The sequence below is a fragment of the Hirsutella rhossiliensis genome (assembly GCF_020360975.1).
Source record: "Hirsutella rhossiliensis strain HR02 chromosome Unknown scaffold00013, whole genome shotgun sequence".
Classification (NCBI taxonomy): domain Eukaryota; kingdom Fungi; phylum Ascomycota; class Sordariomycetes; order Hypocreales; family Ophiocordycipitaceae; genus Hirsutella; species Hirsutella rhossiliensis.
This window is the reverse complement of record NW_025408679.1, coordinates 2,179,613-2,240,560: the sequence shown is the minus strand read 5'-3', so window position 1 is coordinate 2,240,560 and position 60,948 is coordinate 2,179,613. Positions and strand designations below refer to the sequence as shown.

At 54.0% G+C, this 60,948-nt stretch overlaps 13 protein-coding genes across 13 annotated transcripts; 6 read left to right on the top strand and 7 right to left on the bottom strand.

The window, feature by feature from the left end:
- Positions 1-4,315: 4,315 nt before the first annotated feature.
- On the top strand, positions 4,316-6,395 carry HRG_09818 (reverse transcriptase (RNA-dependent DNA polymerase) domain-containing protein; the record flags this gene model as incomplete). The annotated part of the gene is made up of 6 exons (XM_044868289.1): positions 4,316-4,359; positions 4,590-4,893; positions 4,961-5,281; positions 5,352-6,039; positions 6,103-6,139; positions 6,200-6,395. The coding sequence occupies 6 exons, from the start codon at positions 4,316-4,318 to the stop codon at positions 6,393-6,395; spliced, it is 1,590 nt and encodes a 529-aa protein (XP_044716870.1).
- Positions 6,396-8,442: 2,047 nt separating this feature from the next.
- HRG_09817 (PIF1-like helicase domain-containing protein) lies at positions 8,443-13,862 on the top strand (the record flags this gene model as incomplete). Its single annotated transcript, XM_044868288.1, has 5 exons — positions 8,443-9,437; positions 9,792-11,316; positions 11,371-11,489; positions 11,542-12,776; positions 12,841-13,862. The coding sequence occupies 5 exons, from the start codon at positions 8,443-8,445 to the stop codon at positions 13,860-13,862; spliced, it is 4,896 nt and encodes a 1,631-aa protein (XP_044716869.1).
- A 364-nt stretch (positions 13,863-14,226) lies between these two features.
- HRG_09816 (MYND finger domain-containing protein) lies at positions 14,227-14,706 on the bottom strand (the record flags this gene model as incomplete). The annotated part of the gene is made up of 1 exon (XM_044868287.1): positions 14,227-14,706. The coding sequence occupies one exon, from the start codon at positions 14,704-14,706 to the stop codon at positions 14,227-14,229; it is 480 nt and encodes a 159-aa protein (XP_044716868.1).
- Positions 14,707-16,508: 1,802 nt separating this feature from the next.
- HRG_09815 (cytochrome p450 domain-containing protein) lies at positions 16,509-18,247 on the bottom strand (the record flags this gene model as incomplete). Its single annotated transcript, XM_044868286.1, has 5 exons — positions 16,509-16,886; positions 16,978-17,079; positions 17,262-17,741; positions 17,958-18,089; positions 18,146-18,247. The coding sequence occupies 5 exons, from the start codon at positions 18,245-18,247 to the stop codon at positions 16,509-16,511; spliced, it is 1,194 nt and encodes a 397-aa protein (XP_044716867.1).
- Positions 18,248-22,863: 4,616 nt separating this feature from the next.
- On the bottom strand, positions 22,864-24,274 carry HRG_09814 (ATP-dependent DNA helicase PIF1; the record flags this gene model as incomplete). Its single annotated transcript, XM_044868285.1, has 4 exons — positions 22,864-23,025; positions 23,110-23,135; positions 23,178-23,719; positions 24,093-24,274. The coding sequence occupies 4 exons, from the start codon at positions 24,272-24,274 to the stop codon at positions 22,864-22,866; spliced, it is 912 nt and encodes a 303-aa protein (XP_044716866.1).
- Positions 24,275-28,163: 3,889 nt separating this feature from the next.
- On the bottom strand, positions 28,164-28,874 carry HRG_09813 (uncharacterized protein; the record flags this gene model as incomplete). The annotated part of the gene is made up of 1 exon (XM_044868284.1): positions 28,164-28,874. The coding sequence occupies one exon, from the start codon at positions 28,872-28,874 to the stop codon at positions 28,164-28,166; it is 711 nt and encodes a 236-aa protein (XP_044716865.1).
- A 787-nt stretch (positions 28,875-29,661) lies between these two features.
- Positions 29,662-33,706, bottom strand: HRG_09812 (PIF1-like helicase domain-containing protein; the record flags this gene model as incomplete). Its single annotated transcript, XM_044868283.1, has 12 exons — positions 29,662-29,747; positions 29,801-30,145; positions 30,194-30,221; positions 30,404-31,064; positions 31,117-31,332; positions 31,502-31,654; positions 31,723-31,804; positions 31,901-32,046; positions 32,427-32,640; positions 32,895-33,315; positions 33,407-33,436; positions 33,479-33,706. 12 exons carry the CDS (start codon positions 33,704-33,706, stop codon positions 29,662-29,664), a joined length of 2,610 nt encoding a protein of 869 aa, XP_044716864.1.
- A 1,582-nt stretch (positions 33,707-35,288) lies between these two features.
- Positions 35,289-35,984, top strand: HRG_09811 (DDE superfamily endonuclease domain-containing protein; the record flags this gene model as incomplete). The annotated part of the gene is made up of 1 exon (XM_044868282.1): positions 35,289-35,984. One exon carries the CDS (start codon positions 35,289-35,291, stop codon positions 35,982-35,984), a length of 696 nt encoding a protein of 231 aa, XP_044716863.1.
- Positions 35,985-38,836: 2,852 nt separating this feature from the next.
- HRG_09810 (uncharacterized protein) lies at positions 38,837-40,424 on the top strand (the record flags this gene model as incomplete). Its single annotated transcript, XM_044868281.1, has 2 exons — positions 38,837-39,066; positions 39,137-40,424. The coding sequence occupies 2 exons, from the start codon at positions 38,837-38,839 to the stop codon at positions 40,422-40,424; spliced, it is 1,518 nt and encodes a 505-aa protein (XP_044716862.1).
- Positions 40,425-43,768: 3,344 nt separating this feature from the next.
- HRG_09809 (uncharacterized protein) lies at positions 43,769-44,376 on the bottom strand (the record flags this gene model as incomplete). Its single annotated transcript, XM_044868280.1, has 3 exons — positions 43,769-43,801; positions 43,900-44,200; positions 44,243-44,376. 3 exons carry the CDS (start codon positions 44,374-44,376, stop codon positions 43,769-43,771), a joined length of 468 nt encoding a protein of 155 aa, XP_044716861.1.
- Positions 44,377-47,067: 2,691 nt separating this feature from the next.
- HRG_09808 (kinase) lies at positions 47,068-48,910 on the top strand (the record flags this gene model as incomplete). Its single annotated transcript, XM_044868279.1, has 3 exons — positions 47,068-47,607; positions 47,659-47,758; positions 48,645-48,910. 3 exons carry the CDS (start codon positions 47,068-47,070, stop codon positions 48,908-48,910), a joined length of 906 nt encoding a protein of 301 aa, XP_044716860.1.
- Positions 48,911-52,215: 3,305 nt separating this feature from the next.
- Positions 52,216-52,720, bottom strand: HRG_09807 (centromere DNA-binding protein complex CBF3 subunit; the record flags this gene model as incomplete). The annotated part of the gene is made up of 2 exons (XM_044868278.1): positions 52,216-52,388; positions 52,453-52,720. 2 exons carry the CDS (start codon positions 52,718-52,720, stop codon positions 52,216-52,218), a joined length of 441 nt encoding a protein of 146 aa, XP_044716859.1.
- Positions 52,721-55,290: 2,570 nt separating this feature from the next.
- Positions 55,291-55,633, top strand: HRG_09806 (centromere DNA-binding protein complex CBF3 subunit; the record flags this gene model as incomplete). Its single annotated transcript, XM_044868277.1, has 2 exons — positions 55,291-55,447; positions 55,527-55,633. 2 exons carry the CDS (start codon positions 55,291-55,293, stop codon positions 55,631-55,633), a joined length of 264 nt encoding a protein of 87 aa, XP_044716858.1.
- Between the last annotated feature and the right edge of the window lie 5,315 nt (positions 55,634-60,948).

Below are 60,948 nucleotides of genomic sequence, written 5' to 3'. Positions count from 1 at the left end.
TAGATGACTTCATGACCTCAATTAGGAAACTTGGCGCCCAACCTGCGCCCTCACCGTCCTCCACGCGTGACGAATACGCAGAATGGGTGGCCAGTACCGATCCGGGCGATTGTCTTGTGGACAATCCCATCCAGTACTGGCTTCTCCGCAGACGCCAGTATCCACGCTTGTCGCGAATGGCAATCGACCTCTTTTCTATTCCGGCAATGTCTTCAGAGCCGGAGAGAATATTTAGCCTTGCCGGACAGATGGTCACAGCTCAGAGAGGCCGCCTCAAAGCGGACCTTATCGGGGCGGCTCAGTGTATTTCGTCGTGGGAAAAAAGTGGAGTTATCCAGATATCCAAATGAGATCCAAATCGACTCAAATCAAATCAAATCAAATCAGATCCATGATTTTGCCATCCAAATCAAATCAAATTGGACCCCGGATTTGATTTGATTTATCTATTTGCAAGTCTGCCTCCTACCCCCAAACCTCCTGCCTCCCAAGCCGATGAATCTGCGATATCAACCCTCTGTCGGGAAGAAAGACAGACATCAGATATGTGTCAATTGCAGCGCTCCTGTTGGAGCGCGTTCCACTTTTGCCTGCATGGCGCAATGGTCTTCGCAACACCCTCCGCCCAGATACAATGGAGGCTTCAGAGAATTGAGGCTCTACGAGTGTGTAGCCGTGTACAATGGCGGATTTGAACGCGCTGTACCGACGTATTTTGAGGATTCGGCAAAGCTTTTGAAAGTGCTTATTTTCGGTCGATTTTCCTAGGACATGTCACGGCGAGCGAAAGGAGACTGCAGACAAAGCTAGCAAGATACTCTGTAACGAAAGAATACTAAGATGAAGAGGAAAGAAAACCACATAACTCCTAACGCCGTGACCTCCTCATATCCTCCCTGTCGCTTCGGACCTGGATGACGGGGCTGCCCGTACCTACCGTCGGAGCTGCCCGTGCCCGTGCCCGCCCGCGGGTGCCGTGCCCGTCCGCGGGTGCCGTGCCCGTCCGCGGTTTCCGTAGTAGTCCCCAGGTGTGTCACGGTAACCCAGGGGTCCCAGGTAGGGCCCTGACAGGACATGCGGATCAGTATTTATGTAAGTTAATTTTTGTAGTATTCTGGATTATCGAGAGGTTTCTCAGAAGGCTATAAACTATATACTACTTATTGGCGTTTTTGAGGGATCTTTGCGATCGCTTAGGTACCGTGTACGCACCAAATTCACTTTGTTTAGGGGATCCCTTCAAACCATTCATGAATGGCTTGAATTGGCCCAAACCCAACTTGAATCGCGAAAATTGGAGCTTGAAGATTTTGAATCAAGATCCAAAAAATTCAATTCATTTGATTCATCCTTCATTCAAAATCTTCAAAAAATTCGCCTTCATCTATCACCCCTAATACCAAGCGCCTGGAAGTCATCCACGAGTTCGCACTGGCGCCGTGGGACGAACGAGTGCAGGCAACGTACGAGGCAGACCGAGCGGAGGTGCTGAAGTCGGATGACCCGGAGGACATCACTATCGCGACGTCCAGCTCGCAAAGGAAAGGCAAGGTCGGGTTGGGAGGCGTCGTTCGGGATGCTTCCCGTGACAGCGCAGACGAGGTGCTGGCCAGCTACTCCGTCACCCTTGGCTCCAGTGATGAGCAGAATGCCTACACAGCAGGACTCGAGGCAATCGCCATGGCCCTGAGGTGTGTACCTCTAGGTCTTCATGACCGACAGCTCACAGTTGTGACAAGCAACCGCTCTGTCCTGCAAGTCATCGGGCGACCGCGGCAGCAGTCTGGTCAGTGCACGATACGGGCGATATACGGATCTGTTGAGTATCTTGCGAAAAGAGGCTGCAGAGTCAGACTTCGTTGGGTGCCTGCAAAGAATGAGGAGTTCACCATTGGGCCACTGGCCAAAATGCAGGCGAAAAGAGCGACGCGAGATGAATGCATCGCTGAACCAGCAACGTTTCAGGCAAGAGCCACGACGTTACGACTGCTGCTCAACGAACACACTCGCGTTCGTCAGATCCCAGAAAGGGTTGAAAGCACTCAAAGCGCATCGATAAAGCATTGCCGGGCAAGCACACCCGCAAGATGTACGACGAGCTAACTAGAAAGGAATCTGAAGTGTTGGTACAACTTCGAACTGGCAAATCACGACTGAATGGCTACCTTTGCAAAATCGGGGCAGAGGAATCGGATGAGTGCACCTGCGGACAGTCGGCGGAAACGGTGGAACATTTCCTCTTTCGATGCAGAAGATGGACGATACAACGAGAAATCATGCTTCGATATTGTGAGGGAACGATCATGTGACTTTCATACTTTATGAAATGTCTCACTTTGATTCATGTAAATAGCGAAAGTCAGAGTCTTCCTTAGGAACCTCCTTCTCTCTTCGTAGACAATCACTTTACCCAAGTCGCACCCGACCTTGTTCGTGCACTTGTACCGTCACATATTGTCTACCAACTACCCCCCTCAATAGATCACCGTCCGCGACGTGACTATTGATTTCGATAGTTCTAAACCGCACTTGTCGCTTTCAAACCTCACCAAAACACCCTGCAACCAAATTCTCACCTAAACCACCACACCGTCAACAACCCAATGGCTACCGCTGCCCCACACCCGTCGATCGAGTGCCCCTGCCCCTCCTCAACGCCAGCAATACCAATGAAACGTTCCGAAATGCCTTTGTTGCTAACCCAGCCGGTCTCATGAAAGAAGTCTTCCTCGTATGCAATGCCGCATACAGTATGCAAGCGGTAATCGATTCACTACGTGCCTCGACCACGACGACAATAAGGGACATGGAGGACCTCCAAACCCGCCTAGAAAACACGCTCATTTCTAAAAGTGATGGAGACGCAACGATCGCCCGTCTTATGGCAGAAAATGAAGCATACCTAAAGATCATTCAGTCAAAGGAGCTTCACACCGCACACCAGAACACCCTGATCCTGAGGCCTTCACCGGAGAGGACCCCACGCTTCTGCCGAATTTCCTCCAGCACCTCGAGTTGAAGCTCGAAATGAATAAAGATTGGTGGAACTCGGAACCTCAACGTATGGGATATGTCGTCTCATGCCTTAAAGGCAAAGCACATGACCAAGTCCGCTACAACATTAAAGATGGGGTGGTTCTCTTCGACGATGTCAATGCCATAAAAGCACCCTTCAGTCAGCCTTCGGGGATATTGACGCTAAAGCTACCGCCCAACTCAAAATCTTTGACATGAAACAAGGCCATAGATCCCTTACGACATTCCTCCCGAATGGTATGCCGTCGCCAAGCTCACCGAGTGGGATAGTGGGGCGCTCATTGCTCACCTCCGACGTGCCCTCCACGACAACGTTATCTGGAGACTTTCTCTCACTAAGGGCAAAGATACACCTACCGAACTTAGTCAATTTATGGACCTTGTCCGTATCTGCGATAACGAATGCCGTCAAGTCAATGCCAATTACTTCAAGAAAAACACCGACAACTCAGCAAGTCACAAAGCAACCTTACAACCTCCACCACGCCACAATCGACGACCTCTAACGGCGGGGATTCAATGGATTTGAGCGTCATCACCTGGGGGCCAAAGATGTCGCCTCTGGTCGTAGACCCCAAACGGAAGCAGAGAGCGGCACGCAGAGCCTATTGCACAACGCATGGACTCTGCCATTGGTGCAGCTCGGGCAAACATCGTTCCTCAATTGCGACACCGCACCATGGAGGACGGAAAAGTGTAGTCTCCGACGGAAGTCGGCGCAGGAGACGCAAGAAGGGCGATCTACTGCTCTCTTCTCTGGACACCAACCAAGCTCATTTGCTACTGCCTTGTAACCTAATCGAAGACAATTCCACCCCGATTAAAACCGAAGCAATGCTTGACTCAGGTGCCACCGGAAAGGGGTTTATAGACGAATCCTTCGCGCACACCAACAAACTCACGCTTTATGAATTACGAAACCGTCGCCGGCTGAACGTAGTCGATGGAAGACCCTCCTCGGCTGGCGACATCACTCATGTGGTGAAGCTCAACATGGACATCAAGGGACACAAGGAGAAGATGCTTTTTTACGTAACGAAGCTTGGGAAGTATAATGTCATAATTACTTGGAAAACCCTGGCTAACAGATCACAACCCAATCGTCAATTGGAGCACGAATGTGGTCACTTTCAACTTTGATCACTGCCGCAAATACTGCATGGAGAAAGGACAATACCAACTGCCTGTTTCTGGAGCTCCCTCTTTGTCAAGTTCTGCAACCACGACTATACTGCCACGCCCATCAATCCCCCGAAGAGTCGGCGCAGCCGCGTTCCACATGCTGACCAAAAACCGCGACGTCGACGTATTCTCATTATCACTGTATGAGATCGACAAAAGGCTGGCTGAACTTGGGGTCATCACAGAAGCCTCCACCTTCGTAGAACCTAAAACACGCCGACGGATCCGATTCGACTCTGCACTCACAGACATGGACAAGATGAACCGAGAGCTCCAGCTACAGGACGGAATCACCTCCCTTAACCCCAAGGACCAACAAACACAGGAACTCCGAGCTTCCCGGAAAATAGCAGCCGATATGTACCTTTCAGGGCATCACTCGAAGACATTCACAAAGCCCTCGAACCCAAGACTTTGATCGATCCTGCAACAAAAGTACCACAACACTACCATGAATTCTTGAAGGCATTCGACCAATCAGAGGCGGATAAACTCCCCCCACACCGAGACTGCGACCACGAAATTGAACTTCAACCTGGAACGACTCCACCACATGGACCTCTGTACGGGATGTCCCAAGACGAACTTCTCGTCCTCCGGAAATTCCTTCAGGAAAACCTTGACAAGGGTTTTATACGCGCTAGCACCTCACCGGCGGCCTCGCCGGTGTTATTTGCAAAGAAGCCAGGAGGGGCCTTCGTTTTGCGTGGACTACCGAGCTCTTAACGCGATAACCATCAAGAACCGCTACCCGCTACCGTTAATCCAGGAGACACTTTCTCAGCTAAGCCAAGCCAAGTATTTCACCAAACTCGATGTCGTCGCAGCGTTCAATCGAATACGCATCAAGGAGGGTCAGGAGTGGATGACGGCGTTCAACACAAGATATGGTCTCTTCGAGAGCATGGTGATGCCTTTTGGACTATCAAACGCCCCAGCTACCTTTCAAGCTCGAATCAACGAAGTCTTACGCCCATTCCTTGATAGATATTGCACAGCCTACATCGACGACATTCTCATCTACTCAGACGACCTCGCCACCCACAGACTCCACGTCAAATCAGTACTTCAACCAGTTCGCCCCCGTGCGGGAAACAAGCCTCCTGATCAACAGACCGCCGGACCGAACACAGACCCCCCTGCGACAAGCGACCATCTCTCACCACAGCGGCTGCAGATTGTGGCATCTGTTCAAAACCGTTGTGCTCCTCGAAAACCAAGTCCGGGCACGCAACGATCCCCAACTTCGCGCACTCCAGGATCGAGTTCGTAACGGGCGCCAGACGCAGCAAGACCTCGACTTGCTCAACGAAAACATTGTAGGAAGCTCCCAAATCACCTTCCACGATGGTTTGCGTGCTATAACGCCACTGAACCGCACCCGCTGGGCCCTCAACATGGAAGCTGTCGTGGGCTGGGCGCGCTTCAACAAGCGGCATATCCGGATCTTTGTCTCGACTCACACCTGGCGCAACGGCACGCTTTCTCCAAACATCGTAGCGCGAACCATAGGACAAGGTGACGACTCCGCTTGCAAGGTCCCCGGCGTCTTCTTCTACGCCCAGGGCATGCCTGTGGTTGTGAACAAGAACATCTACACTGGCTTGAAAGTTGTGAATGGGGCCGACTTTACTGCCGTGGACGTAATACTCGATCCCAATCACCCAGGATACCACTTGGCGGATGACGTGACCATCCACTTCGGGCCACCGCTCGGCATTCTTCTGCGGTCCGAGGAGACGAAGGCCTTGGCGATACCGTCCCTCCCGGTGGGGACGGTACTCATCCGCCCCATGTCACATACACTTGATTCGACTACCGGTAACTCTCACTTCAAATTCTTGTCGGCAAGATGCACGCGACGTGGATTGCCCGTCGTACCAGCGTTCGTCCTCACCGATTACAAAGCCCAGGGTAAAACGTTCGTGGAAGTACTGTTGGAGCTGCGTGGAAATCGTGTGACCAATGGTGAACCCTCCAGGTGCGATTTTACGAGCCTCTATGTGCAACTGTCCAGGTGCACCTCGCTTCGGGGCATCAAGCTTCTTGGTCCTGTGAGACAGCATGATTTCATTGGCAATGGGCTGGATCCGGCCATAATTGATGGAATGCAGAGACTCAAGAACTTGGCCGCAGAAACGAGACGGTTATACGAGGACCAGGGTTTCGAAAAGTAGTGGTAATATACTAACCATCCTGATAGTTTGACCTTTTGCACGTCGTAACGCGGCAGGTAAACGTCCTACACTTCATAAGGTGACCGGACCGCACCCCAGTCGTCTGGATCTCGCTCCCCTCCCTTCCCAGGGCGTATGCGCTTTTGCTCCTTACAATAATTTACCCACCATTCCTCGAACGCGTGACGGCTATAAAGCCATCTCGGCGGCCCGTCTCCCTCCCCGAACAGGTCCAGGATGTGGTCGCAGAACATCCACACGCCTTCAAGATGCTGCGGATAAAATGGCCTCCTGTCCTTGCGCGCGACCACGACGGTGCCAACTTGTGACTGCCATTCTGGAGGTGCAAACCCGGAGTCGGCATCAATATTAAGGTACGTAGCAATCTGGTTGTCGAGGTCTGCCTCGTTGGCGGACTGAGTCCCCGTCCGATAGAGGACCAGCGGGACCTCGATGAGCGCTGGGACGGAGGGCACCGACTGCGAAAACACATCATGATTCGCAGGGATTGCAGTGGCAGACCAAAGGGGAAACTTGCGTTTCTCTGCCTCGCATCGGACAATGACAGCTTCAACTTGCCCTGAGTTGCTGTGCATTTCCCTCAAACCTGATGTACCCAACGCCGGGGAGGCATGCGTGGGCGGCGGGGTGGGTGTTGCCGCTGGCGCTTGCTGGGGCGATGCCTCTGGCTCCGAATCGGTGTCGATGTTGTCCCACCTTTGAATAATCAATCGGAGGCATTGGGTCGATTCTTGACAAATTGTTCCACTTCACTGCATGATTCACGAACGGTTCGGACTCCTTCGCCATTCGAGATGAAGGCTGGCTCCTTAGACTTTCCTTTTCCATTGCGTCCTTACCCCGCCCTCAACCCACCATGTTGTAGCGGGGTAAGATGGCGTCCAAGCAGCCACACTATCAGAGCAAGCCGCATCTTCTTCTCAACAGACCTGTCAGTGTGAAAACCAAACTGAATGCTCCAGTCCCGTTCCTCAAGTTCCTCAAGGCATTGGCGGACCCTGAAAGGGGCCGGTGCCTTGAGGAACGAAAGGTTCTTTCTTCCGCCTCTTTCCCCCGCAAACCTTCCACCCCCCTACGCACGGGCCGCTTCCCGCTCCGTGCCCACCAGCCACTTTCACAGCCACTTTCACCGCCACTTTCGTTCCTCAAGGCATTGGCGGCGCTTGCGCCGGTCTCCTGTCTCCTGTGCCTTGAGGAACGAGGAACGACGTGACGAAAGGATCTTTCTTCCGCGTCCTTCCGCGCCCTACCTTAGCACGGACCACATGCCGCTCCGTGCGCCTGCGCCACCGACTGGTGCCTTTCGAATCGTCAAGGCAAGCCACAATGAGCCCCACCGACCCCGCTGCCCGGCCGATTGACTGACCGAACCCTTTAGGTATGCCGACAAGTCTGTCTGACTGGAACCGATTTTCTTCTCAAGCAGAGCCGGTCTTCTCTCCTCGGGCCACTCGTTTTCACCATGCCGCGAGAACAGGTAGCCAGGGTCCAGCGCCGGCAACAGCCCGTCAGAGTCCCACATGACGAGATCCTCCGTCTCTTACATGATATGGATCGCCAGCGCGCTGAAGACCGACCCCGCCGACGTGAAGCCCAATACCAATATAACCCACACACGCAGCCGCGAGGCAATTTATCGCCGAACCGACTCAGAGAAGAAGCACCTCCCACTTCGACCACCACTCAGCCGCCGGCGACTCCGTCCCCGAAACGACCTAGACAAGAGCAAGCGCTTCCCACTCCACCGCCGACGCTGCCCAAGCGCCCCCCCAAAAGACCTCGGCCGATGCGAGAAACCTTTCAACTTCAACGAGGCTCAGTCGAATCCGCACTACATCACTATAACGCCTCTTTCCGCGCCAAGGAGCAGGCGTCGTCAACAAGATCCTGGTGCAACGAAATTCCACTTGCCCTTCGGGTAGCAGCTCCTAAATCGTTCTACCAAGCCTTTACGGACGAGAGGACGTTACGGATTTCTCACTGCGTCTTCTGCTACAGGAAGACGCCGCCTTGCGAGCTCTCAGCCATGCAGTGGAGAGGTCGTTTGTCGCCCTCCCTGCTGCAGGCGACCAGGGCTATCCAGAAGTGTGACGCTTGCCTTCCGCCGCACGAGCGCGCAGGAGTTGACGTATGCCGCGAGTGTCGCGTCAGCTTCGACGGTGGACGGCTGCCCAAAGCCTGCTCGGTTAACAACATGGCCATCGGTTGCGAGCATCGGTACCCCAAGGAGCTTGATGACCTCTCTCCCGTTGAAGAGAGACTCATTGCCCTGCACGCACCTTTTGGCTATATCACCAAGTTCACGGTCGACAACAAGACCCGTTCGGGAATCAGCTACCGCAAGCACATGAAAGGACATATCGTCGTCTTTCCGAACAAGGTGGACGATCTTGTTGCCACCGTTCTTCCCCATCCCTTACTGCAGGCCATTGAGAACATCCACATCTCTTGGAGCGGTTCGGGCAAGCCTGGCTCCGCAGACGTCAGACACCTGCTTCAGGTGCGTAAATCTCGAGTGGCAGCTGCCCTGGCATGGCTGCGAAGGAACAACCCGCTTTACGAGGACATCGCAATCGACCAAGCGGAGATAGATGGCTGGCAGTATGCCGACGGGTCCAGTGTTCCGACCGTCATCATGGACCGCATGCGAAGAGAGGAACCGTCGACTGTTGAGAAGACACAGACGGACCATATAGTGCCGGACACCGACCGAGGCTTGCAGGAAAACAGCTTTAGAAGCATCGATGAACTGGTGAACTCGATCGATCCTACTTTCATCGCCGAATCTTGCGATTTGGACTGTACTCTGTCGACCGAGCAGACTCAACCCTCTCCTGGTGAGCCGGTGACTCTTGTCCCCGACTCGGCTGCCATCGGCCAGGAAGTGGACACTGTCTGTGAGACGTCTACGTCCGGCATGTTTCCTCTCGATGGACCGGCTGCCTTCGCCGAGACCGATAAACTGTCGTTTCTGGCCGACATCGTAAACGCCAATCCAGACCGACATGGCACCTCTGTGCCGTGCGTTATGCAGGTCCAAACTACGGGAGACCAGCCGTTTGCCCGAGTAGAGCGTGGTGCGGATTTTGCAGACAACCTGCACGAAGATTTCTTCCCTCGAACATTTCCGAAGCTTTTTCCGTGGGGAAGGGGGGGGCCGAAATCGAAGGGCGACTCGAGTCATAGCCGACAAAGCGATGTTACTGACCGTCGTCCGAATCACTCGCTCAACTACTGGGCCAGATACGTATTGCAACGGCATGGAGGCCGATTTGCCACCCATCCTGTCTTTTGTTTCTTAGTATTCAACACCCTCCTTCGCTCCTCCAACCGCCGCATCAGCATGGTCCGTGTCGCTGAAGATTCCTTCCACAGACTTGAGCAAGCCTATGCGAACTTGACCGAGGACCGACTGAAGAGGGCCGAGGCGGAGATGCGGGAGACCAGGACTACGTCGGACCCCGACATATCGCTCTTGCTTCGCGAGCTGTCGATCTTTGGCCATGCACAGCCGCTCTCGAACGAATCCCGTTTACTTATGCGGAGGAAGATACAAGCTCTGGACATCCGCGCCGGTATGCCTGCAATCTGGATTACCATCAGTCCTAACGACATTAATAATCCGGTGAAGATGAAGCTTGCCATTCATAGGCTCCACGATTACGAGTCTGCAAAGGAACTTTTAGCCGATCTCCGTGAAAGGTACGACAGAATCGCCCTGAGCACCATGGATCCGGTCAGCTCGGCCATCTTCTTCCACCGAGAAATATCCCTATTCTTTGACAAATACGTGAACACAGGCCAGGAATCGATCTTCGGGAAGATCAGCCACTACTACGCGACGGTGGAAACGAACGAGCGAGGCAGCCTCCACTTGCATGGGCTCCTCTGGCTGGACGGCAACATGCGATTGCCGAACCTGATGGACGACATGGCCAATCCCGCGGAAGGAGCATATCGTGCCCAGGTGATCCGATACGTAGACTCCGTCTTTCATGAGTGTCTAGATGAAGATGCCGGAAAAGCCGTGCGACAGGAGAGGAAGCCTATCTACCCTGTGGAGGAGGTCATGACGAGCACCTCGGCTCTCACTGCGGCCTTCGAAGACGAATCCAACTTCATCGCGTACTGTTGCCAAGTGCACTCCCACACGTACACCTGCCTCAAGTATTCTCTGAAGGGCATCGTCGAACAGGGTGCAGATCCACAGAGAAGGACAGCCTGCCGCTTCAAGGCACCGTGGAAGATCGTCGAGGAGACAGGGTTCACAGAGGACGGTCTGCTTCAGATCCGGCGTAACCATCCACTCGTCAACCGGTATAACAAGTCATTGGCGGTCGGCCTTCGCCACAATCACGACGTCTCGATGATCTTGACCAAAACCAAGGGCCTGGCCATGGTGTACTACATCACGAACTACGCCACCAAACTGGATACGCCGATGTGGAAGCGCATTGCTCTCGCCACCGAGGTTGCCCGCCAACTTCGCGAGGCCGGTCGTCCGACGTCTCGCGCGCCAGGTCCCACCCTGCCCGACGAGAGGCAGCAGGCAGTATTGAACGAAAGCCGTCAATTCCTGATGAGAACGGCAAACCGGATCTTCTCCGAGCGACAGCTCTCGGCTGTGGAGGTCTGCTACCATCTCCTTGGATATGACACCGACTTTACCAACGTGCCGCATTGGTCCTTCCTGAACTTGACGGCCCTCTACTGGACAATCTTTCGGCTGTGGGCGCATCTCCGCCATCAGGCCGGCGAGCTGACGGACGCCGTACAGCCCCCGGAGACAATCCCTCTGAGGCAAGGAGGGCGAACCCTTCTATGCCTAGAGGCGTACGCCTACCGCGGTCATGTTCTACAAGACTTATGCCTGTATGACTACATGTCAATGATTCACTTGGTGCGTCGAAATGGTCGGAGTGAAGATGACTCTCACATTTTTCTCGATGGCCAGGATCCCGACTGTGAAGGCTGGATGCAAAAGCTTCGACGGCCCGACCAGTACGCCGTCCCGATCTTCCAAGGATACATCAGCGACGACCACGAGGATGACCACCCAGTGTATATTAAGCGGTACGCTCTACCCCCCGGGCACCGTTTTCGCTCCGTCTGACATCCTGTGCAGCAATTCTGTCCTACATTTGGCGCTATTCGTTCCTTGGGAAAACTTCATTTCTGAGAGCCTAGGCGATATAACCGACATATGGACGACGCATCGGGCGGGCCTTTGTCCCCGTATCCGTTTCTACGTCTCTAACATTTGTCTTTTGAGAAAGTCGGCCGAAGACGCGCGTAAGGACGCGAAGCTCTGGGCCAGTCGGTCGGAGGGCGACGACACAATTGACGTCGAGTACCCACTTGACGATGGCCGATACGAAGAAGAGCCTCCAGCGATGGCTCATCGTCAGGCCTACAGAGCTCTACTCCATATTTTGCGAAATGCCGTGCAGGACACGGACGCCACAAAAGACTCACCCGTCCTTGGAGTTTTAATACACGATCTATGCGAAGAGAACCCGACTGAAGAAGAGCAACCTTTCGTCCAACGTCAAGAGGATTTGTACCGGAATATGGCCCACGATCAAGGTGACGCCTCGTGCCAATTCCCAATATCTCAGAACAATGTCCAAGCAGCGGCCAAGGCCCAACAACTTTTGCATCTTCGGATGCTAGACGACATAGAGGGTGGTTCTCAGGGGACCATGCTTTCCGCGGATGGCGCCGACATCGACGATACGCTAGCTTGCTACGGCGATATGGAGTCCGCTGCTGCGCTCCCGGGCAGCGACCTCAATGAACGAGGCCCTCGGATGCTTGTCGACGTCAGTCCGGCAACTAGCTTCGCGGAGATGGGACACGCCACCGCGGCCAGCTTTACATTGAACTATCTACAGACCATGGCCCTTCGACTCGTTTGCCTGTTTCTGGACAAGTATACTGCCAATCCGGACTCAGCGGGTCAGCATCTTCAATACACCGGCGGGCCGGGTGGCACGGGAAAGTCGAGGATTATCGATGCCCTCAAGGACGTGTTCGCGGCGAGGAACCAGCCGCATCTTCTGCAGATAACCGGCACGTCGGGCAGTTCGGCGGCCCAGATTGGCGGCACGACCATCCACTCGGCCTGTGGGTTAGATTCCCATCGCGATCCAAACAAACCGCCTCCCCCCTTCTCGGAGGCGAAGAAGTGGATCTGGAAACAGAAGCTGGTGCTCGTGATTGACGAGGTCAGTATGCTGGGAGGAGCCACTCTGCACAACGTCAGTCGCCACCTGCAGGCGCTCCGTGACTGTCCGGACGAACCGTTTGGTGGCATGCCTGTCGTTCTACTGATGGGAGACTTCTACCAGTTCGCCCCCCGTGCGGGAAACAAGCCTACTGATCATCAGACCGCCGGACCGAACAGAGACCCCCCTGCGACAAGCCACCATCTCTCACCACAGCGGCTGCAGATTGTGGCATCTGTTCAAAACCGTGGTGCTCCTCGAAGACCAAGTCCGCGCACGCAACGATCCCCAGCTCCGCGCACTCCTGGACCGAGTCCGTAACGGGCGCCAGACACAGCAAGACCTGGACTTGCTCAACGCCAACATCGTAGGACGCTCCCAAATCACCTTCCACGATGGTTTGCGTGCTATAACGCCGCTGAACCGCACCCGGTGGGCCCTCAACATGGAAGCTGTTGTGGGCTGGGCGCGCTTCAACCAGCGGCATATCCGTATCTTTGTCTCGACTCACACCTGGCGTAGCGGCGCGCTTTCTCCAGACATCGTAGCGCGAACCATCGGACAAGGCGACGACTCTGCCTGCAAAGTCCCCGGCGTCTTCTTCTACGCCCAGGGCATACCCGTGGTTGTGAACAAGAACATCTACACTGGCCTGAAGGTTGTGAATGGGGCCGACTTTACTGCCGTGGACGTGATAATCGATCCCAATCACCCGGGATACTGCTTGGCGGATGACGTGACCATCCACTTCGGGCCACCGCTCGGCATTCTTCTGCAGTCCGAGGAGACGAAAGCCTTGGCGATACCATCCCTCCCGGTGGGGACGGTACTCATCCGTCCCATGTCGCATACGCTCGATTCGACTAGCTCTCACTTCAAATTCTTGTCGGCAAGATGCACGCGACGTGGGTTGCCCGTCGTACCAGCCTTCGTTCTCACCGATTACAAGGCCCAGGGTAAAACGTTCGTCGAAGTACTGTTGGAGCTGCGTGGAAATCGTGTGACCAATGGTGAACCCTCCAAGTGCGATTTTACGAGCCTCTATGTGCAACTGTCCAGGTGCACCTCGCTTCGGGGCATCAAGCTTCTTGGTCCCGTGAGGTACCATGATTTCATTGGCAATGGGCTGGATCAGGCCATACTTGATGGAATGCAGAGACTCAAGAACTTGGCCGCGGAAACGAGACGGTTATACGAGGGCCAAGGTTTCGAAAAGTAGTGGCAGTATACTAACCATCCCGATAGTTTGACCCTTTCGTACGTCGTAGCCACGATCGGCCAGCTTCTACTCGATCTGCGGTGCTGTCGACTAACCAAGCGTATCCCTTCACCGCCGACCAAGCATGGCTGCTGACATGTCCATCATATGCGACTCCATCCCCTCTGCTTTACCCTGCTCCATCGCGACCATCATTTGACTCATCGCCGTCCCACTTGTCCCACCCGGAGCTCGACCGTACACGGACTCGGCAAACATCCGAAGCTGCATCGGGAATCGGGAATCCCCATATTGCTCGATGATGTCGCTCTTTTCCACCGCGCTTCGTAGGTCGTGCCATTGCGATGGGGTCATACCGAGTGTCTCACTCTTTCTTCTTCTTTGCATCCCACCACGGCGGCAGTATACCGGGACAACGCTCGACGCGCTCCAGGAAACGCTTGAAGCCACGCAACCCGTTGGCGGCACCACCATATATGCTATCCGCGTCTGCTTCGCCTTCAATGTTGTACATGTCCTCAACGCGCAGTCGGTAGGCGTCGATCAGCAGCCCGTAGACATCTCTTTCCGATCGATCATGCAGCCAAGTGCGATTTTCAAGACGCGTGAAGGGGCGGATGACGCCCTGTTCCAACCCCTTCGGAGGCGATGAATTTCCCGTTGTAGGCCCATCTTGGAACGATGTCGTGGCGTCGGCCTGTTTGCCACAAACCTTCTTATGGACCTTCCAGTCTGCCTTCTGGCAATCCCTGGAGCAGTACGGCGTGGTGGAACATTTCGCGCACCTCTTGAGGAGGGCAACTTCAGGCGGCGACTTCTTGCAGCTATTGCACTCAAGGGCCATGATGACCTAATTCCGATGACCAAATCGTTGAAGGTTGCTTGTGTGAAGAGGCTGAATCAATTTGAAGCTCATTTGTGCCGCAGGGTGGAGATGAGGGGTAGGCTTAAACGGGTAAGGTGCTGTAGCGGGTCCAAGCAACCACCTCTTCTCCAACAGACTTGTTTTTATAAAAACAACCCGAGTGCTCGCGCTCGGCTATGCCCAACTCTCGTCCCGTTCCTCAAGGCATTGGCGGACCCTGGAAGGGGCCGGTCTCCTGTTTGCGTTACGCCACCTTTACCTTAAAGGTGCGCCACATTGACCCACTTTTGGGTGGCAGATTAGTGGGAGGAGGTGGTTATTTAACTAGGCCCAAGGAGAAGCTCGTCACTTGCTTCGTCAGCCAGCATCGCCACTTTGGTCATACAACTACCTCAGTCGTTGAGGGTCTACATTCCTCGATGAAGCGCTTCCTTTGGTCTTCAACAGGGGATCTCACAACCGTCTTCAAGAAATTCGCTGCCTTCTGGGCTCATCAGGCCTCTGAAATTGAGGCTATTCGACGTCACGATGTGCACAAAATCAGCTCCTTTACACTCAAAGACCTGTATCTCACGGTGCGCGAGAGGGTGTCATCTCGGGCCCTTACCCTTGTTGCTGAACAACACAACACAATTCGATCAAATCTACGCACAAAGAAGCTAGTGAAGCCGTCAGGCTGCTGCCCTTGTAGCTTCAACATCAGCATGGGCCTGCCGTGCCGCCACCTTCTCTTCAAGCGGCTTGAAGAGCCAGTCAAAGAGAGGGCTTCGTTGCGGCTTGATGACTTTGATGTCTTTTGGCACGTACAACAAGCACCCATCTCCACAGGCTTCAAAGCGCCATTTGAGCCGCTTGTTGTGCGTGGCAAAGGCAGACCCCAGGGCGCCCTTAACCTCGAGAACACACGCAGTACGAGACGAGACCCCTCCGCATACGAGATCGTGGAAGGCATCGAACGCAGCGAGGCCACGAAGGCGTCGCCGCCAGCCTTGTCAACCGCTAAGAGGAATGCGACTACAGTGACGAGAGAGGGGCTGCGATACCTTCAACAGCGGGGCGATGCGTACGAGCCAGGCACACGCATGCCACGAGCATATCAACAAGCTATACGCCGTACGCCAGTCTCTGACGATGAGCTTGCTGACGAGCCCGACCAGCCCGACCAGCCCGACCAGCCTACGAGGTCACAGCACACACAAGGCACAATCATTGTCGCGATGCCTTCACAGGCGCCCTCGCCGGAGCCTTCGCATGATGATCAGTGGGATAAGGTGGAAGCGGCCGTCCAAGACGAGGAAGAGGCACAGCAAGATTTGTATGCAGACGAACTCTCTTAAGGACAGGCAGGCTACTGGGCGGGTAGCCGGGCGGGCAGGCGTCAATTCGTTCAAATAACGCACCTTTGACCCTCAAGCCCGAATATGTGTAAATAACGTAAGCAGCCTCTGCCTGCCTCGGCGCCCGTGGGTGCGAATAGCTTCACTTTGCAAGGTGCGTGCAGAGGGCTCAAAGGGGGGCGCGTGGTAGGCGCGGGGGACGCGCCACCAAATTGTGCGGTATCGGCGCTGCGCCTTGACCAGCCACAGGAGACCGGCCCCTGCGGGGCCGCCAATGCCTCGAGGAACGAAAGGAGAGGAAAGGAGAAGTGGCGCACAGGTGGCGCAAGAGGAGCACGGATCGCTTAGTGGTCTGTGCGTTCAGGGGAAGGGGGCGGAAGGAAGAGCCTTTCGTTCCTCAAGGCAAAGCAAATGAGAGACGATACTCGGCCCTCTTGAGCGGATTCATCCATAGAGCGACTCGCCAATCTGTTGAATCTTCGGGCCGCGCCGCTGAAGGTTTAGGTAAAGAGGTTTCTTCTGCCAGAAGAACAAGATCTTCTGGTCGTCATGCCAGCTCTCCTGCTTGTGGGCCAACTCGAAATCGAAACGGTAGAGAAGGCGACAAATGATTAACCTCATCTCGGAATAGGCCAAGTTCTTGCCGATGCAATCTCGTGGGCCATAGCTGAATGGCTTGAAGACGGCCCGCTTGTCTGCTGCAAAGCGCCCCTCGTATCGAGGATGTGTGGCTGGCAGCCATCGTTCTGGGATATACGACTCGGCCTCGACGAAGTTGGCTGGGTTCTGGAAAGTAGCCCATGGATATACGGAAAGATGGGTCTGATAGAGAAGCAAAAGACGTCAGAACAAAGATTGTCAAGGATCGCATCAAAGAAAAAAGGGTGTCTCGAGAATTGAAAGCCGGACTCACCCCTGCCGGCACAAACTTGCCGTCCACCATGTCGCCAGGGGAGACTCGGGTAGCAGTCTCGGCCGCGGGCGGATACATTCGAAGTATTTCGTTGATACAGGCCTGCAGATACTCGAGCGAGCGGGTGCTGACCAAGTTGATGTCTTCTTCGGATGCGAAAGCGGCGCGAATCTCGTCGGCGAGCAGGGTGTAGGCCAGTGGGTTCCGCGACAGGTAAAGCAAAATCCCGACAGAGTTGTCGCCGTTGTTTCACTGCCGGCGACGACAAGTGCATGCGTATTCACCAGGACCTCGCTCTCGCTCATGCCGTCGCCACCATCGCGAGTCTTCTTCATCATGTAGGCTATGATATCCTGGTGTTGACCGGGTGGTTTCGGGCCGTGCTCTAGGCGAGCCTTGGCCTTGTCTTTGACACCGGATCGGGCCCCGAGTAATACTTTTGCCAACGACCGCCGGCTGGATTTGCCGATGATCCAGCCGATGAGTGGGTAGTACTGAGAAAAGCGTAGAAGAAGTATGCCTTGAACGCCGCGAAAGATGGTCAGTACCCAGGGGTGGTATCCGTTGTTCTCCAAGCAGGAGAAAGAGTCGGAAAACACCAAGTCGCCAATGATGTCGAAAGTTGTAAAGTTCAGCCATTCGACAATGTTGATGCTTTGGCCCTCGTCGGCACGCCGAGAAAGGCGGTCGAGCATCATATCCACATACTTGATAATGACAGGTTCCTGCTGCGCCAGGGCAGCGTCGCTAAATGCATGGCCCAGCTGTCGGCGTTGTCGTCGGTGACCGTCACGAGAAGCGGAGACGAGAGCTTCGTGTTGTTCTTTAAACACGGGGGGTGTTTTCTGGAATTCTGCTTTTCCGCCTGGTCGACGGCCATAAACCTCTGGCCATCCAATGGAGCCGTCCAAGGAGACGTGATTTGGTCCGATTCGCACCGCGGGGCCATACTTTTGATGCAGTTTGGCAACATGTCTCACCCAAGTTCCCTGGATGTAGTTGGAGTATGCAGCGGGTAACGATGTAAGAGACAGATGCAGCGGTCCAGGAAACTTGGAAAGTGGATGGAACCAAATACGATAGATGCCTTGCGCTACGCCGTAGGCAACGATCTAGATCGCTGTCAGAACACAGCCACGTCAAAGGAGGACTAACTTAGTGCAGTTACCAGCAAGAATAACAGGCCAAGAGTGTGCAAAAGGTTGCCATCGTACTGCCAAAGGCCCCGCCAGGAATCAAAGCCGATCTTGCTGAGGTCGGTAGAACTCATTGCCGAGGAAGTTGCAAAGAGTTGCTAATAAGAGGACAAGAAAACTGTTAGCTTTCGAGAGCCGAGTGACGAGACTCTCCGCTCCCCAAGGTGCGTCATGGCTTATATAGACTACCGTACAGGCCACCTCGCACGGAGTCGAGCCCGGTACCCGCGGTGTGCAAGTGACGCGACATCATTGGGCGCAGGCCACTACCGTAGAAATTCAACAAATTCGTTTCACTTTTTAGCGCTTGGGCCGGGGAGCTCCCCACAGGTTTCAGCCCCACCAAATTTGTACCGTAGTAAATTCGGCAGGTCTTGGCAGCGCTAAAACCCACTTATTAGTGGAGTTTTGTACGATCTGTCCTCCTATGAAAAATCTCATTAGCTGCCCCCGCATTTTTCCATCGCCAAGACCTGCCGAATTTGCTGAGTTCCTACGGTATACGAAAGATACCTGGCCGTGCCGGCGTTGTGCGCTGAGTTGTCAGACTGGCAGAGGCGGGCCCGGCTAGATGTACATTCTGTATACAAATTTGGTGGCGCTGAGACCTGTGGGGAACCCCGGTCCAGGCGCTAAAAGTCGAACGAATTTGCTGAATTTCTACGGAGTACGTACGGTATGCGTGTTCCTCGTGTCTCAGGAAACGGGTCGAGAACTACCCGTAGTGGAACACGTGGACCAATGACGACTTGCAACCCCATGTTACCTATGCACAGACCAGAAACATCAAAGCACCATTCATAAACAGGAACATAAATCCATCACAGACGACTATGATGGCCGATCTTGAGGCACTTCTTAGCCGAGAATACGAATACTGGCACACCTTTCGTTGCACATCGCGCATAAGGCGGGGGTCACCGGGTGGAGAAACTGGAGATTTCATACCCACCAAGGCCACCATTGTCTCGCACTTGGGGTCATGCAGAACGAATCCGCTAGGATAAGGAGCATGCCAGTGCCCACATGTGCACATGCATGCTATTCATACTCCGCGGGGGGTGGGTGCAAGTGCTGGCTCAGGGTTGGCGATATTTGGATCGTTAGCCGCTAATAACTCCATTCCCAGAGTACGACCAACCATATCTAAAGAGTAGTCCTATTTGTACTCGGACATTTCCCTATTTGTACCCAGGGCCCCACCTTTCTGTGCCCGACACTGCCACACCTTGTCACCCAAATCGCGTGCACCCCACATGGCTCGTACCGGTACCGCCTAAATCGCTGGCTTTTGTATTGGCTTCGTTGGCCTCGTTGGCCTCGTTGGCTTCGTGGGCCTCGTGGGCTGCGTTGGCCGCGTTGGATATTGGTATCTCGTAACTAAGAGCTAGATGGGTTGTAAAATTGAGCAAGAACGCATCCCGCCGTTTAATCAGCGATTGACTCGTTGTAAGTAGGCCAGGAATTACGTTAATGGTCAAACGTCCAAGTTTAGCTCTATCACACAAGTCACACTCGTCACACTGATGGTGACACTGATAGTGCGCGACGCTCGCACTGAACTATGGGGCAGTTTGACGGGAGCCGCACTGAACCAGCAGTGTGGAGGGGGAGGCCTCACTGGACCAGCAGTGCGTTGCCAAACGGTTACACTGCACTGGCAGTGTGCTGACTAAGCAGTGCAAACTGCAGGTACGTGGGTCTGTGGGACGAGTAATAGTGCGCTAAACGGTCTGCACTATTAGGAGCGCTGTTTGAGGTATTTTTGCAATCGCTTAGGTACACACCAAATTCACTTCGTTTAGGGGATCCTTCAAACCATTCATGAATGGCCTGAATTGGCCCAAACCCAACTTGAATCGCGAAAATTGGAGCTTGAAGATTTTGAATCGAGATCCCAAAAATTCAATTCATTTGATTCATCCTTCATTCAAAATCTTCAAAAAATTCACCTTCGTATATCACCCCTACTTCTGTCACACATAGGATAAAATACGTCGAACAGCTGTTAAGTTGCCAAGGCAATGGGCTTAACGGCTGAATATCCAGCCCGAAGGCTGAACATCGTATACCTGCAATTCGGCTTTCCCAAGGAGGGCCCCTAGAAACCCCCCTTTCGCCTGCAGCGGCCAACCAGCTATTTAAAACGCTTCCTAGCAGGCCCAGTCTAGCTATATACCCTATACCTCACCGCCCCTTTCCCTGTAGCTTAGGGGAGAACTCTCCCCTGTAAAAATTCTTCCCCCGTCAGAGCTGTTAGCGGCTCGCTAGCAGGGGGCCGGATTTGCAGGCCACCCGACCGCGCTTTTGCTGCCCGGGTCCATCGTGGCCCTAACAGCACAGAGGAAGACCTTAGGAGAGTTCATATTCCTCTGCAAAGCCGGTCTCGACAACACGTCCACACGGACCTCACAGCTTCCTTCGGAACCAAGGAGCTGTGGGTATTGGAAGGCCCGCCCTTCTAAACAACGGTGGCTGGTTGCGCAGGTTTTTCTCCTGAAGGCAAGCTGCACGACAGCCTCTGATTCCTTCGAGGGTTTTCCTGCCGCCGCTCCTGCGCTATTTCCATCGCCTGGTTACCGAAGCATGGACTGCGACAGCAGCGTTAGCGAGAGAGCGAGAGAATTCTGACCGGACAAAACCAAGGGTTGACCATTGTGGCAATCGCCACGCGCCTGGACGACCCGCTGACGGGCACCAGGCTCCGACACTGAGCGCCTTAGAGCCGATGAAATGCTGGATGGACTTCGGGAAGGCTGGCTGCAGAGGATAGCCACGGACACTTGTATTGACGTGCTTAGCGACAACCTACCAGTGGAGGGGGTAGGAAAGCCGTCTCCGGGGATTGAGCCCGACAGCTCGCCCTTGCGAGGCCTTGCAAGAAGCGCTGGGTGAGGCCTACTGTGGCAGGATTTTCTCGATAGCCTAGCTCAGCACGTCCTGTGCCCCACCGGGACCTGAGCGGCCTCACGGCCGCTGGACGGAAAATACACACACACACACATGTAGCTTAGGGGAAGACGACGTTTAGTCAAGATAAAGTGGTGGATACGGCGCATCGGTAAGCTGTTGAGCCTGACGGCGTTTTTGGTCAGCGAGGCGCATCTTCATCCCTATCTCATAGTTAGCCGTGAATGCAATACGTAGGAAATGCGCATAACCTTCCGTCGGCGCGTGGTTATAGAGGCTCTGACGATCGAAAGGCGCCTCAAGGAGTAAGCCTTGCAGCGACGTAACCCGTGATACAGCAACATAGCTAATACCGGCCTGGAAGTCGCGTGAAGCGAGGTCAGTAACTATTTGATCCTTCGTTAGGCTCTGGCATTTGTGAACAGTGATAGCAAAAGCCACCGTCAGGAAACTGCGTGCGAGCGCAGGTCTCGTTGCCCACTAGGAAATCACGCCTGACTGGGAGGATGGGTGAGATTTTCCTGCCCTCGTTAGTTGTTAGATATGACGGTCCGTCGTAGCTGTCAAAGTCCACCATGATAACGGCTGGGGGGTCTTCCAATGGGTCGGCGCCTGCGTTCCAGGCGATATCGTATACAGTACCCTGAGCACCGTTAACTAGGCCAGCTGGCTGCCATAGGTTAGTAGTGAGCATTACCCTGGCGCCCTTGGCAACAGGGAACTTGTTAGATAGATTGCCAGCATTGTCGCTTGGTGCCTGTCCCGCGCCCTTGCCCTGATTCTTTGCCTCCACCTGTATTGCCGGGGCGTTGCGGTGCACCATATGCTCGTGGTTGTATTCGTTGACCCGGGCCTTTGTAGAATACACCCGCAAAGCGGTACTGAAGCTGTCAACCTCACCTGCATTAGCCTAGCCTGTACCCGATTACTAAGGAGGTTCCAGGACGTTATAGACAACTTGACTTCACGCAGTTCCTGCAACGCCTGACGGAACTGGGCCTGATCATCGCCAACCTGGCGCTGTACCGTGATCAGGAAGACAGTGCGGTCAAACAACCGGTAGGCTACCTGCCCTTTCCTTTCCAACGAGGACAGGCCGGTTCTCGTCGAATACAGGGGCTTTTGCCGGACTGGTGGCAACTGGAAGAAATCGCCCACAAGCAAGACGCTCACACCCCCAAAGAACTCGACTTTGCGCTGTGGAAAGGCCTGTCGCAAACGGGAATCGATCCGCGCAAGCTGCTCAAGCCCTAGCATGCTCTTTTCATCGATAACGAGGTATTTCACGTGCCGTAGGCGGGACTGAAGGGCGGCTGCGTCGGTTGGGGGAAGGTCGGTAAAAGGACCACCCACAGGGAGGCGTAGCAACGAATGAATAGTGCTACCCTGTATCTGGTTACTCGCAACGCCTGTTGGCGCCACGCGGCAAATTGGGCTAGGATTCGGTAGGGCGGCTGCCTGAAGATGGGAGAAAGCACCTTGATAAGGAATGACTTGCCTGTGCCACCACCACCATCAACGTGAAGAAGGATTTGAGTAGGATTTTGCGCCTGGAAGTGACCTATGAATGTGTCGTACACGAGCCGTTGTTGTGGGTTCAGCTCATCACGCCAGTGAGGGCCAAGGACCTCCACATTGTTGGCTACGGGGTGGCTAGCGATAAGGTCTTTCCAGTAGCCATCTCGAAGCTCCGGATAAGTACCCACATGCCGGGACCAGTCGTAATTGACGTCGATATCGCGGTGGCCAAGTATGTCAAGGTCTTCCTGGGTAAGGGTGGTCAGGTAAAATGGGCAGCCAGGCGAATCCAGTCTTCGTCATCAAATTCTTCCTCCACAGGCAGAGCCTCGTATTGATCCTCTTGAGGCTGTAATCGAGCCTCACTTGGCTGGCCGTAATGGTCATCATCGTGACTGTGATGCTGCCAACAATAGGAGAAGGCCTGAACGTGGGAACTAAAAAGCTGGCCGTCGAAAGTGAGGAGCTCATCGAGCCGGCGATGTGGGTGATTTAAAGTCAGCTTTACACGGCAGTAGTCTGGCCACTGCTGGCCTTCTGGATCAGCCTGATAGCGAGGAAAGTAAACCAACACACGGGGCCTGCCGTGGACGTTGCCTGGCTGCCATTGCTTCCACTTGGAAGGGTCTCTAGAGCGGAAATTCCAGAATTTGAGGAAGGAGACGTAAGTGAGGTCCGTTAGAGCTTCTGGGCGTTGACTGTACTTCTCGTAGACGTTGGGTGCCTCATCAACCTCATCGCCGTCAATGCGGAGGTAGCGGGAATGCCTATCAGAATTATGGCAGTCAACGTATAGGCAGGTACGTGAACCCTCCTGTAACGGCAGGCCGAGGAGCAAGTGGCAAACCTCCTGCTTCGAGTAATCCCGCTCAGAAACTAGCTGATTTAGTAGCTTTGACGTAAAGGAAATCAGGGGGTTGTGGTCCTTAACCCGGGGCATCAGGGCCTTCCCAATCTGGGCAAAAGAATCGCTCTTCTTTTCTGACTTGGAGCAGTATTTTGCTGCGTAGTCGATCACCTGCTGTAGACTCGTGCAGGGCGAGACATCTGTATTGGCTAGCCACGCAACGGTAAGCAAGCGGTTATAGTGGTTAATCTGGCCATCGTTCCGCGCGCCCCTAAAGCTCCAGTGCTTAGAGTGAGGAGCCTTGTCAAGGGAGGCTAGTAGGCGCTGGCCGTGAGAAATCGAAGCGGCACTCCATCTGCTTGGTATGCTTGCTGAGGTGCATACAGTAGTTGTTACAGTGGTGGCGTTGCACGCGGTTGACTATCATCGATAGGAATTGAACGGTAAGGGTGTTGCAACAGATTAATGATCAGAGGTTTCCTTCTCCGGGTGCCTGTATGCGCCGAGGATCCGGGTTGATAGCAGATATGTAATATCCCCAGATACGGGCGAATCGCTCTCGGGACCGATCATTGTCAGGATCCAAGTCTGGGTGGCCACTTAGCCAATATAGGCCATGGTGGTGACTGGAACCCCTGCCCTGCCACTCGTACCGACCCCAAAAGTCCGTTAGGTTGAACTTCCGCTTCAGGACAATAGCCCTAAGCAGTGTATAGCGCTTATGGAAGTGGTAAGCGGCGATGTGGGCGTTGTCTCGCAGCAGTTGCCGGGACAGAGCAATCCGCGCCGCCTCGGGAGCTGCTTGCCACTCGTCGAATCGAGGCATATGACGGTATAGGGATTCCCAGTGGTAATCAGCTGCACTTACAGTAGCGAAGAGGCCGGGCCTGCCTAGATTATAGGCATATGCTTCCAACTCCTTCCTTTGCTTATACCAATACGGTCGGGTTCCCTGATTACCGCTGCTTGGCGCGTGATCGACTGGATCAGGGCCTGAGCCTCCGGCTCGTCAGGCTCAGCCATCGCCTCCTCTAGGTCAGCGCGTGTAAGGGGTTGGCGGCGGCTGTCGCGTTGCCTGACAAAGTAGTCACTTCGCTTTCGGACCTGCGCGCGTAACAGCGTGTTGAGGGCGACGAAAGGCCACGTCTTATGGCGGGCAAAACGTCCATCACGCCATCTCATCGCATGGCCAAGGTAGTCCTGGTACGTGATGCTCCGTAGGCGAGGCTCCACGAAGTCGGCCTTGCCGTCAGGGGAGAGGGGGGGAACGCGAGCGTTAACAGCGGCTGGGAACGGTTGAACTCGTTGATGGGGTCCTGCGAATGGAAGGCAATGGCATCTGGTGGTGAGCCTGCGCTACGCGGCATGTACTCCAGATCAGCCATACGCTCAGGGTCAGGGTACCGTTGAAATCTAGACTGCAAGGCGTTCAATTCGGTATCGGTAACCTGCAAATTCGGGATCGCTGATGCGTCGGCATCGCTAGGATCCTCATCCATAGCCTCCTCAACGGGGCCTTGGGGGACCTCGCCGTCAGGTATGTCAGCCACTTGGCTTGCAATGGAACCCACTATACTTCCATCAAGAGGAAGCCGGTGCAGGCGATCCTGGCTCACGACAATATCGCGATAGCCCGGGTGGTGGCACTGCAGGTAATGCAGCCAGGTCAATATGCATGAACGGCGTACCCGGAAATCGCGAGCAAACTGTTGCTGGAAGTGAGGTCGCCTTCCATATTAGGAGGCCGTAGGAGCACGATATCTAGCTCCTGCGGTAGCACTGGGAGCTCTTCAAATAGCCTACCAACGTTGCGAAGAAAGTGGACAACGTGGCCTCGATATTTGTATTGAGCGCCGCGCACTTGTAGGACCTTGACGTGTACGTGAACCCTAGCAATGAGCATCTCCTCGACCATCGTTAGATCAGGTAGATTGCCGGGGACTTCCCCGAAGTCAAGGTTATTCGCGGCGCTAAAGAAGTAGGGCTCGTTAGGGGCTTTCTTCCTGTCTCGACCGATGCAGCGGCTGCATATTTTTAAGCGGTTTGGCTTCATATCAAACCAACGCTCCTGGCAGCGAGTGCAACTGTGCATCTTGTCGTCATTCAGGGCGGTATAGAACTCCCGCACAAGGGCCTGATCTTCCTCATTGAGGGCAGGCAAGTTAAGGTCACCTGTAAAAGGCGGATCAATACTCTGATCAAACAGTCGCACTTGAGGCTGTGTGCCTTGACGAGTATACCGGCCGCGGTGATGACCCTGTGGCAATAATGAAGGAGTGGTAGGAAGCGATTCCTGTGGTATAGGAGTGCCTTGCACAACAGGAGCTGTAGAAGCACTGTCTTGAATCGGCGTGCCCAGAACTACTGTTGGCAGGCCAGGGGTAGGGGGGATAGGGGAAAGTCCCTCGACAATGCTTGGGGTAGAAGGCCTCAGCGGAGGTCTAAGCATTCTCGAGGGCGCGGGCACCAGGCAACGGAGTAAATCAGGCGTCGTAGGCCGTAAGCCGTTCGCAGACGCAGGTATTGGTGCAGTCCGCCTTGGAGGCGTCAGGTTAGCTACTGCGTCGGTCCTCTTCGTGGCTCTGCGTGGCGATGGCCTCGAGGCGATATTCCGCATGGCGGCAAGGACGGCTCGGGATTCGGTTAACCGCTCCCTTCGGCGTGCCCTACAGTTGGCACACTCTCTTGTAAACTTTGTAGGGTCCTTGACGCTTCGAAACTCGACTTCGGGCAGGTCTTGCTTGCAAGTACGACAGTTGCGGACTGCCGGGGGTGTATCGTTCTCCATCTGACCGTATATATATCCACCTCTTATCCACTTTGACTGCTAGATATCGCTCGGGCAGGAGGCTTTGCGAGGGCTTGGTGATGCTAGCAGAGCTGTCTGACGGTTGAGAGGTCCGAGACCGTGGTGGAGCTCGATAGGGAGAGTGTCTTTGAGGTAGTCGGCTCAGATCTGAATGATCTGGGAGGAAACTGCACTACCTGCCCGGGTAGGCCGGCTGCGGATGTGATTTGCGAACCTAGACACCGTTAGCAACTCGATGGGTTCGACAGATTCGACGGGAAAGGGAAGTAGAAGCGTGCGTATAAACCAACAAATTGATTGCGTTGAAGAAAAGAACAACTGAAAGCTGTCGGCGAGCTCTCCGAGAGCTCGCTAGTTACCTAGTCAACGCTCAGGGGTTTGTGGTGGGCCTTCATTTGGTGGCGTTATCAGCCGACCAATTCGTTCACGAGTTGAGGACAGGGGAGGCCAAGTAGCCAATCAGAACAGGGTTTATGCTCTTCTTTTTGACTGAATAAACGCCCTTCGGGCTGAATAATACGAGGGGAAGGCTCGCCAGCCGCGGCTCGCGCAAAGAGGCCTTTCGGAACGAAAGTTGGCGATGGCGACAGGAGAAAGTCGGCGAGAGGAGAGAGTTGGCGACAGGAGATAGGAGACAGGGGAAGTGAGAGGAAGACAGGAAGAAGAGTGAGATAAGAGATATGAGATGGAGATCCGGCGAGAGACGTAGAGCATTATCGTGAGTGAAATCGAGACAGAGCGTCAGAGAGGCAGCCTAGGCCGCTGCAAGGAGATTTTGCTTTGCAAAGGCGCAAAGGGCGTGGAGAGGCGGCAGGGGTGAAGAGAGTTGTGGGTGGGTAATGCATGTGTGGGCGAGTGGAAGGCTCTGAGGATTTACAGGTGCTATAAGTGGTGGATATAAACAGAATAAGGAGTATATTGGAGAAGTTTTGACTGGATTGTCTTTGTGAAAAGGAGAGCAAGAGGAGAAGGAAATATCCCATTAGGGCCTTTCGCACTTGAGTTTGAGGATGATGAAACATGTTCCTTGTCATGTTGTGTTGTTTCGTTCGTTGCTTTACAGAATATTCTTGGGCGGATGTCGGGCGCGGTGGGGTCGGGAAGAGATTGACGCCGGAGGTCTGATAGGGCCAGAGGCGGATGTGGCTGGGTGATTGACTGGCTCGGTGTCCGTCTCTGAGTCTCCGGGTCTTCGTGGGACAGAAGGAGGAAGTGTCGGATTTGGCGGGGCCTCGACTATCACAGGCGGCGACTATGGTGGAAATTTCTGGAGAAAGTCGCGGTCTCTTGGTTGGGGTTTGGTCGGGATCGGGCAATGACCGCTTTGATGTCATCATAAGGGGATCGACTGACCTAGATGCAGGCGGCGTGGGGGAGGCGCCGCTTGGGGCGGCATTGCGTTTTTTGGTAGAGTAATCAAACATACACTCCTGATTTTCAAACATACACTCCCGACCTAAGCCCCATTTGGAAGAAGACCCCGCCACCAAAATTTGGCGCGCGCTTTCCCAACGCCGCTGCCGCGGCTGCCTGCCTAGATATATTGTCGCATATCACGCCCGTGTCAGTTCCTGAAACCTTATGCTCGATCACTGCCACTGCTGCGCCGCGGCTTCGCCGCAATGATCGGGTATATATTGTTGCACGAATGTGTGCATCCAATTCTTTTCCTTTCCTTTGTTCTTTAGATAATTCTCATCAATTGACTGATGCCACAAAGATCAACCGCTGTCACGTGCGAGGTGTGGGACACTATTGTCTGACATATATGGATTCTATCTGCAATTATTACCAACGCCGGAAGATGCATCCCTTAAGAGTCATTCAATTGAAGCTATCAATAAGCCCGGCCCGATCGATCTTCCGATATATATACAATATGCATATAATGGCGGAAGGTCTTTGCCTACCTCTGTGACTGTGACTGTGACTGTGAGGAAGGATCAGTCCGACGCGGCGGAGGGCGAGGCACGTAAGGAACGAATTTGTGACCGGCCTGCCTGCTAGATTTGTATGGTGCCGTGTCCCTCTGATCCCCTAGCTGCTGGAAATGCTCCGTAGCCGTCTCGTGAGACTGTGCCGGCGGCTGTGCCCACATGAAGCCGTCGTGATGTGCCTGTGACGAGGGAGGCGGTTCTTGCCACTGTGACGGCGCCGGCGCCTGTACGTATACAGGCACAATTGGTGTAGGCGGTGGCATCACATAGTATCCCTGTGACGGCGGCGCCGGCTGTGGAAGTGAGGGCATCGTCGTTTGGTATCCCTGTGACACCAGCGGCACCTGTGGAAGTGAGGGCACCTGTGATAACAGCACCGGCGTTGCTGCTGCTTGTGACTTGATGAAATCACCGATCTGCTGGGCAAGATCGTCAACCCGGCTGCTCACGGAAGCAAGTGTATTCGACCTCTTGTTCATGATAGTGGTGCCTGTGCCCTTCCTCTTCTTCTTTTGCGTCTCTGGTGGCCGTGATACGAGCTCTGGGTTGGCTCTATGCTCCTCTTGCTCCCAAGCACTAAGGATCCGGCCCGTAGATGCCTCTAGTGGAGGATACCTCGCGTCTACTGTTTCCACGCCGGCGAGGCTGGACAACGTCAGGATCGGCTTCGTGGTCTGCATCGATATATTGCTGTTGTTCAGGCTGCTAGTAAATTAGTATAGTACTTATGGCTGGAGCAAGATACTTACAGTCACGCCGTAAACCCTCCAGTGGTTATCAATAAGATGCAATGGTATAAGGGCGGCCGCGTCAGCCTGGATCAAATCGCGGATTGTATGCCGGCAGGGCAGCCCCCATTGCATCGTGAAAGCACCCGTACAAATCGTAGGCATGCCTCGATTATCGGCAAGCTCAGCCAGGCTAGCCTAACTTGCCTGAAGATCTGTTTCATCGGCTGCCAGCCAATTTTTCGGTGCAGTGACTTCATAATCGTCTGCTTGGCCCATTCAACTCTAGCTCTTGCAAACTCGGATTGAAGCTTCTCGCGATGCTTCTTTTGCCGATGGGTAACGAGCCCTCTGATGTGCTCTTGTAGCTGATGGAGGTCAATGAAGCGGTTGCGTAATCGTGACTTCAACTCGTGATGTGTGCTCTCCACACGGGAAGTTACCGTAATGTTAAAATACTTCGAACACCCGTTAAGTTGCCAAGGCAAGGGGCTCAACGGCTGAATATCCAGCCCGAAGGGTAAATATCGTATACCTGCAATTCACTTTCCTAGGGGGAGACCCCCTAGAACCCCCCATTCGCCTGCCGCGGGCAACCAGCTGTTTAAATCGCCCCAAACCTGCACTAAGGGAATTGATAGTTAGGAGTCTCTGCTGCTTCCTAACAGGCCCAACCTAACTGTAAACTATATACTATATATCGAACCTCCTTTTCCTGCAGCCGAGAGGAAGATGTCGTTTAGTCAAGGTAGCGTGGTGTATATGGTGCGTCGGTCAGCTGTTGACCCTGACGCCGTTGTTGGTCAGCGAGGCGCATCTTCATCCCTGCCTTATAGTTAGTCGTGAACGCGGTACGTAGGAAACGCAGACGTGTAAACCTTCCGTCGGCGTGTGGTTATAGAGGCTCTGACGATCGAAAGGCGCCTCGAGGAGTAAGCCTTGCAGCGACGTAACCCGTGAGACAGCAACATAGCTAATCCCGGCCTGGAAGTCGCGTGTAGCGAGATCAGTAACTATTTGATCCTTCGTTAGGCTCTGGCATTTATGAACAGTGATGGCAAACGCCACAATCAGGGGAAACTGCGTGCGAGCGCAGGTCTCGTTGCCCACAAGGAAGTCTCGCCTGACTGGGAGGATGGGTGAGATTTTCCTGCCCTCGTTAGTTGTTAGATATGGCGGTCCGTCGTAGCTATCAAAGTCCACCATAATAACGGCCGGGGGATCTTCCAATGGTTCGGCGCCTGCGTTCCAGGCGATATCGTATACAGTACCCTGGGCACCGTTAACTAGGCCAGCTGGCTGCCATAGGTTAGTAGTGAGCATTACCCTGGCGCCCTTAGCAATGGGGAACTTGTTAGATAGATTGCCAGCATTGTCGCTTGGTGCCTGCCCGCGCCCTTGCCCTGATTCTTTGCCTCCACCTGTATTGCCGGAGAGTTTAGATGAACCATATGCTCGTAATTGTATTCGTTGACCCGCGCCCTTGTAGAATACACCCGCAAAGCGGCCTTGAAGCTGTCAACCTCGCTCTGCGTTAGCCTGGCCTGTACCCGACTGCTAAGGAGGTTCCAGGACGGTATGGATAACTTGACTTCACGCAGTTCCTGCAACGCCTGACGGAACTGGGCCTGATCATCACCAGCCTGGCGCTGTACCGTGGTCAGGAAGACGGTGCGATCAAATAACCGGTAGGCCACATGCCCTCTCCTTTCCAACGCAGACAGGCTGGTGCTAGTCGAATACAGGGGCTTTTGCCGGACTGGTGGTAACTGGAAGAAATCGCCCACAAGCAAGACGCTCATACCACCAAAGAACTCGAGGCTACGCTGTGGAAAGGCCTGTCGCAGACGGGAATCGATCCGCGCGAGCTGCTCAATCCCCAGCATGCTCTTTTCATCGATCACGAGGTATTTGACGTGCCGTAGGCGGGACTGAAGGGCGGCTGCGTCGGCTGGGAGGGAAAGCACCTTGATAAGGAACGACTTGCCGGTGCCACCACCACCATCAACGTGGAGAAGGATTTGAGTAGGATTTTTCGCCTGGAAGTGACCCATGAATGTGTCGTACACGAGCCGTTGTTGCGGATTCAGCGTATTACGCCAGTGAGGGCCAAGGACCTCCACATCGTTGGCCATGGGGTGGCTAGCGATAAGGTCTTTCAGTAGCCGTCTCGAAGTTCCGGATATGTACCCACATGCCGTGTCCAGTCGTAATTGACGTCGATATCGCGGCGGCCAAGAAGGTCAAGATCTTCCTGGGTAAGGGGGTTCCCAGGTAAAAGGGCGGCGAGGCGAATCCAGTCTTCGTCGTCAAATTCTTCCTCCACAGGCAGAGCCTCATATTGATCATCTTGGGGCTGTAATCGAGCCTCTTTTGGCCGACCGTAATGGTCATCACCATGACTGTGGTGCTGCCAACAATAGGAGAAGGCCTCAGCGTGAGAACCAAAAAGCTGGCCGTCAAATGTGAGGAGATCATCAACCCGCCGATGTGGGTGGTTTAATGTTAGCTTTACACGGCAGTAATCAAGCCACTGTTGACCCTCTGGATCAGCCTGATAGCGAGGAAAGTAAACCAACACACGAGGCCTGCCGTTAACGTTGCCTGGCTGCCATTGCTTCCACTTGGAAGGGTCCCTAGGACGGAAATTCCAGCACTTGAGGAAGGAGACATAGCATAGGTCCGCTAGGGCTTCCGGGCGTTGAGTGTACTTTTCGTAAACGTTGGGGCCTCTTCAACCTCATCGCCGTCAATACGGAGGAAGCGGGAATGCCTGTCAGGATTACGGCAGTCAACGTACAGGCAGGTTCGTGAGCCTTCCTGTAACGGCAGGCCGAGGAGCAAGTGGCTGACCTCCTGCTTCGAGTAATCCCGCTCAGCAACTAGCTGATTGAGGAGCTTTGACGTGAAAGAAATAAGGGGGTTGTGGTCCTTGACCCGGGGCATCAGGGCCTTCCCGATCTGGGCAAAAGACTCGCTCTTCTTTTCCGACTTTGAGCAGTATTTGGCCGCGTAATCGATTACCTGCTGTAGACTCGTGCAGGGTGAAACGTCTGTATTGGCTAGCCACGCAACGGTAAGCAAGCGGTTGTAATGGTTAATCTGGCCATCGTTCCGCTCGCCCCTAAAGCTCCAGTGTTTAGAGTGAGGAACCTTGTCAAGGGAGGCTAGTAGGCGCTGGCCGTGAGGAAATCCCAAAGCGGCACTCCACCTGCTTGGTATGCTTATTGACCTGCATGCAGTAGTTGTTGCAGCGGTGGCGTTGCACGCGGTTGATTACCATCGATAGAAACTGAACGGTAAGGGGATGTTCCAATAGAGTACCGATCAGGGGGATTCCCTTCCCCAGGCGCCTGTATTCGCTGTGGCTCTGGGTTAATGGCAGATACGTGATATCCCCAGATGCGGGCGAATTGCTCCCGGGACCGGTCGTTATCAGGATCTAAGTCTGGGTGGCCACTTAGCCAATATAGGCCGTGGTGGTGACTGGAACCCCTGCCCTGCCACTCGTAGCGGCCCCAAGAGTCCGTTAGGTTGAACTTCTGCTTCAGGACAATAGTCCTAAACAGCGTATAACGTTTATAGAAGTGGTAAGCAGCAATATGGGCGTTGTCTCGTAGCAGTTGCCGGGATAGAGCCATCCGCGCCGCCTCAGGAGCTGCTTGCCACTCGTCAAATCGAGGCATATGACGGTATAGGGATTCCCAGTGGTAATCGGCTGCACTTGCAGTAGCGAAAGGCCAGGCTTGCCTAAATTATAGGCGTATGCTTCCAATTCCTTCCTTTGCTTATACCAATATGGCCGGGTGCCCCTGATTACCGCGGCTTGGCGCGTGATTGACTGGATCAGCGCCTGAGCCTCCGGCTCGTCAGGCCCAGCCATCGCTTCCTCTAGGTCGGCGCGTGTAAGGGGTTGACGGCGGCTGTCGCGTTGCTTGACGAAGTAGTCACTTCTCTTTCGGACCTGCGCACGTAACATCGTGTTGAGGGCGACGAAAGGCCACGTCTTATGGCGGGCAAAACGTCCGTCATGCCATCTCATCGCGTGGGCAAGGTAGTCCTGGTACGTGATGCTCCGTAGGCGAGGCTCCACGAAGTCGGCCTTGCCGTCGGGGTAGAGGGTAGGGAACGCAAGCGATAAAAGCGGCTGAGAACGGTTGAATTCGTCGATAGGGGTCCTGCGAATGGAAGGCAGTGGCATCTGGTGGTGAGCCTGCGCGCTACGCGGCATATACTCCAGATCAGTCATGCGCTCAGGGTTAGGGGTCCCATCAAGAAATCGGGACTGCAGAGCATTCAATTCGGTATCAGTGACCTGCAAATTCGGGATCGCTGATGCATCGGCATCGCTTGGGTCCTCTTCCACAACCTCCTCAACGGGGCCCTGGGGGGACTTCGCCGTCAGGTATGTCAGCCACTTGGCTGGCAATGGAAGCAACTATGCTGCCATCAAGAGGAATCCGTTGCAGGCGATTCTGGCTCACAACAATATCGCGATAGCCCGGGTGGTGACGCTGTAGGTAATGCAGCCAGGCCGACAGGCATGAGCGACGTACCCGGAAATCGCGAGCAAACTGTTGCCGGAAGCGAGGGTCGCCCTCTATATTAGGAGGCCGCAGGATGATGATATCTAGCTCTTCAGGTAGGACTGGGAGCTCTTCAAAAAGCCTGCCAACATTGCGAAGGAAGTGGACAACGTGACCGCGATATTTATACTGAGCGCCACGCACCTGCAGGACTTTCACGTGTACGTGAACTCTAGCAATGAGCATCTCCTCGACCATCGTTAGATCAGGTAGATCGGCGGGGACTTCCCCAAAGTCAAGGTGATTCGCAGCGCTAAAGAAGTACGGTTCGTTAGGGGCTTTCTTCCTGTCTCGACCAATGCAGCGACTGCAGATTTTCAAGCTATTTCGCTTCATATCGAACCAACGCTCCTGGCAGCGAATGCAACTATGCATCTTGTCGTCATTCAGAGCAGTATAGAACTCGCGCACAAGGGCTTGATCCCCTCACTAAGGGCAGGTAAGTCAAGGTCCCTGTAAAGGCGGATCAACTATCTGATCGAACTGTCGCTCTTCAGGCTGTGGCCGTGGCCGGGGGTTAATGTTGACTCGACGTGTATAGCGGCCGCGGCGATGACTCTGTGGCAGTAATGAAGGAGGGGTACGAAGCGGGGGAAGAGATTCCTGTGGTATAGGCGTGCCTTGCACAACAGAAGCCGATTGAAGAGTGCCTTGAGGAATTGGCGTTTGTGGAATCGGCGTGCCCAGAACTACTGTTGGCAGGCCAAAGGTAGGAGGGTGGGGAAGGTCCTCTACCGCGCTTGAGGTAGATGGCCTCGGCAGAGGTCTAGGCAGTCCCTGGAGTGCGGGTGCCAGGGCACGGCATAAAGTTGATGTGGCAGGGGGTCGTAAGGCTTGCACACAGGCAGGCGTTGGCGCAGTCCGCCTTGAAGGCGTCAGGTTAGCTAGAGAATCGGTCCGTTTCGTGGCTCTGCGTGGCGATAGCCTCAAAGCGAAATTCCGCATTGCGGCAACGGCGGCTCGAGATTCGGTAACCCGTTCCTTTCGGCGTGCCCTACAGCTAGCACAGTCTCTTGTAAACTTCGTAGGGTCCTTGACGCTTCGAAATTCGACTTCAGGCAGGTCTTGCTTGCAGGTATGGCAATTCCGAACTGCCTGGGGTATGTCGTCCTCCATCTGGCCGTATATGTATGTATCCACCTCTTACCCACCAGACTGCTAGATGAGGCAGAATTACCGAAGAATATTGGGAGGTGGGCCGGCTGCCGAGGTAATATGTGAACCTATGTATTGGGCAGAACAGGGAAGCAGCCGCCATGTAGGTTAGTTAGTGTGAAGAGTGCCGAAGAATGGAAGAACTGAAAGAAAGCTCTTGGAGAGCTGGCTAGTTACCTAGTCAACGCTCAGGGGTAATTTTTGCGGGCCTTCATTTGGTGACGTTATCGGTCGACCAATCCGCGCACGAGTTGAGCACAGGCCAGGCCAATTAGCCAATCAGAGGAGGTTTTATGCTCGAATCTTTCTGACTGAGTAGAACGCCCTTCGGGCTGAATAATTTCGGTACTGTTGGATAAGTCCCTGCACATAGAAATGGGCACCCCCCTGTTTTGGGCACCCAAGATGGGTGCCCAACCTAAACGGCTGCGTCAACTTCAACAGCAAATTTCACCGCGGAAACGCATCCAATCTGCTAAAAAATTGACGCATGTGTCTTCAAGCCACTACTGATGAAATATACAGAGTCTGACATTCACAGCGCCCTTGAGGCAATCGCCAATGGCGGATCCGCCAAGAAGGCTGCTCGCGATTGGGGCGTCCGAGGGCAACTCTTTACAATCGCATGCATGGTCACGAATGCAGAAAGGATGCATTTTCTGCTCTTCAGAGGCTTTCTCAGACACAGGAAAAGCAACTTACCGAATGGATTCTCATTCAGGACGCCTTGGGCCTTCCTCCCACTCACTCGCAGATCAGGCAGTTCGCGCAGCGCATGCTCGCCGTCAAAGGAGACCACACACCGCTCGGAAAACACTGGATGCAAGCATTTTTAAGACGAAATCCTGCAGTTCGGACCCAGAAGTGCCATCACAGAGACTCTGCGCGTGTCAACGGCGCTTCTACCGAGGTAATTCGGCCTTGGTTCAACAATTTCTTCCTTCCCGAGATTCTGGCTATTAAGCCGGAGAACAGGTACAACATGGATGAAGCAGGCATCATGGAAGGACTTGGGGAGAATGGCCTGGTCGTTGGCAGTGCTGAAAAACGATCTGTACAAAAGAAGACGCCTGGTTCTCGGGTCTGGACGTCGTTCATCGAGTGCGTGTCCGCTGCCGGCACCTTCCTCCCTCCACTCGTCATTTTCAAGGGCAAATCGGTCCAGCAACAGTGGTTCCCAGAAGATCTCAGTACTTTTAGTGACTGGCAATTCACTGCGACAAAGAACGGCTGGACTTCGGACCAAACTGCGGTGGAGTGGCTCGAAAGGTGTTCATTCCAAGAACCCAGCCACCCGACCCTTCGGAGCGAAGACTGCTAGTATTGGACGGCCACGGAAGTCACGAGACGGTTGACTTCATGTATCTATGCTACCAGCATCAGATTCACCTTCTTTTCTTACCTCCCATACCTCTCATGTGCTGCAACCGCTCGATTTGTCTGTCTCTCCGCTCTTAAGCACTACTACCGCAAACAGGTCGGATTTCTCAGCCTCCTGACCGATTCAAGCCCAGTCGGCAAGCAAAACTTTCTTTCCTGCTACCAGAAAGCACGCGAGCAAGCGCTCACTGTGTCAAACATCAAGGGTGGCTGGAAAGCGACGGGTTTGTGGCCGGTGTCGATGGCGAAGCCACTTTTGAGCCCTCTTCTGCTGGAGAACAGCAACAGACGCAAAAGAACGCGAAAAATGTGGCCAATGCATTCAATAGCCACTTACCCACCAGTGACTGGCAATCAGACACATCCCAGATTGCGTGGTCGACCCGAGGCGCTCGCAAGATCTGAAGGTTCAGGTAGTTCAATTCAACCAGCTAGACGACGACGTGCCCACGAAGAGATTGCTGTTCAGGAAGATCACAAAGGGTTTGACGAGAAGGATGGCCTTTTAGCAAAAGCTCAATTGCAGATTCAGGCACTGGAAACACAATTGGCGGCCGTCAAGCCGAAAAAAGGAAGAGGTGGTCACGAGCCCGAATTCGAGGTTCGCCAATATTGAGGCAATACGACGGGCGCAGGAGGAGGTGAACGCAGCTGAGAATGAAGAATCTGATGAAACCGAAGCTGAGGTTTCAGAAATAGGTGACGATTGTATCGTAGTGCACGGTGGTGGGCAGTGAGAAGGGATTGAATTAATGGTGTTGAAAATGGTCGTGATTTTTTTGGGGTGCCCAAAACAGGGGGGTGCCCATTTCTATGTGCAGGGACTTAATAGCGTAGGTGGAAAACTGGGCACGCCATGGCCAGTAGGTTGTACGGAGGTAATTAACGAGAGCTATAAGTTAGAGTAGGAGGGTAGTTAGGGCTAGGGTTACCTGGCTGATCCGAAAACTCTATACAGAGTAGATCCCACTGATCTCTGCACTCCTCAGCCGTGCGAGCCCTAAAGACTGAAACCCAGGCATCACGGATACCGTCAGCTGTGTGCTCAAAAGTCCGCCTTGGAGCCGGGGGTAGTATTGGGTTTCCATCGTCATCTTCACGATCATCTTGTTGCTCAACGCACTGATCTGCCAGTTGTGAGGCATGTTGAATCTGGTAATCAGTGGCACGGTCGATAGGTCGGTCCTCGTCAATGGCATTATCTGCCTGTATAGGGTCGTCGAGAGCGGCTGCTGCAGCGAAGCGAGTCTCTTGTTCTGGCCTATCTCCGCCAATCTCGGTGCCATCGAGGGATCCTTCCCACTTCTTCTTGATGTGAAGGATCACGTTCTTCATCATATGCCAAACGCACACTTGTTGTTGCGTTGATGGGAAGATAGAGTCAAGGGCGTTCTTCAGGGCGGTATCAAAGTCGGTAATCACAACGCCCGGGTCCGGAATATCAGCCTGCCGACCAGCCTCACGCAACTGTGAGAGGATCCATTGGAACGCGCCTTCGTCTTCCTTGGCAGTGAGGCCAAAGCCTACACTGAAGCTCTTGTGTAGCCCTGTTGTGCCAATGATCTGTAGAAGCGGCATGTTAAAGCGGTTGACCTTATACGTATTATCCATGATAAGGAGCTCGGGGTTACGCTTCCAGTCAGCAATACAGTCATCGTATGTCCAGAAAAACCTCCAAACCTTCCCATTAGGGCCACGGTCAACTGCATAGTAGCTGATTTCCCCCTTTGCTTTAGCATCTTTGAGTACATCGAGGAAGGCTTGTGTAGATGTAGAGGCGCCGTAACGGAAGGCACGAAGTTGCAGCTGGATGAAGTGTATATCAGAATCGGTAATAAGGAGCTCAGGATATTCCTGTCGGATAGCATCCACGATATCCCTGCTCTTGTTATTGACGTTCTTGCTAAGCCCTCGACGAGGCTATGAAGACGCTCGATGCCGAATTTGCGTTGGCTTCGTTGACGGACGATGGGGTTAGCAATTGGCTCAAATAGAGGTTCGTGGTTATGAGAGCCGTGCTTGATGGTGACTTTGAATGCATTGCAACGTCGGTAGAAGCGGATGTAACAGCGAAAGTCACATCCCGACTTCTGGATGACGTCTTGTATATACCCTCTGCCTCGTCCCAGGGCCTATACTGACCACTGTATTCACAGCGGATATTGGCTTCCTTGCGCCTAGGCTTGCCGGTATTCTTGCTATTTGCAACGACTACGACGTAGCCAAGGAGCTCTTGCGTAGCTTTGAGTGTTTCAAGCGCCTCATCATACGTATCGAAAGACATCTCCGTGATAGCCTCGATGCTACTGTTGGTATTGCTTTCGGTCGAATTCATCGGGACGATTGACTAGACGTGACTATTGCGGTAGGCGGCGGCGGCGTTGCTGTTGTGTTGAGTCAAGTGGTGATAGCTTCAATTGTTGATGATTGCGAAAATGCAGATGGCGGCCAAAAGGCAGGTGGCTGGGCGGGTGGGCGGCGGCGATGGTCACGGCAAGCCAGGGCGTTGGGAAAGCGCGCGCCAAATTTTGGTGGCGGGGTATTCTTCCAAATGGGGCTTAGGTCGGGAGTGTATGTTTGAAAATCAGGAGTGTATGTTTGATTACTCGATGCAGTGAGGGATGCCAAAGGTTTAACCTCAAGTAGGTAGGTCCCAACGGTCGTTTGATACCTACATGTAGCTTCTCTCGAGGTGACGCTGCATCATCGTCTCGTCAATGAGGCCGCCCCTCGTCAACCTCGCCAACAAACATAGGGCCGACCTCCTCTTCTTTAGCTCTCACTCGACAAGACATGGGAGACGGCGCCACGGTGACGTGGAACGCGTCTCCGGCGCCGTCGACCGAGATACAAGCACAGGGCCATGATGCCCTCGTGGGCACCCGAGTGTCCCGCCGGCGACGGGACAGATATTCAGTGGCCCTCTCGTTTAACGTGGCCGCATTCCTGCTTCCGGCCATATACAGCACCCTGGCCAAGCTCTGGGTGGCCCGAATCGACTCAAGCATGGTCGTCACCACAGAGTCAGCAGCCTCGTCCTCCCTTCAGAAAAGACGGATCCCTCCTTCCGCCACTAACCAGCTCCATTCCCAGCGTCTACACGTACATTGCCACCATTGCCGAGGTCATCAACGAGGTCTCCCGCGCCTCATGGACCACCATCGGCGACAAGTGCTCTCGCAAACACAGCCAACGATTAGCCTTGGCACATACCCTCATCCTCGCGCAGGCCCTTCTAGGGCTCGCCCTTTCGCTCATACTGCTCGGCGCCGCAGAGACTTTCGCCAAAGGCTTCGTGCCCCTCGAGGTGCGCCAGCAGAGCATCACGTACGTGCGCATCGGCAGCTTCTCGGTACTCAGCGGTGCCATCGAGGCTGCCATTGCCGCAGCGACGAGAGCCCTCGACGAGCCCGACGTTGCCCTCATATTGAGCTGCATCAAGTTCGCTGTAAATATTATCCTCGACTTGCTGCTGATCTCGACTTTCAGAGTTGGGAGCCTCGAGCCGACCGTGAATTTGCAGGCGAGCATCCAGCTGGCCTGCAATCTTGCGGCTGCGTTCGGCGGCCTCGCCTACTTCTTGTTCAGAAACTACCTCGGGCCAAGGAGAGGAACGATCGGCCATCCGCACGGCCCCAGTCTCTGCGCCCTCAAGATCCTGCTTCGCCCTGCCATCCCGACCTTTGTCGAGTCGGCCATTCGAAACGCCTTTTATTTGTGGTTAGTCACCACAATAGTATCCTTGGGTACAGTGTACGCCACGGCTTGGGGCGTCTTCAACACCATCCGTTGGGGTCTCGTCATGGTCCCCGTGTCGGCCTTGGAAGCCACGACACTCACCTTTGTGGGACACAACTGGGGCCGCTGGCGGAGGGACACTGGCATCGCCACGCTCCGGCCCCGGACGAGCCTGGCGTCCTTGTGTCGAATCGTCCGTCCGGCGTTCATCTCCGCCGCCGTGGCGCTCGCATTCGAAGTGCCACTCTGCATCGCTATGTATTTTGTGGGAGCACGCTCGTTCGCACGGTACTTGAGCGGCAGTGACGAAGTGGCCGAAGTGGCCGCACGAATGTGGAGGACGTTGGACTATTGCTATATTGTGTACGCCGTGTCGACGCAGATGAGCGCGATCTTGCTCGCGACGCGGCCGAAATGGTATCTTTGGCAGAGCTTGGCCAGCACGTTTTTATACGTCCTGCCCTGGACTATCGTCTGCCAGGTCGCCAATCTGGATAAGAACAACGCCTGGACATACCATGCGCTGACGTTTGGAGGCAGTCTGGTGATGAGCTTCATCTGCATCATGGCGGTCCTAGGGCTGTGGGCGTGGACTCTGAGAACGGGGAGGGCACACTTGGAAGTGGTTACTTGGGGGGACTAAAATCCGTCCCGATTCCCGCGCATGTCAAGTCATGCACCGGGACGGATTTTAGTCCCCCCAAGTACCTGGTACGCCATCAATCCGCAACATGCGTAACAAGCAGCGAACTATTGCAGAGATCCAATCTCGGCTTGCAAATGGATCAGATCCCCTGAGGCACTGGCTCTCCCAAGCACGTGATCTTTGCGCCGCCATCGTAAACCAGGAGCTCCCGGACGAGAACCTAATGATCGACGTATATCACTTAAAAAGACATGAGACAATAGGGGACAACGAATTCAAGGCCTATACTAGCCTAGACCCGAGATTCAAACTGCCACTTCCACGAGCACCACTGTGTGGTAGCAATGTCTCATAGAGACATATGCGGGCCAGTGCTCACCAGCGCTCTGCGAAGCGTCGTGAAACTCAATTCGAAACAGGCACGCCCTGCGCACCATACCATGTGGTGTCATCGGGCAGCAAGGGTCGGCAGCATGGGAACGGGAACGGGAATTGATGGTGCATATAGAGTGCAATTGGGTTGCTGTCGAGGGACTAAACTCTCTCTAGTCGACAGACACTTTTGAGGGTACCATGCTTACACCCCCTCTGCTCACCCCCTCTGCTCACCCCCCCTTATGCTCCGCAAAAATGTTGCCGCTCCATACCAATTGGACCAACTTCACTTATACAGAATCTACTCAATCTTAAAGCTTTTCATGAGCCGTCACCTGTAGCAGGTATAGAAATGACTGTACCTACATTTTTTGAAGTCAGCTGATGACCCTAGGTGTCGTGGTCCGTGAGACCCTGGCATCGCAAAATGGCAATTTCGACCCATAATCTCCTTTGCTTTCCACTCTTGCTCATCCTCCACCACCCGTCATTAATGCATCCAAAAAGGCCTCGTTCGATCTATACAGAGGTCATGATGGCTGAGGCAATCCTCGATGTCACTGATAAAGGTCTGTCGCAGCGCCGGGCTTGTCAGAAATGAGGGGATACCCCAGAGGACTATTTCCAACAGAATGCGAAGTCAGTCGGCATTAACTGACCAGAATCAGCCTGGAAAGTACTTATCCAGAGACCAGGGGGCCAACTTGGATGCCTGGACTCTTCGCCAAGAATCTCTGGGTTATTTTCCGTCCCAGAGTCAAATTCGCGCCTGCGTAGTTGCCGTTCTGAAAAAGCAAGGCTGCGACTCAAAATTGGGACGTCATCGGGTAGAAAAGCTCATTCAACGTCATCCAAAACTTAGAAGCAAGGTCGGTAGGCATTATGAAGCCAACCGATTCGACTCATTTACTCCCAAAGCAGTGCACTGGTACTTTGACATCAGGGAGAAAGAGTACGGGTGGATCAAGCCAGAGAACACCGTGAACATTGATGAATGGGGGATTATGTCGGGCTTTGGTTTGCAATGGACTCTCCATAAGCGATACAAGTCAACCCGATTTCTTTGCTAAGTCTAGACAGTCTGGTGGTTAGAAGTTCGGAACCCAAACGGAAGACTCTTCTCAATGGACCCCAGTCCCGCGGTTGGACCACTTTTCTAGAGGCCATCACCGCCAACGGGCGCACCTTGACTCCAGGCATCATATTTAAGGATAGAAGCCTCCAGAAACAGTGGTTTAAGGAGGAGTTTCGGAGATTTGCGGACTGGCACTACATAAATTCACCAAGTGGATGGACGGACAACCACATTGCCGTTGAATGGCTTGATGAAGTTTATTTGCCTCAGACGCGACCTCAAGACGACTCTGAGGCCATGCTTGTCATTCTGGATGGATACGGGAGTCATGCAACTGTTCGTCCTTTATATTTATGGCATTGAGGCCCTGCTGATTGACGATAGAATAAGTGGATGGCTACGTGCTTTCTGAGTTGTTATCTTTCATCTTACTGTTCTCATGGCCTCCAGCCATTAGACAATGGAGTTTTAAATGCTATAAAGGCAGCCTACAGGAAGGAGCTTGACGGACTGGCGTCTTTGACGAATTCCACGCCTGTTGACAAGGTCAACTTTATACGTGCGTATGCCACGGCACGTCAAACGAGACTGACAACAAGAAACATCTTGTCCGGTTGGAGAACCACTGGAAATTGGCCAATTTCGCGATTCAAGGCGTCGGGTAATCCTGAGATCCAAGAAGACAAAGTTGCGGCATCCCCGGAATATAGGCCGGTTTTGGACTTTGACGACACCCTGAAATCCAGCCACCATATTGTGATCTTGGCAAGGCCAGAACACCTACGACTCGGAGGCAATATGCCAAAATAGATAAAGGCTGGGAAACTCAAGAACAGACACTAGCAGAACATGTTGATAAAATTGCTAGGCTGGAGGAGGAAGTGGACAGGCTGAAGAGATGAAGAAAGAGAAGAGCGATCCCTAACTCAATTAGACGCTTCATGTGCCTCGCCGAAGCTTTGGCGGCCGGTGAGATTGTCCCCGAGCTCGGGAGTCCAAAGAAAGCGGCTGTGGTGAATTGCGACTCGGAGGAGGAGGAGGTGGAGGAGGAGACGGAGACAGCTTCGGTGATTGAGATCAGCGTATCTGGGTCTTCCAGCGCACTACCCGACCCGGTCGCGTCATGCAAAGACAAAAAGCCAAGTAGTGTGATGTAGCTTTTCTATTTACATCTCGATAATTGGCTGAAATATAAGGGAGAGGGGGGAAGGGTGGGGGGGGGGGGGGGGGGCAAAAAGGAGGGTAAGCGTGGTATTCCTCTTCAGGCATATCTTTACCATCCTTCAAACATCGAGTGCACTCAACCGAAACAACAGCCATCATGGCTAAGGTGGTCCCAACTTCGAAGCATCACACGCCATCTCTGAGATCTGGACAAAGCCTGGGGTATCACAGACCTTTCCTTCGCCGTCCCATCTGCCCTGCTACCCATCCACGGAACACCTACAACACTATCGTGGACTTATATATTGCGGGGCATTCCAGCGGCAACAAAGGGCAGAGGCACATGGTGCAGGATAACTGATCACCAAGATCCGATGCCCCACGACCAACTGTCTCTGCCGAGGGTAACTCGGGCTTGCGCGAGGTTGTATCGGATAAATCGAGCAGCGCGGAAGAGTAGCCTGGAGGAGCACCCGCTGAGACACCCACAGCAAACAGTGTTGCAGACTTCTTCCGCGTCAAGAAACTGACCACAGCGCCAGAAAAAGAAGGTGGAGGATGCTTGCCTTGTGCGGCCCAGCAGACGTGCCCCAAGAGGAAGCAAAGTCTACTGACTGGATCGCCACGTGGCATTAAGAAGCGCCATAGCCACACAGGCATGTTAGAAGGCGTACATGGTACAGAAATACATGTAGCGTCAGTGCACATAATGTATCTTTGGCGGGCTCTAACAGGAGCGCACCCCGACAACGTTGTTTTCCTAGTGTGTGAAGACAGGATATTATCGAGCAACATTAAGGAGTACCGAGCAAGGCGCCGCCAGGCCGTTCCGGGTTGTCTAGCCTTCTTTTCACGTACGTCACCGGGCTTCACCTGAGTGCTGGGCTCGTCGGGGGTGACAGACCGCCTCCCTTCCGAATTGTTTTCTGCGAACAGATTTTCGAGGAGACTTGTATCAAACTCGAAAGACGCATCTGATAGCCAGGCTATGTCGTCCTCAAGCTGGTTCGCGTCTGCAGCTGCTTGGTCACGGCTTGGATCCGGGTCAACGTGCTCGATAGAATGGACAGCCGGAACAGTTGTGTTCTCGGTGGAGTGGTTCGGCACATCTGCTATGCCGTGCGGCTCCACGGTACCAGCGTTGTCAGAGGCTCTGCGCCTATGTCCAGCAGTATTATCAGCTGTGCTCCTAGGGGCTGACTCCGCGTCGTTAGAGCTTGTGTCCGGAAACTCGTATGGATCGGCTGGCGCGCTGCGCGGTGATTGCGGTGGAGGAGGGCGTCTTCCGCGCTCCGCCTCGAGGTTTTGCCCATTCGCGCGACGGTCGGATGGCATGGATTGAAGCAGCGCACGGCTCTGTCGATACGCCTGTGAGGTGACCAAAGGGCCGCAAAGGCACAAGGACAAAGCCGACGGCCACATATGCCTGCTTCTATGGACCTCAACCCACTCACTATACACCAGTATTTGGTTAAATCTATAACGCACACCTGATTTGCCTATCAAGGTGGCAATAGCCACAACTGGATGGATTGACAGGCCCAGAAGGTGCTGCGGCTACGGTGAGTCCTGTAATGCGCACGCAAGTGGCTAAGTGCTCCCCATGACGTCGTTGCTGTGCCCACTCTGGACTTGCATCCGCATGCGCGCGCCAGCACATCGTGTACAAGGCAGATGAATGCGGGTGTTAGCTATGGAAGAACGCGTGCGGGAATGTGCAGACTTGTCCAGATATAACCTCGACAGAAATGCTTCGTCAGTAGAATCCATGTGCCTCAACGATGTGATTGAAAAGAAGACGCCGGCAATTTGAACGAGACCCGGCGGCTCCTGGCCCCTCGACAGTTGCTATTCTGTGCTGCCCTAGACTTCAGCGCCGCCTTGATTGGCGCCAGTGCTCGCTGAACCTGCTTCACGGTCGCCACCTCGTGCGGTTCGTCGCGCAGTATGCAGTCAAAGAATGCCTCCATGTCCTTCTCAGACGTATCATCAAGGCCTCCACCCTTCTCGTCAGCATCTCACAGTGATTATATTATGAACGGGTGTTCGTACAAGATTGATTGTCCGGTAGGTCTGTGGCGCCTCCGGCGGCCGGAGCGCTGGTCGTCTCGGTACACGCTCCATCATCTCCTTGGAATTGCCTTGTGGGAATCGCGATGCTCATGCCTACGAGTTATAGCAAAATCTGATTTTGGTTACACATGGTGGACGAGTCAGGCGCGCCATATTCTGGAGAATGGTATCGTGTAACAAAGTCGCAATGCTTAAGTAGTCAATTCCGCGCCGTCCCGGATTAAGCGGAGTCATGCATCTGATGCTACGTGCACCTTTTGGCCTGGCTTCGTCTACGGAACCGGGTATTGCTTCTCACTGCCAAGCAGTCTGCCCCCACCACACGAGCTCCCTCTCCAAAGCCTGGGCAGCTGCCAAGATCGGCGGTTACCAAGAAATGTCTGTCCACCCTCATGGCCAAGAATAGGCAAGCTTGAGCTTGTCACTGTCTGTGCCCGTATCCAACGCTCCACCTGCATTTGCATGATCTCTTTGAAAGCCGCTTGACTCGTGCTTGCTCTCTCCCCTCGCTGCTACGGAAGGTGAGTCCCAGTACGAGCGCAGGTTTGAGAATTCTGCGGCATTCAGCAAAACCTACCCTCCGACAGCCTTGTGTATCGTGAAGACATAACCGAAGTAGTCTATCAGGGCCTTGACGGTGACTGCAATGCCCTGTATGACGGCTTGTGTTCCAATGTCACTTCCTTCGGCTGTTCCGCTGCCCTGTAGCTCAATCGCGACTCGCTGAGCTCCTGTCAATTCAAACAGACGCTTTAGCTCTGTCGCGAAGTGGCGTGCTTTGTGACCCATATCTCACATATCGTAGCGCACAACAACTTTGCGTATCAAATTCCCAACACTACTCTCATAGACCCTTTCGCTCCAAAGAGGCTGCAGAAACTCGTGAAGGCCATCCCACCAGACCAGAAACTCATTCTCTCCGTAGAATATCTCTCTGGCCTCTGCTGCAAAGAGCATCCGAGGGCGTCGGTTCTCGTCGCAAGATCTTGAAGTAGCGGAAGGCCAGAGATGCCAGGGTTGAAGGCATTCCATTCGAATAACGGATATACAATAACAGGATCAGCCTATACAAGGTGCTGGCGCAGAGTCACCTTGCGACTGCCTTCTGGAGCCGTGTAAAGTTCCTCCGGCGAGCAGCAAACCAGTTTTTGACCGTCGCTATACGTCATGTTTTACTGTGGAGCGCGGATATCAGAGCGAAGCTTCCTATTCCAGTACTATTCGATAACCGGGGAGTCTTCTTAACTTAAGCGATCTCGTTGAATAATCACTGTTGCTGGGGAGTGTTATTTCATATCAAGTGATATACGTGATGGTGCAACACGGAACTGGTCCGAGGAAGTCGTGTCGCTATAAGTCTAGTTGTACCTGTAGCATCTCTGGAGATCTCAAATGTCCAACGGAAAGCAGCTGCTAGGCTTATGTGGACGAAGACTGTTCCGGAACTTAAGAATACAGTTGGATAATGGACTGGGGGCTTCACCTTGCGAGACAGCTTGTCAACCTGTTCTGTAACGCCGTCTGGCTCTCCCAAAGAGATTTATACTGTACTCTAGCGACGTCACCAATTACAGTACAGTAACGTGGATGTGGCAGTTACTGCAATCTCCCCTCCCAGTAGGCTTTTCTGGGGTGTTGGCGCGGGCCTGGATACTGGTCCAGTGACTAACCTTCATGTTCATTCCAAAAAGTCGCCAAGTGGATATGGACTGCCAACGCTTGCCGTCTTCCATCGGATTACTCCATGCAGCCAGAAGAGGGTGGCATGATGGGCACAGCGCAAGCAGCTTCGGTAGCACAGCAAATGGTCTGAAAGTAATAATCGAACCTGATATATCGCCCAGTTATCCCTGAGGTTTATAACCCTTGGCTCTGTCGTATTGAACTATATCATTTTCGGGTACTGTGAGGCGCGTGATGCTGCTGAGCCAATCTTGCGTTTAGATCGCCATTATGGGCAGCGTAGGTGGCGATCGTGGCACACAGATTTTTGTTAGCCCTCAGGAGCTCAAAGCGAGCAAGGAGTACCAATCGAACTCGCTTCTACCAACAGCACCCTTTTCCAACTTGCCAATTTTGGCTCCCAACAAACTGCAAAAGAAGAGGGAAGAGAAGGCTCAACCCCATGTTGGCATCTCGACTAAAAACAATGCAGCGCAGTCTGAAGGAACTCTTGCGGTGCAAAGAGTGTCTCCTTGGACAAAATACAAGAAAATAATCACCTTGCTTGACTTGGGCGGCGAAGTAATTGTGTCAAGAAAGAAAGGCTCTTTGGATATGGTTGGTGTGAAGTCGGTCAAGAAAGACAAGGAGAACGAGACGTTGGAATGGCTGCGTAAGCTGCGACATTCCAATAATATCGCTGCATTAGAGGTATTCTCAACAGAAAGCGCCCTATATGTTGTCTACGAAGAGATGCATACACCGCTAGAGCATATTGTGAGGTCGACCGCTTTCCCAAGCAGCAAGGAGATTGGGATAATATTAGGACAGGTTCGAGATAATTCTAGCCGCTATGTTGCAACAAGAAACTGATTTACATAGATCTTAGACGGCCTAATGTGCCTTGAGAGCCTCGAACGCGCACACGGATTGCTCAGTTGTGATAACGTTCTCCTTCACAGGACTGGCCTCGTTAAGCTAGGTGAGTACCGATGGATCCCGTCCGGTGGACGAATCAGCTGACCGACTATGGAGCACAATATGACACGTGTGTACCAGCTTCATCCGAGAATAAAACCAGAGACTTGAAGGGACTTGCTACAATCACCATGAGACTCATGCAGAAATACGTGTTAGAAGGCGGCAATGTTGGTGTGGAGAAACAAGCGTGTTGGCGCCAGTCACAAATCTTGGGGTTCTTGTCATCAATTACGTCAGCGGATGGTCCTCGAGATCTAAGAAAGGTAAGGCTATTCGACTCATATACGAGTATTCCAATCGCACATTTTTCTAATAGGTTTAGCATCCTTTTCTTGAGCAAATCTGGCACAAGGCGTCCAGATGGCCGATTGAATCCCTCTCTGACCTAATCATCGTAGCTGAATATACTGTACCTCGATATTACCGTTGGGTACAATAGCTACGGAATGCTCTCTCTTATGCAATATACCGGTACTTTATAAAACTGGCCTTACTATCGTCTACCCGACACATTGCAACGGTATGTAGTCAGTCTGCTAGTATAGACTACTTTCAGCGTTCGGAGGCCTGTCATGCAGAAGGCAGGGTGACTGGTCCTTTGCCAATCGGTGCCGGGGCCCTGTAAGTTACAGGTTACCAGTGGCCCTTGGTCAGCGGAGCCCACATACTGCCTCCGTCGAGTTGCTGTTGAGGTGCTATGAATAATGAGAGGTCTGTAACAGAATCTCGCTTACATGAAACTTTGCTAACCATAGCCATACAGATCCGCACTGGTGGCTGGTATTCAAAGCACGGAGAGAAACGCGGTGTCTTTATTCGTGAACACAGCTGCAACTGTTAACTGCCTTAGTGAACGCATAACAGGCCTCTATTGACGGGCATTTAAGAGCAAAGCATTCGTTCCCGAGTTCAAGCTGTGGTCGGCATCGCCCAGGCCCGGTTCCGCCCATACCAGAGCGCTTGCGGGCGAGCTAGTGCTGTCTTGCGTGAGGAGAAAATTAATGGTACCGTTCTGGAGGAAGGCAGTGTAGGCAAGATTGGACTCCCGGCACCTGAAGCTTCGAGCGAGAGGGTCCCGGGCATGGTCATGTGTCGGTTTGCCTCGGCAGCTCTACGGGGGTTGAACGACATCTACATCCCAGACCCCGATTAATGAATGGCTACACGTAGAGTACAGTGCTGGCTATAACGACTTCAATTTCTCAGAGTGAGTATTTGTTCCGGAGTGTCTGTACAGTACCGCAACAGGGACCTCTGACGCGGAGGCTACGTCTAGTTGACAAGGTCCTGGGGCGCCGCCGTATAACAGAATGGGTGTCGACAGCTGTACCAACAAGTGCAGCTAGGCAGCTTAGGACAAATATGCGCCCTTCAATACTACAGTATAACATGTATAGTACTACGCATTATCAACGTCAAAAGTTGTGACAACGGCGATTACCGGGCTGAAGTGGATAACTCCCTTTGTCACAGAGTAGTCCAACTCCGTACTCACCATGCATTAATCCCACGTACGCGCCACTCTGGCGGTAGCTCGCAATTTCCCCCAAGATTCGAGGTGCAAATGCCATGTTTATGACAAGCGGCATGTTTGGCCCCTATGGCGCAGCTGTAGCAGTGAACCGTTCCCTATCCCTCAACTTTGACAATGCACTGGCATCCAGCCGCAAATGGATCTTGCCACGTCAGGTTCCTTGAGACATTGCTGTCTACTTCGCTTACGGACTGGGCTCTCTCACGTCCGGCAAGGAGGCGGCTCGAAAGGAACTTTAGTCCAGACAGAGGCGACGAACGCCTGCCAGTCATTGATCGGCGTGGAAACCATCGGCAAGGACGGCCAAGGTGCAGAAGTCCACTACATCGCCCTAGACCTCACGTACACCTTGCCTGGAGTGGAGGCGTCGATTTAAACCGCACTCTAGCAGGCTGCATGTACCGGCACCCTACTTATAGCGGATGGGACTCGACTTCTATATTTCTTGATCCGGAGTTCGACCCTCGTAAACTCCGTGCAACACGCTGTAAGGCGAACAAGTCATAGTCATGAACAGAGCTTGCTGGTTATTATGAAGATCTTGGCTAGCAGTTCACTGCTAGTGACACTGGCAGTGGTGTCGCAATCTCTCGTTTGGGCCACTTCATCGGAGCAAGCGGTTGCGCTCATAGCAAGCTTGCCAGCATGCGCTGTAAGGGCTAGATGGCTTCCCCCCGTTCGCACTTGAAATACGCTTTATAGGTGCAGAGGTTTGATCCAGGGCTCCTAATAGTGCAAGTAGTGCGTGTGAACACCCCAAACGGCCCCTTCTGTGCGTGTGACGCCACTAGACCAAACTGCCAGTGCACTCGGCCAGGGCGCACTTAACTGGCAGTGCAAGCCCACATGGTCAAACCAAACTGCCAGTGCAGACCAGATGGCCAAACCAAACTGTCCGTCCGTTCGTCAGCGACAAACTGCACTGCACTGCGAACTGCAGTTCAGTGATCGGAATGGTCCGGTATGAGTTGGTATTGGTATGGTAAATACCGCCAAGACCTGGTATGGTTTGACAAAAACTTGATACCATGGTATTACCGGTATACCGAATCATACCAGTAACGCTAAAAATAAGCTCAGGTAAGAGGCTCACTGCGGAGAATGACCAGGCAGAATCCGAGCGGCGATGATTCCAGTGTCATCTGTAGGGCTTATTGACCAGTTTTCTGCCAGTTTATCTACTCCATTCCATCATGAATACCATCATCCTCACAATATCGACCTGGCTACCTTGGTCAGGTCGATCCGGCACCGAACGGATGCTTTTCGTCTTTGCTGCCGGGTAGCTATCCCAGGAAGGCCCGAAGGTAAGGCTAGTGTTAGTGCGTATTAGAAAGTACTTCTCATTGCACCCAGTTTTATGAGTTCTTCCATGTAGGACGGAGCATGACCTAACGTATCACTGGCCAGACTTGTCAATCGCGTCGTCGGAGGGACAGGAAAAGCTTAAATGATCCTTTCAGGGACAGGAAAGCTTAAATGATCCTTTCAATCGAATTACTTCCGTGATGTTGGAGCCCGAAAATTTTTACGTTAGGCTAGTTGGACGATGGACCAAGATCGAATGATCGAAAGCCACCATACCTTAATTGGTGTATGTCATGATCAATAGGATATCCACAGCGGGGTTTTGGTGGCTGATTCAGCGGCTGAGCGCCACAACACCGCAGTTTAGCGTCCGTGCCCTCAGCGGCTTCCAATATCCACCCTTGTCCACGGTCGGCCGGACGGCCCCCGCCAGAACGCCGCGTCTTGAAGGGCTCTCAAGGCTCGACGAGCTCGTCAAATTACGAGGGGAAACAAAAATAGTGTATTTCTACCTCTTTAGTTGTACAACTTTGCCTTTCTGTTGGCTCGGAGCTGTTTGCAAAATAAGTCCAGCGAGCAGCCGGTTTGCTGCTGTTGTAAGTTGACAATGTGCATCGCGGCCTCCTCGCTACACCTGTGGGCCTTCGCCACCTTGCGAATCTCCCTTATAACCTCGAGCCGTAACGAATACCACTGCATATTCATTTTGTCGCCCGGCGCGCCACCGGCTTCCCCATCTACCGTCGAGGTCGGCAATGGCTGGCCCGCCTCGAAGGCCAACCGTCCACTCGCTCCAGAGCGCCTCGACCATTTTTACTGCTCGGCACATCTGATACCGTGGCGGTGGCTCTGTCTTAACCGTGATCGTATCTGTCGCCGTCGGGCTCGTGGCACGGCTATCAACAATGCTCGACTGAGCCGAGACGAATCGGCTTCCATCTCCTCGTCCTCCTGCCCAACGACATCAACCACGGCCGGGGCCGTGGTGGCAGTGGTGGTCGTCGCGGCCGTAACGGAAGTTGAAACCATTCGAAAAAGGGACGACTGGGCTACCGCAAGACGTTCTTCGGTGGCTCGAAGCTGCTCGCTTAGCTCTGTTTTAAGCTGGATCGTCCTTGCTTCGTTCCGCGCGTCGATGGATTTAAGATAGTCCGCGAGGACCGGCATCGCCTGGACTAGGACTGCAAGCTGGCTTGGACGCTCCTCTTCAGGATGAAGTCCGATAGCTGGTGCGCGAACGGGGCGTAGGCCGGATGCCGGAAGACCGGGTGGTTCCAAACGGGGCTGCCGGGGTATTTCTTCATCAGGACAACGGAATCCTGCAAGACAACCTCCGTAAATAGAAGATGAGGTTCGTCGAACCCATCGCTGCCAGGTCGTTCTCCTGCTCGGTACCGGGACCGAACCGGCCTCGCCAACGGTCCAGCTCGGGCCAGATCATCGAGCAGGACCTCCGGCGGCGTCACGCCGGCACGGCGTATCTCAAGCACCCGGCCTGTGGCGGGTGCCCGGCCATCGTACGCATGAACTTGCGAGGCAACGAGTTCAGGTAACAGCCGACCATCTGCTCCTGGTTCCAACGACCCGCGCGACGGATCTGGTCTTCGCTAATCCCTTTAGTTCAGCCGTCCTCGCCCCGAGCTGCGGCCGATATGCGTCTTCTTCTGCGACGTGACGCCGGCGTAGGCGAAGGCCTTGACAACCCACTCGCGCTGTGAGTTGTACGAGAAAGCCGCCGTCCGGCCGGTGCCGTTACCCTTGATTAGCCGGATGTCGTACCACGGACCGCCTGCTGAAATCGGAAACGGCTCACTACCGAGATCCCAACGATACAAGAGGTAGAACGAGGCCACCCAAGATGCAGATTAGCGGGTTCCTATTCCGATACGCGCCGGCGGTCTCGAGGCGGCCGTGCTGGTTCTGCTTGCCGGCTCGTGTCGTAAGATGAGCGGCATGCACCGGTCGAGCCCTCCCGGCAAACTCAAAGGTGAATAGGTCTGAGATCTCTGCAGCCCGACGATCGCCGCCACGGGTGAGAAGATAATGGCCAAAGAGGAGATCCACGAGGTCCGAAAATGACACTCGGGCGATGTGCCGCTGTGGGCCCACAGCTCGTGGCATACTCGTTCGAACTCGCGAGTAACCATCGAGCAGAGTATCGCGGCCTTTATCGGCATAGTTCTCCCTGTCTCGTTGGGCGTGGACTTGAGGTACTCTCGTACGTTGTCCTCGCGCGGCGACGGGTGCGTATTCATTCGAGGGCCTTCTGCGTCCGGTAAAGATCCGTGATTGCGGTGACATAAGTTCGGACCGACCGCCAGGCCAGGCGGGTCTCGTCCTGCGGAGTATCAGTGGCGGCCTTGCGGCTCCTGACCTTCAGGGCCGACCGACCTCCTCGACGAGGAGAGGAGCTTCTCCTCTGTGACCGTAGCGCCGTCACAGTACTGTTTGTGGCGGCAGAATTGCTCGAATTCCTCTTGCTTCGGTGCGTACGCCGAGGTCGTCTTCCTGGCCGAGACTCGTGGATCGCAGAGGATCGTCTGCGCATTGGCGCGTAGCTCCGCGTCGTTTATCGCGTTCTGCCGGATGCGTTGGTCCACTCGTACGCTCGACGGCTTTGCGCGACTCCTGCCCTGCCCCTGCCCCGGCCGCTGCTCCTGCGAGCTTCGGCAGGCCCCTTGTCTTCGCCTTCCGTCGATTTGGCGTCCGGGCCATGGGATATATCGTGACGGGAAGACCGCCAGCCTGCGGTGACCACCAGTCGGGTTGGAGCAGGGTGGCGCGCGGCGACGAGAGATGCCCTATCTAGCGATCACGATGCGCACCGCCTGGTCGGGTCGCCCGCTAAAATTCCAGTGGACAGGGCGCCGTAGCGAACGTGAATAGCGGCTTCTCCATCGAATCAGCGACGCAATCAGCGGGGGCACCGATATCTGCGCGGCGCGCGCCGTTCGGGTGGGGTGGATATCCGCAGATACGATTGGCCCGCCTGGTCGCTGATTCTCGGATTGCCCCACCTGACCAGATCAGCGGCGCTCAGCAAACCCTCGGATACCAATATCCAACGCGGCCAACGCAGCCCACGAGGCCCACGAAGCCAACGAGGCCAACGAGCCTCACGAAGGTATCCGAGGGTTTGCTGAGCGCCGCTGATCTGGTCAGGTGGGGCAATCCGAGAATCAGCGACCAGGCGGGCCAATCGTATCTGCGGATATCCACCCCACCCGAACGGCGCGCGCCGTGGATATACGCAGATATCGGTGCCCCCCGCTGATTGCGTCGCTGATTCGATGGAGAAGCCGCTATTCACGTTCGCTACGGCGCCCTGTCCACTGGAATTTTAGCGGGCGACCCGACCAGGCGGTGCGCATCGTGATCGCTAGATAGGGCATCTCTCGTCGCCGCGCGCCACCCCGCTCCAACCCGGACTGGTGGTCACTGCAGGCTTGCCTTGGTCTTCCCGTCACGATATATCCCATGGCCCGGACGCCAAATCGACGGAAGGCGAAGAAAGCGGGGCCTGCCGAAGCTCGCAGGAGCAGCGGCCGGGCAGGGGCAGGGCAGGAGTCGCGCAAAGCCGTCGAGCGTACGAGTGGACCAACGCATCCGGCAGAACGCGATAAACGACGCGAGCTACGCGCCAATGCGCAGACGATCCTCTCTGCGATCCACGAGTCTCGGCCAAGGAATACGACCTCGGCGTACGCACCGAAGCAAGAGGAATTCGAGCAATTCTGCCGCCACAAACAGTACTGTGACGGCGCTACGGTCACAGAGGAGAAGCTCCTCTTCCTCGTCGAGGAGGTGGCCGGTCGGCCCTGAAGGTCAGGAGCCGCAAGGCCGCCACTGATACTCGCAGGACGAGACCCGCCTGGCCTGGCGGTCGGTCCGAACTTATGTCACCGCAATCACGGATCTTTACCGGACGCAGAAGGCCCTCGGAATGAATACGCACCCGTCGCCGCGCGAGGACAACGTACGAGAGTACCAAGTCCCTACAGCGCCGGGACGCCCAACGAGACAGGGAGAACTATGCCGATAAAGGCCGCGATACTCTGCTCGATGGTTACTCGAGTCGAGTTCGAACGAGTATGCCACGAGCTGTGGGCCCACAGCGCACATCGCCCGAGTGTCATTTTCGGACCTCGTGGATCTCCTCTTGGCCATTATCTTCACCCGTGGCGGCGATCGTCGGGCTGCAGAGATCTCAGACCTATTCACCTTTGAGTTTGCCGGGAGGGCTCGACCGGTGCATGCCGCTCATCTTTACGACACGAGCCGGCAAGCAGAACCAGCACGGCCGCCTCGAGACCGCCGGCGCGTATCGGAATAGGAACCCGCTAATCTGCATCTTGTGGCCTCTCGTTCTACCTCTTGTATCGTTGGGATCTCGGTAGTGAGCCGTTTCGATTTCAGCAGGCGGTCTCGTGGTACGACATCCGGCTAATCAAGGGTAACGGCACCGGCCGGACGGCGGCTTTCTCGTACAACTCACAGCGCGAGTGGTTGTCAAGGCCTTCGCCTACGCCGGCGTCACGTCGCAGAAGAAGACGCATATCGGCCGCAGCTCGGGGCGAGGACGGCTGAACTAAAGGATTAGCGAAGACCAGATCCGTCGCGCGGGTCGTTGGAACCAGGAGCAGATGGTCGGCTGTTACCTGAACTCGTTGCCTCGCAAGTTCATGCGTACGATGGCCGGGCACCCGCCACAGGCCGGGTGCTTCGAGATACGCCGTGCCGGCGTGACGCCGCCGGAGGTCCTGCTCTCGATGATCTGGCCCGAGCTGGACCGTTGGCGAGGCCGGTTCGGTCCCGGTACCGAGCAGGAGAACGACCTGGCAGCGATGGGTTCGACGAACCTCATCTTCTATTTACGGGAGGTTGTCTTGCAGGATTCCGTTGTCCTGATGAAGAAATACCCCGGCAGCCCCGTTTGGAACCACCCGGTCTTCCGGCATCCGGCCTACGCCCGTTCGCGCACCAGCTATCGGACTTCATCCTGAAGAGGAGCGTCAAGCCAGCTTGCAGTCCTAGTCCAGGCGATGCCGGTCCTCGCGGACTATCTTAAATCCATCGACGCGCGGAACGAAGCAAGGACGATCCAGCTTAAAACAGAGCTAAGCGAGCAGCTTCGAGCCACCGAAGAACGTCTTGCGGTAGCCCAGTCGTCTTTTTCGAATGGTTTCAACTTCCGTTACGGCCGCGACGACCACCACTGCCACCACGGCCCCGGCCGTGGTTGATGTCGTTGGGCAGGAGGACGAGGAGATGGAAGCCGATTCGTCTCGGCTCAGTCGAGCATTGTTGATAGCCGTGCCACGAGCCCGACGGCGACAGATACGATCACGGTTAAGACAGAGCCACCGCCACGGTATCAGATGTGCCGAGCAGTAAAATGGTCGAGGCGCTCTGGAGCGAGTGGACGGTTGGCTTCGAGGCGGGCCAGCCATTGCCGACCTCGACGGTAGATGGGAAGCCGGTGGCGCGCCGGGCGACAAAATGAATATGCAGTGGTATTCGTTACGGCTCGAGGTTATAAGGAGATTCGCAAGGTGGCGAAGGCCCACAGGTGTAGCGAGGAGGCCGCGATGCACATTGTCAACTTACAACAGCAGCAAACCGGCTGCTCGCTGGACTTATTTTGCAAACAGCTCCGAGCCAACAGAAAGGCAAAAGTTGTACAACTAAAGAGGTAGAAATACACTATTTTTGTTTCCTCCTCGTAATTTGACGAGCTCGTCGAGCCTTGAGAGCCCTTCAAGACGCGGCGTTTGGCGGTCGGCCGTCCGGCCGACCGTGGACAAGGGTGGATATTGGAAGCCGCTGAGGGCACGGACGCTAAACTGCGGTGTTGTGGCGCTCAGCCGCTGAATCAGCCACCAAAACCCCGCTGTGGATATCCTATTGAAGCATTGGGTGAAGAACAATGTCTTGAAGAGGGAAGGGGCGGTGGCGTGACCGTGGCGTGAGAATTCGTGCAAATTCCCCGTCTGATTTCCCTCCTCGTTTTGGAACAAAACACGTAAGATTTGCCTACCCTCTCTTTTTGGACATTATCATTGAGCTCAATCAATTACTTCGTATTTTTAATTCACCATATGGTGTGAATTTGTCCATCTTGTCGAAGGTGTCTTCAGTGACATTTTGTCGTCGTGCACGGACCAAGTATTATTATTTTGTATTGCGCCCGGAGGGTTCCCCCATAGAGCCACTACGCTAAGCTACGTACCTACTGTACATGGTTCCATCGCACCTGAAGCCCCACGCTTCTTTTCATCTGTTTCCAGCCTCGTTCGCTGTGACATGACAGGCCTACTTGAAGGTCAGTTTCTCCAAGTGTTCAGCGTCCTACCTTCAGCGACTGAAGCGCGGTCTGCCAAGTTGAAGGCTGTTGTGTTAGTATGATTATCCCTTGATCAGTACATGGTCCCTCGTCGGTCCATACTGAAGCGTTTCGTTGCCAATGCGAACTGTATTGTCGCCCGTACAGCCCCCATATCGGGCTGCCACTTGTCGTCGTCTGACTCTGCCTTGCCTCCTAGGAAGAAAGACACCTAGGTTTCCCATCTTTCCGCGAGCATATCGAAGCATGATTTCTCGTTGTACCGTCCATCTTCTGCATCGAAAGAGGAAATGTTCCACCGTTTCCGCCGACTGTCCACAGGTGCACTCATCCGATTCCTCTGCCCCGATTTTGCAAAGGTAGCCATTCAGTCGTGATTTGCCAGTTCGAAGTTGTACCAACACTTCAGATTCCTTTCTAGTTAGCTCGTCGTACATCTTGCGGGTGTGCTTGCCCGGCAATGCTTTATCGATGCGCTTTGAGTGCTTTACGGACCAAGTATGGTATGGATTTATTTCGCCCGGAGGATACTTCCTATAGGGCCTAGACGCTCTGGCTATTGACGGTTCGATACACTGATGCATGACACCTCAAGCCCCACAGATCATCTTACGCTGCGCCAACCGTTCCACTGTTCGCTTCATGACAGACCTGCTTGAAGGTCAATTTCTCCAAGTGTTCAGCATCCTATTCTCAGCAACTGAAGCGTGATTTGTCGAAGTTGAAGCTGGTTGTGTTAGTAATTGATGGTGGTTGGTACGCCGATTGTACTTGACGTATTCTTCTGTTGCAATTAACTTTTTGTTTTGTTTTCGGTTCTTCCTTTGAACTTGACGTTGTGAACTGGTGTTCTCTCATGACGTTGGCCCTGATGACGAGCGGGAACCCGGGTGTACCCTGTTCACCCAGGGGTGCCTCCAGCCGGTTTCGAACCGACCTCTCTGCAGAGCAGAGACTCCAGACGTGTCACCACTACGCCATGGAGGCTACGGACCAAGTATGGAAAGGTGTATTGCAATACTTGCAATAAATGTGGGGCCGATACCGATTATCGATTGCAGGCCTTTCCATGTATGGAAAACCACCCTGCTTCTCGAAGAAAACATTCGGCAGCCGAAGCGAACTACGCTATCCATGACAAGGAGCTACTCGCCATTCTCAGATGTTTGGAGCAGTGGGAACCAGAGCTACGGGCAGTAGAGCACTTCAAGATCCTAACGGACCACAAGAACCTGAGGTACTTCTACTCGGAAAGGAGGTTGACAGAGAGACAAGTGCGGTGGTCGGAGTTCCTGTCCAGGTTCCAATTCGAGCTCGAATGGAGGCCGGGCCGCAAGGGCGGATTGCCTGACGAACTCTCTCGACGGGACCAGGATATGCCGGCCAACTACTCCGATGAACGACTAAAGGGACGCATTATGAGGCTATTCCAAAATGATCACCTTAGAAGGGTCCCAATATCGACATTGTCTACCAACAACGAGGGTGCCCAGGAAATCAACTTCGAAAAGAGATCAGGATATTTGAAGATGAGGAGTTACAGCAGCTGTGGCACGCCGCACGGCAAGAAGACAAGCTTTATCAAGAACTCACGAAGCTGGTAGCAGATGGAGCGAAGAGTTTGCCAACAGAGTTACAGAAGGTTGTCAGCATTTCAGAATGCTCATTAGACAATAGAGGCCTGCTGTGCTTTAGAGAACGCGTCTGGATACCCGGTTCGGAGCCGCTACGTACAAAGATCATCCAGGAAACTCACGACTCTCATATCACCGGACATCCTGGAAGGGACCTCACGTACTCGACTCTGTCGAGACGCTTCTTCTGGCCGGGTGCCGCTAGCGATGTACGTCGGTTTGTGCGCAACTGCGAGGTTTGCGGACGAAACACCATCTGGAGGATACAAAGAAAGGACTCCTAAAGCCGCTCCCTATTCCGCAACGCATATGGAGCGAAATTACCATTGACTTTATTACTGACCTCCCACCGTCGGGGAAAGATGGCGCGACGAACTGCATGGTGGTCACGGACCGACTCACCAAAGGCGTCGAACTCGAAGGATTGAACGATATTTCCACAGAAGCGGTTGCAAGAAGACTCTTCGAACGACACTACCCTGTCCATGGCATCCCAACGGCTATCACCAGTGATCGGGGTCCCCAGTTTGTCAGTGGTATGTGGAAAAGTTTCTGTCAGATGCTAGGGATCGAGCAGCGGTTGTCGACGGCGTACCATCCACAAACCGACGGTGCAACAGAACGAATGAACCAAGAGGTAGAGAGGATTCTTCGGATATGGACGAATTATCTGCAGGAGAACTGGTTAGACTTGCTTCCAATCGCGATGGCGACTATTAACGAGAGGGAAGCAACCTCCACCGGACTGAGTCCGTTCTTCTTCATGCACGGCTACCACAACGAGCCAATCCAGTTAGTTGAGCATCGAAGAACGGAAGACACGACGCAGGGGGAAGCGACAGCGGAGGATTTTATTCAGAGACTACAGGACGCCACGGAGTTTGCGCAAGCAGCGATAGCTATGGCCCAGGAAATTGTTGACTTGATATGAGACATGGACCAAGACATGTTTAGGCAGCAGTTACAAGTGGTGAGTCACTGGATAGTGGCACGGACGTGCCACTATGTATATATGTATGTTGAGAGCTGTCAGACAGAATTGAATAGAAGTAAGTTCAATCGCAACAGGTTATGCACCCGGTTGCTTTTATTTTGCTTCCACTGCACGATTGAACTCGGCATATGAGAACACTTTTTCGTCAAGAATCGACGGTTGACAGCAAAGACCCGGCACTATGGGCAAGAAAGACTACAAAGGAACCATCCTTGATGGAAGAGACTCTTTGACAGCTGGAAGATGGATCTTGAAGATAACTTGTTGAGTGACGATCTTATGAGCTGCGTCACCGGTATGGCAACAGCGGAATCGTCAGATTTATCAATGCCAGGAGAGAATGCTGCGGACATTAAAAATGTCTCTCTTGCGAGAATGAAAATACGACAGAGTATTGACCAGATCCACAAGAACTCAGTCAACCATCTCACCGATCCACGAGCAATTTATCAGTCCCTCGTTAAGCGATACGCGATATCGAACAAAGCAGGGAAGACCTGGCTAGCCTCTGAAAAAGCGAAGGCGAGAGAGGCCATGGATAGCAAAGAAAGGCAAACGCGGTCAGGATCCTTGAAGACAGTGGTAGTGAATCTGAGAGATCTACCTACTTGCTTCCGAACACAAAAGTAACAGCCCCTCCACAATGGTATCTCGACAGCTGTGCTTCCGTCCATATCACCCCAAGGGAAGACCAATTTATCTCAAAGTTGTCCCCTACAAAGACAAGTGTTGAGATTGCAGACGGCTCCGAGGTTCGTTCAAGAGGGAAAGGAGATGTGAGGATCTTTTACGTCTCACAGAAAGGAAGAGCAAGGTCGACAATAGTACGTGGGGTGCACTACATCCCGGAGGCGACGAGCAGCCTGCTATCAGTCGGTGAACTGGAAGACAGGGGAGCATGTATTGTCGTGGACTCTCCGGGAAGACAGTCACGGTGACAAGAAATCAGGAGGAGGTGCTGTTTGGCCACAGACATAAAAGGTGTGGCGCTTGAGCCAGACAAGAGGGCACCGAGCCCATACAATCCAAGAAAAGGATGGCGATAACGGGGTAGCGCTGAAGTCAATCCTGAAGATGCCTGAAAGACTACTACATGCTAGGCTGGGACACCCTGGAAAGCATATGGAGGGCAAACTGAACGCCATAATGGATGATCTCGGAGACAGCTCATTCTGCCCGTCATTCTGCTCAAGCTGCACCGAGGCCAAAATGACAAGAAAGGTCTCAAGGAGCCAATGTCTGCGGTGACAGAAAAGCTAGAGAGAGTCCATATAGATCTTTGGGGCCAGTTGAGCTATCACTTCAAGGAATGAAGTACATGCTGACAATCACCGATCAGGCTACCGGGCGAGTTTGGGTTTATTTCTCTAGAGACAAA